At 43.8% G+C, this 71,510-nt stretch overlaps 4 protein-coding genes across 5 annotated transcripts in view; 1 reads left to right on the forward strand and 3 right to left on the reverse strand.

Moving 5' to 3' along the window:
- ptprz1b (protein tyrosine phosphatase receptor type Z1b) overlaps positions 1-1,355 on the reverse strand; it is a 36,668-nt gene extending 35,313 nt beyond the window's left edge. The window contains exon 1 of the mRNA XM_076297221.1: positions 1,183-1,355. Coding sequence (XP_076153336.1) covers positions 1,183-1,252 — 70 coding nt within the window. The 5' untranslated portion in view covers positions 1,253-1,355. The remainder of the gene's footprint in view (positions 1-1,182) is intronic.
- Positions 1,356-13,409: 12,054 nt separating this feature from the next.
- Positions 13,410-36,822, forward strand: kdm7aa (lysine (K)-specific demethylase 7Aa). 2 transcript variants are annotated; one of them, XM_076297076.1, is made up of 18 exons: positions 13,410-13,507; positions 24,160-24,245; positions 24,805-24,922; positions 25,220-25,380; positions 27,600-27,741; positions 27,858-28,044; positions 28,326-28,488; positions 29,272-29,359; positions 29,515-29,621; positions 29,878-29,969; positions 30,158-30,244; positions 31,928-32,164; positions 32,756-32,880; positions 33,324-33,457; positions 33,644-33,729; positions 33,834-33,976; positions 34,539-34,912; positions 35,176-36,822. In XM_076297076.1, the coding sequence occupies exons 1-18, from the start codon at positions 13,410-13,412 to the stop codon at positions 35,262-35,264; spliced, it is 2,517 nt and encodes an 838-aa protein (XP_076153191.1). In that variant the 3' UTR covers positions 35,265-36,822. The 2 variants fall into 2 exon arrangements, with proteins under 2 accessions (XP_076153191.1, XP_076153192.1); XM_076297077.1 differs by having other exon boundaries at positions 33,324-33,451.
- Positions 36,823-38,416: 1,594 nt separating this feature from the next.
- ndufb2 (NADH:ubiquinone oxidoreductase subunit B2) lies at positions 38,417-41,529 on the reverse strand. Its single transcript, XM_076297078.1, has 4 exons — positions 41,363-41,529; positions 40,727-40,871; positions 39,845-39,950; positions 38,417-38,627 (listed from the first exon to the last, which is right to left on the reverse strand). Exons 1-3 carry the CDS (start codon positions 41,446-41,448, stop codon positions 39,876-39,878), a joined length of 306 nt encoding a protein of 101 aa, XP_076153193.1. The 5' UTR covers positions 41,449-41,529; the 3' UTR covers positions 38,417-38,627; positions 39,845-39,875.
- A 4,766-nt stretch (positions 41,530-46,295) lies between these two features.
- Positions 46,296-47,950, reverse strand: LOC143136745 (interferon alpha-inducible protein 27-like protein 1). Its single transcript, XM_076297441.1, has 4 exons — positions 47,735-47,950; positions 47,419-47,451; positions 47,117-47,278; positions 46,296-46,487 (listed from the first exon to the last, which is right to left on the reverse strand). Exons 1-4 carry the CDS (start codon positions 47,742-47,744, stop codon positions 46,387-46,389), a joined length of 306 nt encoding a protein of 101 aa, XP_076153556.1. The 5' UTR covers positions 47,745-47,950; the 3' UTR covers positions 46,296-46,386.
- Positions 47,951-71,510: the final 23,560 nt, after the last annotated feature.

Below are 71,510 nucleotides of genomic sequence, written 5' to 3' on the forward strand. Positions count from 1 at the left end.
TTATCGAATGTTTGGTTTTGGTTGCCCTCGCCCAGTGGGGTTTCCCCTTTTGCCCCTTGCGACTCCACCATCCAGCACCAGCGGACCCGTTTGCCAGCTCCACAACACAACCCAAAATCCGGCCCTGGCAGCTGCACAGCTACAGCTCAGAGTCTGGCTGACGGAAGGAAGCAGAGAACAAAAAAAAAACATCCAGGAGAACTGGACATCTAATGCCAGTGGTAATTTGACAAATGTGAGAGCACGTGGTTCGGACAATGGAAGACATTGTGGTTGGGTTGGACTGAACAGCAGAGACGACGATGACAAGCTGGAAAAACTGGCATGAATGACATGCGATTACACAGAGACTTGAAGCAATATGTTATACATGACAAATGCACAGTAAGCCATATCAGTGGCAGGTTCAATGCCAGAACAGATGGTGGATGATGGTATGGATGGCTTGACAGTGGACCCTCAGCTCATGGCTAAGACTATAATCTATATTCCTCCTGTGGATCTCAGAATGCATTGAACTATGTTTATTTTGACTACAAAAGAAGGAGTGAGATTTTTAAGAAGAACATGCTCTACAATGTGCAAGATGACTGTGATGCCTTTTCAAACATAAGCTTTATGCTTTACTTTAGATTGCTCAGACGTGCCTTCCCTCTGTGGTAATCAAAGTTAATCCAAAGCCCTCCATAAAAGATCACAGAAAAGCATGTTGAAACAAGTGGAAAACAATATAAAGAGAACATTTTACCTAGTTCATTCAGAACACTGCAGCTGAGTATGTAGACACATGTGGATTGATGGAAAGTTTCTCCAAAATATCTCAAAATACTTGTTAGTGAAGAGAAGAGGAGAATCTTCAAGGTTCGCTGACTGTAATAGGTTGTATTTGATTTACATAAACATTAAACACACACTTGTTTGTACTGCAACTGGACAGTATTTCCATGATTTACCATAATAACAGGGATGTTGTGGCACGCAATCTAGTACATCTAATCACTGCACATAGGCATTAACACCAACATCGACATAACAGGACAGACGTGCCCTTTGAAGTCCTGATGTGCCTCAACCAAAAAAATCCGGAGTAAACATAAATAGCACATCAACTTTACACTTTTAGAAAAATGCAAACATGAATTTCTGTTACCATAGTCTACATTCAATCCTCCGCACGCTTACCTATTTGACAGACGATCCAAAGATGTGCAATCAGAACATAAAATTGTTTTGTGGACACCTCCATTTTCATCTCCAGTGTAAACCACAAAAATGTGGTCAGCAGAATTTAACCGCTAATCTCTAAAAAATATAAGGGAAGCCTCGATTCAAGCGAGGATGCTACACTTGCTTCATGCCGACTATCACCGGGTCTCGATGGGCTCCAAGCCGTCTCCCTACTCCAGTGCGCTCCCATACATACGGTCGCTGCTCTACTGGCAAGAAAAAGCAGGGAGAAAGATTGCGTGCGCGCGCCGCCCACAGTTCACTTTTTTACGCTAACGCGCACTCGGTTGCCAACGGAGACACATCCACATGGACAATCCCACGATAGGAGAGTGGCGATAGGTCAACGGGTAGCCTAGTTTATGTACGTATGGCAGAAATTATACAATGACAACGATTGAGACAATGACACGTCGAGACTATAATGAAGACTATACAGAGGAACATGTTTATAACATAATTTTCATACATAGTTTACAACTTCACCAAGTAGGCTAGCTTTGTCAACCCTAGAGAAATGTGAAACCCAATTGATGAATTCAGAATAATTTCCTGACCCCTAAAGAGTTGTAGGCTACAGTGTACACAGTTTACAGCCCTGACAAGTGGCCTAACTAAATGAAGAAAAACACAAGGTAACATATTGCTTTCAAGCTCTCTTCTTGTTATCCTTTTAGTGCATACATTAACATATCTTAACAGAGATTATCTTTAATTTATGCAGGATCCCCATTCCACTTCTTCGACCACATTTTCTCTCCCCAAAGGAACTGGAAACAGAGCACTTTTCCTCTCTCTGACAAATAAAGGCATAGAAAAGAGCCTTGTTGTTGGAGACGCGAGTAATTATGCCAAGAGCAGTAGACAAAACAACCTGTTGATCAACAGTATCACTAGAGATGCATTGACTGTGTGCTTAAATAAACCTAGCGCAAGTCTTTAAACTTTAGTTGATTAAAGGGATGTTTTTAAAGGGATGTTTTTTTTATCAACTCAGTCATATTATTTTCAAAACAGGAATCAAGTGCAATGCTCAGCTGTGTGAGTTTGCAGACACAATGTATGACATCCATCATTCCTGTGATAGGCCTAGAAAAACACCTGACACAGGGGTGAAAGCCCCAAGCTCCAGGCTGATTCCAAACAGGTAGGTTGTTATCAAAGCCAGCAGCATTTGAGTGGAACAATGGCATACAATTTGGCAGGCTGCAAAAACACTTGTGATTTATAACAAAAGCGGCTCACACAGGACTGGCTGATGGGAAAACGCACTGAGCATGGGGTCCGTGACTCACTGAAAGGGGACTTGCCATGAGAAGACTTCCTTCCCATGAACCGACAGGGGATACAGGTGTGGAGACGGGAGACTGAAGATGCTTCTTGCAAGTTTTCCAAACCGGAATAGAACAACCAGGAACCACAAGGGGCATATTTGGTTACTTGTTGAAGGAGTGCCTGGGTTTTTGGTGAGAGATTTCGACTCACTCTGACAGGATCAATTACGACATGGAGGAGAAAGAGGGCATTGGACAGTAAACAACGTGACAATAATGGATCCTAGCATCACTCCAAGGGTACACTCACCACACCTTGGTGTAGAGTTGCGGCTGATAAATATCTAAACCATGGGAGAAGAATGAAAGGCAACAAGTAAACAACAGTCGGGAAACATGTCAGTAAACCAAGCTTTTCCCATAGCGGTCAATGAGTCCCACTGAAGCATTTAAAAGGTGCACTTTCTAAAGAAAGTCTATTTCTAACACTGTGGAAGCTTTTATCCAAGGGTTGGCTTGGTGTTATTCACCCATTGTGTCCATTCAGGGGTGTTGCTCTTTCTAGACTGCAGTTTCTTCTCTTGAACCTTCCGCCCCAGAGAAAAGACCAAGGCCCTCCCCATCACTTTCCTTGCTGGTGGACTGACAATAGCGGTCCACTATTGTCCGTGGTATTGACAAACAGCTGTGCAGCTGAAGTTCAATATCCCGCACACTTAACCGCACCACCGAGAAATCAATGTCTGTCACAGTGAATCACAGCAGAGCGTGTTAGCAGGCTAGTACACAAAAAAACGCTAGCCCCAGGGTGCTCTGAGGCCATACATAATATCCTCTCGAGGGTTGTGGTGGACATAATTATGCAAGAACCTATGCGGACATGTGTTCGAATTCCCTTGTGTGTAACATTGACACTGACGTTACATCCAATTTAACAAGTGCTTCTCCAAGCACAGATTCTACTCAGCCTAAAGAGCCATCTATGGCCGCCACAGACATAGTCTCTTGATTCGCCGAACAATAACATTTACTTTAGCATCGTATAACCTTCTTAGGAAGCAAACTGTGCATCCTTTTAAAGCGTATGAGAAATGATGCGGTCATTGGAGAATGGAGATCTCTCCATACCGCTGAGTGCACTGCTGCCGTCCATTCACATGTCTCAGTGGCGGTGGAGGGCGAGTCCTTGCCACGCAACATCAGGGATCCCGCTGCCCAGAGAGGGGCGCCTGTGTAGAGGACTGCAAGAGGGCTTTCATCGGGACCTCTATGCCGGCGCCGGCTCAGACTGCTGTCTCGGCCTCCCCCAGAGCATCAGCGACAAGATGAGCGATCAAGCGAGGATTATGACACACACACACTCACAGCGTCCACACACACTCTGTCTGGCTCTCTCCCTCTCTCTCTCTCACACACACACACACACACAAAGACACATGTACATACAACACACACACAAACATCAAACCGCTCTCTGCCTTTTAAACACACACACACCACTATAAATAAACAATATACAACACACACTTTGCTCTCACAGAAAAACATACAACACACACTTTGCTCTCATACAGAAAGATTCACAAAAATGTCAATACACAAGAAAAATCACTGACATGTATATAAAACTATAAAAAAAATGCATGAAAACCACGTTATTCAGGAGACAATCTCAAATACATAGAAACTGATGCCGAAATAAGTTTGTGATTGTACTTTTATTACAAAACGCCCTTATCCTATTCCAGTATATAATGCCACGTAAGCACAAACATCTCCTCTGCTCATCTGACCTTGGGTTAAAAATTGTAATTCACCCCTGAATATTTCCACTTTAGATTTGTTTACATCAGGATCTTCATGTCAGCGCAACATTGGGTCTGTTATGTCTGCCTTTTCCTCCAGAGAATTACAAAGAGAAGAAAGATCAAGGCTCATCTCTCTCTCTCTCACACACACACACACAGTGTGTGATCATCACACACACATGCAGACATACAGCCTCCCCCAGCTACACACACACACACACACACACACATACAAACACTCATACAGACACAGACAGACAGACAGACAGACAGACACACACACACACACACACACACACACACACACACACACACACACACACACACACACACACACACACACACACAAATAAAATAAGTCAGGCTTGTGATTCTTTTCATCCAAAGGCAGGGGGAACACACATGGGCCTCAGCCTTTGATGAGCTGTCACTCAATAACCCTCAATAGACAACCCACAGGGACATAAGCAGTCACAGTGTGAGCGCGCTCACATTCCTTCCATACCAGCCTTGCACTTTAAAAGCGAACATAAATTAGTCTAAATATTTATTTTTCATTCTACCCACGGCCAGTGTAGTAACATTACTTATCATAGAGATGGTCACACAAAACAACAACACATTTAGCAAGATCACAGAACGTCCTCAGCAGCCTCTGTACCAATTAGTAGATGAGCACAACTTGTGTGCAGCGTGTAATTGAAGAGAAGCACAAAGCACAGCCATGCCACCAGGACGAGCTGACTACTCATCTCATCTGGGGCTTCGGAGGAGTTCCCTAGCAACAGGCAAATTGTAGGGGTAAAGGCCAAGTGAAGCCATGGAAAACTACATACAGCTAAACTATGTCTTTGCTCGGGCCCTTGACAACTGACGAGGAAACCCTGTCGGAAACATAAAGGCACAATCTGGGGTTTGATTTTTTACCCAAAAAAATATTCTGTGTCAATATTATATATATCTTGCCAGTGAGAGAAAATCTTTTTAAAAACGTGTAGTTGTTGCAAGTGTTTTCATGGGCAAAACATATTTCTGTATACAGATAATATTAGCACTGCAATAACAGTTCTGTTATTTCTGAAATGTTTTACAAAATCTATTGTACTAACACAATAAATCTCTTTTGAAGGTAGGGTTCCAAGCAGCAATATTCACAAGTATAAAATGATTTTACCGAGGTAATGAATTGAATATATTGAAACAATGGCTTCCCTCTTGGCACTTGGAACAGTCGATCAAATTGGCTGCCAGTCCTGGTAACACTCAACCTCTGATAAGTCACCTCCTTGGGAGCAATTTGTGTCTGGCGCTGTGGTGCTAACACACACAAGTCCACCTCTACAGTCCACAGAACAGCATTAGATTTGCACAGTTGAAATGTGCTATCAAATACAAAAGATTCTGCTCATTTTGATGGAGTTTCAGAAATATGGGGGGTGTTTTTGATTATGTTTATGTCATGCTCTCGGAGGGCAACATTACACTGCCAGTGCTTGCTGCTTTCTCAAATCATGGTTGTGGGGTTGTGGTGACGTCAACTGTCATACCACATAACAACAAGCCAGCCCTACCAGGGGCTCTACAGGTTTTGTTGTTGTTGTTGTTGTTGTTGTTGTTGTTGTTGTTGTTGTTGCTGTTGTTCATTAGTTAGGGTTTTTTTTTGTTTTGTTTGATTTTCTTTTTTAGGAGGGGGGGGGGGGCATGTCACTGGCTTAGATGTATAGGAACTGGCAGGGGGAACAGTTTTGCAGAGTGTAATTCTGCATGAAAGATTTCACAATTAATCAGTAAAAATGAATATCAGGGCTACTCTTGGTAACTGCTGTCAAACCACCCCAGGTTAACTCCTATAGGATTCATTTCAGGGCAGCATGTAGTCATCACACAGGGAACAGTTAGTGGGTACACATCTGCTCAGTTCCTGTAACTCCTGCTAGGTTTCTGACTTCAGTGACAGAGAAGTTTAAAATATTGTAACTTACTTGATAGTTTTTTCCTTGTGTCATTTCACTTTATTATACATAACTCTACTTATGGACTTTGTTTGGATTGTTTTGTATGTGTGGATTACCTGAATTAATACTAATGTCTGGTGAAAATTCCTTGCGAATAGCCTCACTGAAAGTATACTTACTGAAAAAAATGTTGATGCATTGTTGAAATGTTGAATACTTATTTCCCCCACTGTATGATCTAATAATATGATATGATGAATATGCCTGTAATATTTGCACCTTAAAATTGTACTATCCTACACAATATAGTGCTTGTTATTATTGTTGCAATGTTGTGTCAAAAGTAGTTTAAGTCTTAAAAAATATCAAATCAGTGACAATACACATGAGACTGACCTACATTTTTTAATTAATTGCTGTTTTAGTGACATTTGCCACCTACTGTACATTGAGGTATAGATATTGAAATTCAGCTGAAGAGGTGTATCTATCATCATGGGGAGAACATGCTGACTGTTGTTCAGTTGGTATACATAACAAAGCTCCTGGTCCTGACGCTCCTGGTCCCGATGTTCCTGATGCTGACACTCCTGGCCCTGAAGCTCCTGATCTTGGTCCTAATGCTTTGGTTCTAACACTCCTGGCCCCGACACCCCTAATCCCGATGCTCCTTGTCCCAACACTCCTGGTCCCAACGCTCTTGGTCCTGATGCTGCCTTTGGTTCTAACACTCCTGGTCCCAACACTCCTGGTCCTGATGCTGCCTTCGGTCCTGCTGGTGATGCTGCGGTTGGTCCAGACGCCAATGCTATTTCCTCCTGTCATTCTAATGTGTTTATGGAGAAGGAGACAGCAGCCTGAAGCCACACGGACCCCCTCGCTTCCAAAAAAGTGTAAAACGTAAATGAACAATTATTACTAATGCTTTATTTAATTATCAGCATGTGACTTCCTAAGCATGTGCTCTTCCCAGATGCCTTTTGGGTATGGATACATAATCATTTATGTTGCAGTAGATGTTCTGCTCTTAGGACCAGAGAGGATGGTGCCCTAGTGCCCTCTAGTGACCAACCGCCATTGGATATAAGGTAACATTGAACACAGTTGAAAACCTAATTACTAGTATTCAAATGGATCAGGCTAAGTCATATGATGTAAAAACCTAATATAAGCATTCAAGAGGGTTGAATGTTGAATTGCTGAAAATATTGAAGAGGAACAATACACATTTCACGAACAATACATATATACATACATACAGATATACAGACATACAGACGTATAGGCCTATACGGACATATACATACATACATACATACATACATACATACATAAATACATACATACATAGGCTTATGTGCAATACATTACGTGGTAATTAAGTGATGATTGGGCCAGATCCAAATTAACATAATCATGTTAGTAGGAACAGAGGTGTCACTTTTTTTGTACATCAAGAGAATAGGCTGAGTAAACCCAGATGAACCTGTTTTCAAATCACCAAAAATCCAGGATCCATTCACAATCGCTTATTCGGTGTGGGGAGACAGATATAGCTTAAGAGGAGATAGAGCATTCAACACATGGCTGTGCTTATGGCGACAGGGTTAAAACATTTGTTTACAAGAAAGATGTCATTCAGCTGCCCTTCTGAAACAATATGATAAGAGTTTAATGCACCAATTTAAGTTCCATTTCTCTCAATCTCAACAGAGATTTGAAAAATGGTCTGGTGTTAACCAGGCTATAGAATATGTGCTCAATTTAAATTGTGTGGTCATTTTACTAAATTGTGTGTTTGACTAAATCGTGCACTCACTGTGCAAAGATGCCTCTAGAATGTGCAAAGATGCCTCTAGAATGTGCACATCTAATGTGTGGGCTTGTTTACAGCTATTACAGCCTTCAACATTGATTTTGTCGCCAGATTTTTTTTGCAGCATGTTCGTCCTGTAATATGATGCATTTGAAATTACAATATCTAGAGATATAATTTTGACAATAACGTTTCTGCACCTGCTTGAATTTGATGTATGAAAGCTAAGACTGCAGGTTTGTCAAACTTTGGGAATGATCGTTTGTTTGTTTGCTTGTTTGTTTTATCACTTCACTTTCAACAAATAGTCAGGGGGCCTATGTGGTTTCTGTGGGTTTGAAATGTTAATTTTTGGAGAGTGGTTGGACTGTCTTTAGAGGTCATTGAACATGGAAATGATGTCTCCATTTTTTTTTAACTGTTTCAACCCTATTTTTTTGAAATTGTATATTTCACTGTAATTAACACCATACATTTCGCCTAAATCACTGGCTATGGTAAATAAAGTTCACAAAACAGTTATTTTCAACAGTATGATTGTATGTCAGTATTATGATTGTATGTCAAACAATTAGAGATAAGATCAATAACCAATCAGTTTCCCCAAATACACACTCCATTGCTGAAAGATAGCGAAAACATAACAGAATCACAGATGAGACCTCAAACAACATTTCATTCATTTACATATACAAAACATATTAGATCTAGACTCCACAATTTCTTCATCAAAATCTACAATAAGTCTACTAGACCCTATCCCTACTCACCTTCTTAAGACTGCTCTCCCCTTCCTGGATAATGTTTTGCTCTATATTATAAATAATTCAATGCTATCAGGGCATGTACCGCAGTCGTTTAAGACATCTGTTATTAAGCCCTCCCTCAAAAAACCTAGCCTTGTATCAATACTGGTCCTCCTGGACCTTAGCGCTGCCTTTGACACCATAGACCATGACATACTACTTAGGCTTGAAAATTTGAGAGCTTACAGCTTATACAAAATGCAGCTGCTCACACACACAAAAAAATATGAACATATTTCCCCCACCCTAGCATTTTTACACTGGCTACCTGTTAAAAGTCATTGACTTCAAAATATTACTTATATTTCTTGGTTGGTTGCCTGCATTAAAAGAGGACAGCTCATGAAGACACTATTTTGTTTGCTTCTGACAGAAGAAGCACTTATCTATGCTGAAAGCAGCTGCTGCTGAACAAGTGTACAAAGTCCCTCTAGATGGACTTGATGCAGTTACAGGTGTTGCTGCAGGTTCAGAAGATGGTCTACCTGCAGAAGATGATCTGCCTGCTTCACATGATTTCTAGTAGCGAAGCATGCTGCCGATGCTCACTGTTACAGGTGGATTTGTAGCAGTTTCTGTGCCAAACTGCTTTGTTCTGTTGTAAAATAACTGCACTCTAACATTGTAATTGTTGGTTGATTTGTGATCACCATCTCCATACTCTCTCATGGACAAAAACAAGAAATTTGGCATATGTCTCTAGTGATGGGTCATTCACCACACATATCTGCCACTGGATACACTGGCTAGTGTCTTTCTTTCTCTTTCTCTCTCTTACACACACACACACACACACACACACACACACACACACACACACACACACACACACACACACACACCTGTCTGTTTGTCTATCTGATCCTTTTACCCTCTTTTCTTCACACTTATAGGCTACGGAAGGCCTTACAGACTTCAGCTGGTACTAGCTATGTAAAAGTCTATTAAACTTGATTTAACAGAGATCTTTGCACTTTGTGCTCTGAATGGGTGAAGACAAGAACTGGCAGAGCAGGCTAGGCCTACACTCAAGCACACTAATAGGCATGAATTGATAGTATTGATATTGAAGTATTTTTTTTTTTAATCGGACAGTTTTGAGCATTTTAGGCACAATTTCTTATTAGAGAGATCAATCATCAGCCTGAAAATGTTTTATAATGTTGTATTGTTTAAGTGGTCCACTTCGGCACACTACCTTGTAGAATATCTTTGCTTTTTGGCACCAAACCCCATGCTATAATATACCAGCAATGTGAGGTTTATGGACAAAACACCAAATTTGACCTTTGATTTGGGTCCTTCAAAACCTTCAAAAAAATGGAGACATGTTTTTTTTACTCTTAAGAACCCCTAGAACAAAGATATAATACTCTCCAAAAATTAACATGCAAATCCCACAAGCCCCCAAATTAGACACATAGGCCTCCCTACTAAAAGCATGGTCACATTTTTTAGGAAGCTTGTACTGCAGCAGAGTCGAAATTAATACTGGAATTAGACGCTACCTTACAACATTGATTGGTAGTGGTTTTAAATAGGCCTGTGAGCTGTATTACTGTAAGCACATGTATTGCACTTATATTGTGCAACGGAATCTGCACGTGACTCTGGTGAGCATGCAGAGACTGCGCCCACACCAAATCACGCAATGGCTATAAATCCAGGTGCAACCTAGCAAGTTCTAACGGATATGTGGAATTCACAGTGATTTGTAGCTGGAAAACGCACCACCAATTTTCTTATCTTTAATTGCTGTTGGCAGCCAGTGTGTGAACTTGCGCCTATACCAAACGGTGATCGTGTCTATTGTTTAAATGTTGCATCACAATCATTTACCACCAGATGGCGCACCAATACAAAGGGAACCCCCTCTTTGTCAGGAAAAAGGCTCAAGGTTTCACCATCCTGTTCTTTGGGGGGAACTAGAAACGCTGTGCTACACTGAGAGATCTCAAAGAGGGATGATAGTCTACAATGTATCATCATGTAACCATTCAAAGACACCATACAAAGCCTACAAGTGAAGCTACACTGCAAAAACTGCTTATCTAACAAAATCTAACCAAGTGTTATTAATCTTATATCAAGATAAAAAACTAGTTGGTATTGTTTTCAGTATAAAGAGACTTACCTAGCGCTTTCTTGTGAAATCATTTGACTTCATTTTTAAAAAAATTGACTTATTTTAAGACATCTCATCTTGAAAACAAGCAAATTTGTCTGCCAGTGCGTTAAGCAAATTTGTCCTAAAAACAAGCAAATTTGTCTGCCAGTGCGTTAAGCAAATTTGTCTTGATAAGACTCCTTAAAATAAGTTGTAAGTCTTCTTAAATTAAGTCAAAATGATCTTTTGAGAGGGCGCTAGGTTAGTCTTTTCATACTAAAAACAATACCAAATAGATTTTTTAATCTTAATATATAGATCAATTACACTTGGTTAGAATTCATTTTTTGCAGTGTATATAGGGCATATTCCTCCAGACTCCGCATTCTCTTTGAATGATTTTCCATACAATTTCTATAGGCTAAACAGAAACTACAAAATGGTATGAGGTGTGGGTGAGAAATTGTGTTTCTTAGAAGGACATTATAAATTATGTAAATATTTATCTTTTGAACGTGAATATCATCCTTTAATTTTACAACCAGCAGTCTAGCACCTCTAGAAATATCTATGCATCTGACACATCAGCATTTTGAATGAGTAACTAGATGTTTGTTTAATAATTAATACGTGGACCCATTATGCTGTCATTAATTTTTAACAAAAGTGAAATATAATGGCCTGTGGGGCTATCAAAATAGTAAGAGAGAGAGGAAATTAATGGTGAGTGCATGTCAGCACACACCTTTGGTATGCGAGAATGAAATTCTATTTTATCCTGTCAGTTTTCACATGACTTCCATCACCCATTGTTTTACCAAATTCACACAGATGTTGTTTTGATATAACATGGAGATTGGCTCCTGAGCTCAACTTGCATAATTGAAAATGTGTCGTGTTTTGCACCTCTTGATTTCAATGCACACCAGATCACAATGATTCTTCAAGTATGCTTTCAGTAGGCTTAGATGCATGAATTCTCTTCATCATATTCTGTCTCTTTTTGAGGTCGTCGCATCATCTAAGGCCACTTAAATTGTCAGTCAGTGATATGCAGGTTGTCATGGGCAGAGGAGAATGGTGCATGCGGACCTCTGGCTGGGCGCTGCTTACATGTGAAGGTGATGACAGCTTCTCATTAAGACCCTACAGGCCACGACGGGGAGCTGTCATGAAACCAGAGGAATTGCCAGGCCAAAGACACCGGACCTAATTAACAAAAGCCTCCTGAAACCACACAGTTGGACCCAACTTTATAAAGACTTCTCAAGAATGTGGAAATACTTATGCCAGGAATGGATTATTGTAGGGTAGTCTAAGAATGCATAGCCTACCCTAAAGAACATTTCATTTTCGTATGAAAGTTAAGCTTTACCCATTGCATTTAATAATGCAACTCTGTCTAAATAAACGCTTGTGTGTCTGAAGTGCTCCTCTTCAGAAACTGATCGTAAATAAAAGATAAGAGTGCCATGCCGCGTGCAGGCTATTACAACTACTTATTCACGGTAGGACAGATGGATGAATGGGGGATGGGCGACAATGCTCGTGGGTATAGAAGCTGGGGTGCACGGCGCGCGCCTCATTGCTATTCGCTGCATCCATGCACGCAGCACCCTGGAAGCACGTAGCACACGTTGCACTCAATGCAGTTGCCTCCACGATAAGCATTTTCAATTTAGCATTTGATGCTTTATGTCTTTGTCATTTATGTCACATTTAACGTGTGGATATGGTCTACTACATGAGGTAGGCTAGGCATTCAACTGTTCACATACATCTGAAAGCCAGTGTGCTAGCAAGCAATGTAAAATTGAGATTTCAGCAAAGCATGGGGCTTAAAGGTAGCCTACCCCAGGTGCAAAATAGATGCGCCTTGCCAAGCCAATTCTCACTGAAAACAAACTGCACAGCTCCTGAGGAGACTAGCTTGGGGCAATATGGCCAATTTGTGTCATTTTGCATCATGTCATATTTGTAGGTCAGAGATGATCATCACTAAACTATGAGCCCATATATGACCCATATATGACCCCTGACATTTTGAAAAACAACCTTGAAACTCAACATGAGAATGAACCAGATTCAAATTTGCTGCCTGTGCACATCCAACCCCATAGCTACCCCTATAACATTTTTAGCCAATGTGAACGTAGGCCTAAGCCTACTCAAAGGAAGTCCAGAGTGATTCTTTCTGACAACCAAAAAACCTCAAAAACAATAGGGCTACAAACGGTGGCCTTGATGATCTCCTCTGACGGAATAAATACTTTGATATTGACGTCAAATCCCCGGCATGCCCAAGCATGGTCAGCTTTTTTTCCGCGTGTAATCGGGTTTTCCTTCGGCTAGTTCCGTGTATGTTACACAATCCCCGCCCCACTTGATTCCTGTGTTGTTTGGGGACAGTAGGAAGATGGCGGCTGCTCCGCTATACTGTGTCTGCCGGCAGCCCTATGATGTGAGCCGGTTTATGATCGAATGTGATATCTGTAAGGACTGGTTTCACGGCAGGTATGTATATAATTGTTTCCTTTAGGTAGAGGAAGAGGTTGGTGTGTCTACATTTCGTTGGAGTTGCGCAGTTTCGGAAAAATCTGGCTATGTCATGCGGTCGAACAGCAATCTTGGGGGTCTCTTCACGCGTCTTTATTGTCACAGTTACCCCTCTAGGAACTGTTATGGTAACACAACCAGGAATGGATTTCTAACGTCATATGTTTTCATTTTGATGGGCTAAGTGGTGTACTGTTGTAATGTCCTCGTCCTGTGGTTTCACGAGTCTTTACTTTATGGAATTTAATCGTCGCACGTAACATCAACGCTTGGCAAGTTAACGTAGCTAACGTTACCGAGTGGCAAGTCGATAGTTGCTGGACTGTGTCAAGTTTTTGTTCATATCAGCTTGTTGGGGGAATGAGACGTCACCGAGGAGATTGACGGTTTTTGTTCCTGTAGGTTGTCGATTCGTGTACTGTTTTGGAATGATCACTACCGTCGATGACATCAAGACGCAAACATTATCTGTCTGTATTTAGATCTACATAGAAACTTAACGTTAGCCAGTAGGCTGTAAAGGTTGACAGCAAGCTAGCTAGCTTTCTCGTTCGTGAACCGACTGGAAACTCGTCCTCAAATGCGGGTTTCCTGTCTCAGGCAACTGAAAACGACTCTTCTATTGATATGATTGTTTATGTAGTTATAATGTCGGTACGAACTACCACGAAATGTTCAAATATCATATTGGTTGGGTAGGGTACTGCGATTTTACGGGGTTCAGGCAACCCCAGCACACCGAAATCAGTCCATACAATGTTAGCAAGTTAGCTATCTTGCTAATTTAAGTCGGATAAGTTTGTCAAAACCGATTAGGACAGCAAGGTTATGCACAGAATGTGTCGGTCGCTTTGACGGCTTGTTCTCAAATCAATTATGTTTACAAGTGATCACGGGAAGACACTGATGATGTGAAATATTCCATGTTTCTTGTTGGTTTAAGTCGGGGGATTTAAATGCCTGCCTTGAACAAAAGTAGACACATTGCAAACCCATCTAGTGGACAAGAGAGGAATTGCAATTTAAAGAGACATTTTCCTACAGCGCGTCGCCTGTGTAGGCTACTGCAGTGACTGTAGTACCACCGATCAATCATTCATGCCATGTTTATATAGCTAGCATTAGAATATGTTTGTTTTCACGTTAATGCGGGACATAGTAATCTGTTAGCAAGCTTTGAAGACTCCCTATTTTGTGTAGAGGTGTTGGTTGTGAGAATCTGGTCAAGTCACTTCTCTATTTGACAGTCCAAATCACAGTGAATACTATGTTACACCATGCCAGAATATACAGATTGTCTTTCTTGCACTGTGCTGTAAGGCCTTGTGTAACCACACATTGCTGTCAAAACCTGGGCATGTCATGAAGAGGAACAAATACAAAGCTATTCCCATTTATGACTAATAAGCAGATGCACATGACCAGCTGGGCTTTGAACCAAATGGGCTTTTCGCCCTACCATTTCCAAGCTCTGTAACCAGGTCGTAGGGTACACGTTTGATAATTGATGGCCTACAAACACACAGCTCAGCGAAGAAGAGGAGATTTTATTCACCATTGTACTGACAGTAGACCATGTGCTTTTCCTCTGGTGAAAATCAAAAGCATAACAGATGCCGCCGACTCTAGATGGTCTTCAAACAACGCAGTCAGAGTGGTTGTATTTTTTTTCACCCCAATCTTGCCTAGTGACTGCGGGATTGGACGACAGCAACCCCAGGCATGATTGGATGTTGTTTCGCTGCCTAGCTAGAGCGCTCATGCCTCTCATTTTTATCGAGGCCCCTTGTTGTGTGTGCAAGACTAGTGCCACCAAATGGGATTATGCCGCCTACCCTACCATGGCGCTGTATGATAATCAGCAGGAAACCATGGGCCGGTACGGGGGAGGCTTCAATGGGATTATCAGCCTCTTCATAATGGTTATACACAGTCTGTTCCCTGCCACGATCTAACACTTGCACTAGGCCTATGCAAACATGCAAGGATGGGATCAGATCGGTGGCGGATAAGGGGAGGTTAGCAGTTGGCAATCGCATAATGGGGTCCTCAAATGGTAGAACGTCTTTGTTTGTTTTTTTGTTTAGTTTTTTTTTTTTTTTTTGCTCTCTGTTGAGATTGATTTAGTTTTTACAGATATGATGTTGCAATCTGTGAAAATTGCTCCTCTGGGCTAAAATTGCAGTCGAGCAGTTGTGATTGACTCACTGTATGACCCAAATAGCCCACTTAAGGTCATTTCTGAAGTCATGGTATGGCGTTGGCTAATTTCTTCCGTCATGACTCGAGAGAGTCGCCTACTGCTATGGCTGCTAGAATGTCCTATGTCTGGCACTGCCGGGCCTGAGTTTGAGGAGGGGTGGGGGAAGCTGAATGAGTCGAGATGCGTTGGACAGGGGGGAAGATTGATGGCATTGCTGCTGAGCCAAGTTCAATGCCCCATCCGTCAGCGTCCCACGGGCAGGAAAACACACAAGACAGATGAATGTGTCTTCCTCTTCAGCTTAATAGGGTTGGCCCAATTGGGTTACGCATTCCACTTACTCTTCCTATTTTCTGCCACTGTGCTCTTGTGCAATTTCGGGAGTTTTTTTTTTTTCATGAAGACATTTTTTGTTGTATTTGTGAAACCAAAAACATCAGGTTGTGCATGGTCTTTAATCAATGCTGGACGGGGGGTGATAAATCATGTTATTTATTGTTTGATTAGGGTTGAAAAGTTAAGTCATAATATTGATTTGGTACTTGACCTGTCTTTCAGGACCAGTGCATTGGGATATATTAGGTATTCTTTTTAGCAGTGTGCTGAAAAAAGCAATATATCGATCCAGGTTAGTGTTATATTTAGTATCAGAATCAGAATGTTTTTTGTGTTTTTCTTAAATTTCATAGATATCCCACTGCACTATGCCACAAAGGACAACTTTTGTGTTCAGTGTTCCCCCAGTAAGAACTACTAGGCTATGTGATGGGATATAAAAATGATATTGAACCTTGAGGCCTTAGTGTCAGGCCTACATCTGTTATGGTGCCACTAGTGTTTGTCTATGGATAAATAGCCTCTGGTGCTTTAGGCTGAACTTCCTGTGTGTAATGTGGCCTATACAATCTCACTGGAGCTTGAGGACAAGTCTGGTTTACTTCCTTCCCTTGGACTCAAATGTCTTTCTTGTTTAACCCCTTTCTGACGGCTAGCTAAGAGTTTTGAACTCGGTTTGCACTCCTAGTTTAGGCAGGACCCGGTAATTAATGTGGTGACAGGGTTTGGAGCCCCCCCCCCTTCAAAACTAGAGTTGCCAAACCAGGTGCTCACAGCCTGAACCAACGACCAAACATCGCAGCTCTTGTCGCAGCCAGGGGCCACACACACACACACACATACACACACACACACACACACACCCCAGTCACCACCCCTTAATTTATTTGAAAAGTGCCAGCTCCGTAATGAAGGCGTATCGGATCCCTGTGTGGGGGGTTATTTAACCCCTCGCCCAAATGGCTCTGCCCGCCCATTGCTATTGTGTTCCTCTGAGCATCTTTTGAAACAATGAGGCCGTCGCAGCGGGGCTGACTAATGTGTCACCCCGCGGCCAGAAGGAACCAGGGCCAAGGTGTCGCGCCGCTACGAAGACAGACAGGCAGAGTTTTGTAAGCCTTGACGCAAAAGTCGGTGCTGTCCTGTGCACTCTGGCGTAGGTTGTAATCAGCTGCTTGTTCTCAGATTAGTACTGAAAATGTTAGCCACAAAATATTCAGTGAGCGTCTAAAGTCGATAATACAAAATGAGTCACGAGACATTTCTTGTTTTTGTTGGTGCCGAATATCAGTGGAGAGATTCTTTGCTTGTTATCTCCAAATTGTGGAAGAGTACGAAAGATTATGGGAGAGAGTTAAAAGTTGTGTTGCTGTCGTTGCCATCTGTTATTACCTTGGCCCAGGGGTGGTGCTGATGGAGGACGGAAAACGTGTCTAACTGGGCTAATTAGAAGAGTATGGGTCAGTCTCAACTCAGCGGTGAATACCACAAGCTTTGTCCCGGTCATCGTTGAGGAAAAAAAAGAAAAAAAAAGTGAATGCTTCGCCGCTCTGTCAGTTCAGTGTGACGCACAGGGAGGACAGCATGACTCCGACCGAGAGGCAATGCTGCTCTCAGCCGGAACACTAGCTCTCTGTCTTCCCCCCTCTTTCTCTCCTTCCTTCTCCTCGGATTTGTGGGCCTGTTAGGTAGTTAATCAGTGACACAGGTGACACATTCGCTGACTCAGAGAGCTGCTCCTGTGGCACAGTGCCCTGTTTTCCCGAGCTGTTACACAAGGGCTGAAAGGGCGCGGTGGTTGGGGGTGGAGAAGGGGGTGAGACCGGCCAACTGCCTCCCTTACCTCAGCGCACTCGCGCACGTCACCCCCGGCATGACATAATTGCCCTTGTGACTGAAGTTTTTCTTTCTATCTCACTCCCTCCCTCTCTCTCGAATGTGCTTTCTTTCTTTTTTTCTTTCTCTCGCTCTCTCTCTCTCTTTCTCTTTTCTCTCTGTGGCTGTGAGTGTCTTCCTGAGTAGCTAGGCCCTTGTGGCAACAGCGAGAGATGAGAGCGGAGAGTGTTTGTGCTATTGTTTCCACCGCCTGGGCAGGAAGTGAGTGAGCGATGCAGGGGCACTGACACTGTGAGGTGGCCATTGTGTGGGACGGCTGGGCCTTGTATCTTCCTCCCGCAGGCCATGGCATTATGCAGCCTCCACTGCCCAGTCATTCAGCCTCCCACAGACATTCTCTGTCCTCAAGATTAACCAGCTCAAGGATCCAGACTTCAGAAGTGGATGTTTTGCTATGAAATAAGAGGATTAATAGAACATATATAACTATATGTAATATTATGGCTTGTAGAAATGGTAGCTAGGGCAGTCCCCAGTGTTTCACTGATATATAGGCTAGCTCAGGGGTGGGCAAACTTTTTGGCTCAAGGGCCACATTGGGTTTTGAAAACTGGCCGGCGGGCCGCACAACAACCCCCCTACCCCCCCCCCCCCCCCCCGCCCCCCCAAAACACACACACATAAAAAAATACATTTATTATGGCCTAGGGGTGTCATGATTCTCCAAATCCTCGATTCGATGTAATTTTCGATTTTAAAGTCACGATTCGATTCGATTTTCGATTTTTACTATTAATGCATTCCTTATATGTTATTTACTCTTTTTGGCCTTTTCCTTTTCTTTTTCAGGGGGCTTTTATTTTGAAACCGCTTTGAAACCGTTCCAACCGCGAGGTTGTAATGTAAACAGAACTAACATTAGGCTAAAACAAGACGTGAACATAGTAAAATGAAACAACACAGAATGTTAATTTGATTGTTTCAGCACACTCCGAAGAGACCCAAGGTTAGTGTTCATGGAATATGTACTTATAAATGTGCATTTTAAGCCTTAAAGTAACTTTGGACTGTAATTAGACCATCTTTTCACTTGCTAAGTTGAGTAGGCTAAGTTAGGTTTAATTGACGTGAATGAACGAATACTTCCACACCGGTGATTTCAAAGTAGCAAGAGGGGCTTTGATTTCGGTAGGTTGATGTGTAGGCCTATATTTTAACTGGCTGCAGCCTAAAATTAGAGGAGTGTTGATGCTGCAGTTCAGCACGTGCATGTGTGTTTGTGCGTCTTGGCATACATGCTGGACGTGACATTGGGGGTGTGGCTGCATCGTCGATTCTACTTTTAAGTTCGAAGTTCGAGATTGAGATGTAATTTCGATCGATTTCGAAATAAAATCGAAATCGTGACACCTTTATTATGGCCTATAATTTAGTATGAAAAGTATTTGTTTTAAAATATGAATTGCTTAAAAATGCTGCTAATTTTATGCTGTTTAACAAATGTATACATTTTGCACTGTCGCTTTAATTCACGTTTATTTGATCTCCTGCCTGCTCCGCTATGGCTATCGCTGTACGGGGCCCTCTCACAGTTTTTAAATGGTCAGTAGTGGGAACTACTGTTGCCTTCAAAGTTTCTTATAAGAAGGAGATATCAATTATCAACAATGACAAGCCAGCTGGAACCTGCGGCTCTCTCTCCCTCTTGTGAGTGCAGACACGTTCCCAATTAAATGGATCGCATATAATGTTCACGTTAGATCTGCTGCAAAGGAGATAACTAAGAGTTAAAGGAACCGTATGTAAGATTGTGGCCAAAACTGGTACTGCAATCACTTTCAAATTACCGTAGAGGGGTGTATCCCCTCCCCCTCCCCCCTGACTGGCAGAGCTAGCAACCTGGATGCCGAAACACTACTGACTTTGTGATTAGTAGATAGTTGGAGGGTGGCGCATCAGGCCAAAACACAATATGACAACATCAACATCAGTTGAGGGCTGCAACTTCACTTTTTAAATAACAATATCCTGGCCGGACTACTGTTGTCAGTGATATAAGTATTTGAAATGAACATGATTTCTTAATGTCTAGTGACATATCAGGGCCATTTTATGATTAATTGAAATACATTTCTTACATACGGTTCCTTTAACTTAGTTTAACATGATGTTATCTCTATTTAACATGATGTTTTGACATTGACATAATGTTCTCTAAGGAGAGTGAAAAGCAGTTTAAAGCTAACCAACGTCGTCTCTATCTATCGCAGGAAAAAAATAGCGAGCAGTGTGATAACCAAATGAAATGCTAGGCGGGCCGGATGAAAGTGCTTGGCGGGCCGAATCCGGCCCGCGGGCCGCAGTTTGCCCACCCCTGGGCTAGCTCCACAAGAAGAACAGTCATATTGAAATGTTGTTCTTTGTATAGTGAGGAAGTTATGTTGTATGTGTCCGATATAGTCTACCATGTTTTCAGTATGGATGGATTTTGCTGACCATTTCATACTGAGTGCTTTGTAAACATTGGCACACCACATGCTTTAACCTACAGCATGCAGGTGTGTTCTTTACTGTTGAGGAAGATAAAAGCTAATTGGGAGAGTCCCATAGGTGGAGATCCTGTGTCCCACGCCACCCACCAGAGGCAAAAAGAGGCTAACGGCTTCTGGGTGTGCTAATGGGGCTGCTTTGTTTTGGTTTACAGTTTCCTGCAATAAGAGGCAGATGAAAGCAGATAACAGTTAGAGGAATTCTCTGGCCCTCCCTCCCCACCAGCAGCTGAGGGAGGGGGGACAGGACTGGGGCTACTTGCTAATTCTGACCGCACCCCCCTTATGTCCTTAAAAAACACTATGTCAACAGTTTACACAGCCTCTTCTGCCTCTGCAGAGGAAGGGGTGAAAAGCTTTGATGTCTGGGCTTTTTTAAGCAGTAGCTCTGCATCTAACACTGATGTTTAAGGATGGAAGCTACTCCAAATGATGTATGGTTTAAAGCACAGGTGGGTTTTTTTATTGCTCCTGTTTTAAGTGTAGTGACAGCAAAAAAGTCAGTGGTCTTCTGACAAATGTTGAGTTGAATGTTTTGGTGCTTTGAGGGCGTGTCATTCCCTAAACAATGCAGAAGGTAGACTTTATCTTTTATTTATTTATTATTATTATTATTATTTAATTTTTTAAGTAGGCCTATCAGCAGTACCTTGCTTTGATAGAACATCAATGAGTAACCCTGTTCATTTCTCAAATTTTTGTTTATGGCAGGTTAATCCAGTGTTACTCCGGTTCTACCGGTATGACCTCCGGGTCATTCCAAGTGAAAACAGCCAAAATCGGGGTATCATGTACATGGTAAAAGCATGCTGAAAAGCGGTGAAAATATGCCTTATGTTACCAAACAAAGGAATCTGAAGTTTCAGGTCAATATCTCAAACGGTTTGCCCGTGCCGTCCATTTGAAATTCGTGTGCCACGGCTCTAATTGACACATTGGAATTTCACATTTCATCCTTTGCCATTTTTGGAAGCCCATAACGTCTGTTCTAATATTGGTAGAAGGCTGGAAACTGGTGTGGTAGTTCATTGTAGCCTGTACTACACAATTCTGGAGGCAGAATCAACAATCCTTACTGTTTAGGTGAGAGGTTGGTCACCAAAGTCCTAAAAAATGTTGATTTTTCACTTTTTGGGTGGCCGTAGCACCACGATTAATGATCATATTTATTCTAAGCAGGATTATTTGTTATATTTGGGAACTTTGCTTTTGACAAAATTAATTTGAGGGTTATGGTACCACTGGTGGGGGTTTTATGGGGGTCCAAAAACCCTCTCCGGCAAATGTGACTTTTTTGGAACCCCATATTTGGACCCCCAAATAACCATGTGGGCACTTGATGATCCTAATGGGATTTATACCAGATAAAGATACATATTTGTTCTTTCTTTTAATTAAATAAAAATTTTGACTATGAAGCTCCATAATATGAATTTTATTCTTCATAATGCACCATTTTGGACATTGTTTCCAGAAGTCTGGAATGTAGATCAGGGAGAATTTAGTGATGATAAAGCATGAAAATAGTGGAAATAACTTAGTATTATGCTCAGTGATGGCAAACAATTAAATACTGAGACTGTCACAGATTAACCCCTTATCCCCCATGAAAGAGACCCGCCATCAAACTTTCAAACTAAATAACAAGAATGTTACATAGTGTAAGAACACTACAAATAAAAGGGAGTTTTTCCTGGCCCCTGTCACTCCAAATAAAATTAAATTGAAAATTAAATGGAATAGTGTCTTTAAGTATTATCCAAGAAATTGTGGAAGCAGTGGCATCATTTTGTCATGGTCATTTTGGTCAAGTTCGTATTGGCGAGCACTGCGTCCATAGATGTCTGGCACACTGACACAACAAACGATATGTTGGAATGGCACCCAACAGGGGATCTGTCTTTGGTCCGATGGCCATGTGAGGATGTTGTTGAAACACTTCATGAATTTCACAAAAATGTCACCATGTTCATCTGAACGTTCAACAATGTTTCCAATGAACCAGTCAACATAGATACAGGCAATGTATTTTCCTGGCTGGAAAATTGAGTTTTGTGAGGGTATGTTATATTTGACCGGAAACTTTTTCGAGTCAACATCACCAGACAGCTCTGCCAGGTGACCTGAGGTCATCCAACCAAGTGAACACCTGTGATTGACTGGTATTAGGTCAGATGCACAGCACTGAAGTTGTGTTGACTTGTTTTTGCATGTGTGGGAGGGTTATGTGTATGTTTATCTGTTCACTGAAGTGGTAAACAAATACAGATAAAAAGATCTGTGAATGGACTCTCCCCACCCACAATAGGTTACCGGTCTCTAGACTGTCTCATGGGGGCGAAAAATTGCCTTAAAGGTGTATCGTCACACCGGTGTGACTGGAATGTTGGAAAATGAACGTTCTAAAGAATATCTAGGATCATTGAATTCAACATAGAATTTGAGAACTTTGAGTTGTTGCGGAACGGAATCTTACGTTAGAATGTTCAAAAACCCACACCTTTTAAGGGTTAACAGGCCAAACAAAAGTAGATCAAGATAACCACCCCATCTACTCTATCTTCAGGCAAGCACAGGCTAGATAATGAGTTGGCTAATAATATACTGCTGTTGTACAGGTTTTACAACAGGTTTGTTTTGTAATAGGTATGCCACTGAGATAATGTTTTGATGCACCCAATCTTGTGAAACTGCACATAGCTTCACATAGCAGGCCAAACCATGTGCCAAAACATTATGCCTATAGCCTAGCATGTTCCACAGGGTGGATTGTTTGACTCTGTTCATGGGAACATTTTCTACATACCAGACGGTCAATAAAAGTCAACAGAGGTGATTTTCAGTGTACACTGGGTATAGAAATGCAAAAGAAACATACTAATTCCTCTCATTATGTTAGTAACAGGGCTCTGGTCGTCAGCTGAAGAATGCCTCTGTTGATAGAGCCCTTGTGGTTTTGGGCTGCTTTTTTTGAGTGGTTGAGGTTTCAGTGATGCTTTGTGTAGAAGAAAAAGAAGAAAAAAAACCCACTGCTGTAAAGTGGCTGTATGTCTGCAAGAAGCTTCTTGATGGATGTCTTGAGTTTTGCTCAACAATATGGGCCTAAGTGTTCAGCTTCAGTTTCAACATCAACAGTTTTCAGAGTAGGCCTAGGCTATTTCTCCTAAAGGGTGATAAAAGTGTCATCTGTTCTTGATGGTTTTGCTCAGTTATGATTTCACTTAAAGATCTCACTTCACTTGCACCTTAAATGCTTTCACCTCACAATGTTATTCAGGGAGAGGTACATCAGATAGATGACATGGGCAGGTTGTCAGAAGACTACCAGTAGGCTATAACAGTCTGCTTTGATGCATCAGGGAGAAATTTAGCCAATACTGGATCTCTTCTATTGCAGTTTTTTGCCAGACATTCCTTCATATATTTCGGGTAGCCTAACAGCTAGAGCTCAAAGCCCTTTAGAATCCTGGCAGTATGACAAGCAGTGAGTCCAATAACAAGACGCACATGTGGTAACAGTAATCACATGATCAGGAAATGAACGGGGGGCGGGCTCAACAAAATACAAGATGAAAGAGTACCTATGTTGAAGGGGGTCCAACACAAGACACTTCTGCCTGTGACTGTTAGTATTTTGGTATCTAAATGGACTGATCTCTGATGAGCTGCATCTTTCACTCTTTCAGCTGTGTCCAAGTGGAGGAGCACCATGCGGCCGATATTGACGTCTATCACTGTCCCAACTGCGATGTCCAGCACGGACCCTCCTTGAGTAAGTGGCTCTTGGTCTGACCACAGACAGACAGTGGGGGGGATAAATTGCCCTCTGGGGAACTGATCATTTTCTGTCCTGACGCAGTGCGGCTCTGACCTCCCCCAAAGTGCTGGGGTCAGACAGCAACAGGCTAATTGAGTGGTAGAGTAATCCTATCATTGAGTCTGTGCACAGAGTCTGTGGTTATAGCAAGCAAGGAAGAGTAGTGCCTACTGTGTGTGTGTGTGTGTGTGTGTATGTGTGCGCGTGTGCATGCATGCGTGTTTGTTTGTGTGTGTGTGCGCTTTTGGGTGTTTTGCGTGCGTGCGCGTTTGTGCGCGTGTGCGCGCGCGTGTGTGTGTGTGTGCGTGCGTGTTTGTGTATGTGTGTATGCACGTGGGGAGAGGGGGTCAGGTGGTTGGCAGTAAGTCAGTTTTGCTTCTCAATGTCGTATGCGTGCTTGAAGGAGGTGCTGGTGGTTGTAAAGTGTATGTTTCAAGAGAAACAACTAAAACAAAATGTCATTTTAAGTAGTGACACATTATGCCCTAACTTAACCTAACCTAACCTGTTGCAGTGAAAAAGCGCAATAACTGGCATCGCCATGACTACACCGAGCCAGGTGACGGCACCAGGCCGGTGCAGGCGGGGACGTCAGTGTTTGTGCGGGAGCTGCAGGAGAGGAGCTTTCCCAGGTAGGGGCCTGAAACCTGTGTTTGTTTCCTTGTTTGTTTACTCAAGTGATTTCGCAGCAGTTCCCCACATCTGCTGGAGGAACCAAAAGTTACCGCAGTGAAATTGATTAGTTTATCAATAACAGGAGAAGCAGTGTTGAAACGGTGCTTGCATTCTGTTTGCAAGATTTAACTTTAACTTTTTTAAGAACTCATCAGAGTCCTTGTAAATGTGGAGTAAAATGAACCATCAACTAAAGCCAGTGGCCTTACTGAGGACTTATCACTGACTGCTCTTTTTGTGTTTGTGTGTTTCAGTGCGGATGAGATTGTCTTGAAAATGCAAGGGCACCATGTGACCCCAAAGTATTTGGAGAAGCACGGGTTCAACCACCCCATCATGTTGCCCGAGTTTGAGGGACTGGGTCTCAAGCTGCCCCCTCCTTCCTTCTCCGTGAAAGACGTGGAGGAGTGTGTGGGTGAGGAACCGCCATCCATATGTTGAAGCTGTGTGTGTGTGTGGGCGTATTTGTCTTTGTTTGCTTGATCTGTATTTTAATTTCCCCCAATACTTCATGGATGAATTAATGAATGTTTTTTATAGATCCTTCGATGCTGAATGTTAAGCACATAATCTGTCGCGCGCAAGAGTTACAGCAAATACAAGATATCTCATAAGCAATATAGCTTGAATTTCTGGATCACAAAGTGCAAAATGAAACCAGAAAGACAAAGACCAATACCAGCAGGCTACAATTGATGCTTAAGTGGAAGGTTTACGTATTGGTCACCCAAGATTAATCAAAAGTTGATTGATTGTAATCTAATATTATAGTTGTCTGGCTTTCAAGGTCTGAAGGTTCAAGGTATTTCCTCGTCCTGTCGAGGGCCTGGTACATTCTGGCTCTTGTTACAGGCCTTTTGTGAGCGGCGAGCATCTCGAGTTCAACGCCACCGCAGCGGCTGTGTTTTATCTCTTAAGCTCCAATTACACGCCACCCCTTCTGCTCCATTGAGCAATAAGCGCCTCTTGTTTTAAAAAGGAGCAGGTGTTGTGACTGGGGTGTAGGCCCCCGTGGCCAGATCGCATTACATTCTTACAGTTTTGGATACAATGGGTGGAGGGCTCGATCCTTTCTTCCTCCCTCTCTCTCTCTCTCTCTCCCCCCCTCTCTCTGTGTCTGTCTGTCTTTCTCCCCCCCCCCTCACTCTGTGTCTGTCTGTCTTTCTCTCCCCCCCTCATTCTGTGTCTGTCTGTCTTTCTCTCCCCCCCCCCCCTCATTCTGTGTCTGTCTGTCTGTCTCCCCCCCCCCCAGCTCTGTGTCAGCAGAGGCGTCCGGTCCGTGTGAACTCCAGAGGCCCTTCCATCCCCCATTGTTGGTTTAGTATCCTGTCACCTGTGCTAGCCAAGACGGCAAAAAGAAAAAAAAAGAAGCCTAATTCGACCCCTCTGGTCGTGTTCTTAGATAGATAAGACTGGGATTGAGGTGGTGGCCTCCCAAGCCCATCTGTAGGGGAGGGAGAGGATCGTCCGTCTCACTGGTGTAGAGGTATTCCACGATGGCTTTCTCTCCCTCCTCCCATTCCCTCGTCGGAGATGCTTGATTAGTTAGACATCCAGGGACTGCAGCGCTCCGAAACGCTTTCCACTGGCTCTGCTCCAGCTGTTCCCTGTCATCAGACGCTGGCCAGCTGGGCTCGTGTGTGTGTGTGTGTGCGTGTGTAGGCGTGTGTGTGTGTGTGTGTGTGTGTGTGTGTGTGTGTGTGTGTGTGTGTGTGTGTAGGCGTGTGTGTGTGTGTGTGTGTGTGTGTGTGTGTGTGTGTGTGTGTGTGTGTGTGTAGGCAGGCGTGTGTGTGTGTGTGGGGGGTTGGCGGCAGAAGAAGCAGTGGGGGGCAGGGTGATCACACAAATGCCAGCTGTCCTCTCCCTGCTTATTGGTAGCCCTGTTTCCAGTGCTCGCTCGCCTGCTTACTTGCTTACTCGGCCCTTTGGGGGGCGGCAGGTTTGATTTGCTGCCCTACAGCTGTGCGTGTCGGTCAGTCAGGCCTTATCTCTCCAGCCTCCAGGGCCCACACTCTCCCACCTCTCCACCTCTGCCTCTCCTCCACCCCGGCGGCTCAGTCGAGCAACCCCCACAGAGTGAGAAATTCCCTGAGGGAAGTAGCACAGCGGTGTGGAAATAACGGCTAGCTCCAAGCCCGGCAATTAAGCAATCCCATTTACAGTCTAGTTAGGGAAATAGTCCCAATTGCACCGTAAAGATTTCAAGATTTTTAATATAAGCTACAAAGATTTGGTGTAGCTTATATTGTGAGTTCATAATGTTTAGTTAAAACGGACTAGTGACACCTGGGTTAAAATGACCTACAGCTTCTGTGGTTGAAGATGCTGTAAAGTCATATTGTATTAGAAAACTTGATGCTTTTAGACGAGCATCGCAAAAATAGATGCTCTGAGAGAATAAAAACTACTCCCAGGGGGTCAGGGATCTCTTGACGCAGTAATCATAAACTTGTATGGAACACAAAATGAACAGCTGTTTCAACTGATCCAGAAACTTTCAAATAATTGGCATATTGGCCTGCCAAGTCTTTTACATGTACAGTGGAAATGTCTCATGGGATTTATTAAGAAATGTTAACCTCACTTACAACAGCTGAAGCATAGTAAGTAAAATCAGCACTTTTGATTTTGCAGGGGGTGACAAAGTCATTGATGTCATTGACGTTGCCAGACAAGCAGACAGCAAAATGAAACTCAAAGAGTTCGTCAAGTATTACTACCAGCCTCAGCGACCAAAAGTGTTGAACGTCATCAGCTTGGAATTCTCAGACACCAAGTAAGTCGTCTTACTGCCTAACAACAATGAACTACCAAATTAACTAATGTACTATCCAGAGCTGGAAGAGAGTACAATGTGGATGTGGGATACTGATTGCTTCTCCATCCTCTCAGGATGTCTGACTTGGTGGTGGTACCGGATGTCGCTCAGAAGATGTCCTGGGTGGAGAACTACTGGCCGGATGATTCCTTCTTCCCCAAGCCCTTTGTGCAGAAGTATTGCCTGATGGGGGTGAAAGACAGCTACACTGACTTTCACATAGACTTTGGGGGCACGTCGGTGTGGTACCACGTCCTTTGGGTAGGAGCTTGAGAGGCCCTTTTTAGATATATGACTGCTAGCTCCTTCTTTAACTGCAATCTTATACAAGCCCTCAGACATATTTATGTTGAGATGGTAATATAAAACAGTCTGTTGATGCACGCATGCCACTGTGTGTTTAGATTCGGCATGCATGTAAAGATATGAATCTGTTCCCCAGGCTGCAAGGCAGTAACAACTCTGTACAATGTAGGTAATATTACTCGTCAGCATCAAGTCCTCTGACTAACTGGTGTATTTTGTCCCTATTGTTTCCACAGGGAGAGAAGATATTCTACTTGATCGAGCCGACCAAGGCAAACCTTGCACTTTACGAGGCATGGAGCTCCTCTGTCAATCAGAGCGAAGTATTTTTCGGGGAGAAGGTGGAGAAGTGCTACAAGTGCGTGGTGCGGCAAGGAACCACTATTCTCATTCCCACAGGTGAGAGATTTACCACTTCTAGCCCCGGCACCAGTTCCTCGATAATGGGGGCCTCTCAGTATTTGTGGTTGGTGTCCTTGCTTGACCCATGCAATGGAAAATAGTTTCTTGGAGAGAGTGAAAGAAAGATTCAAAATCATCAAAGCAGACCACGAGTCAAAAATAATATCAACATTTTCACAGGGAGCTTGCCAGGAAAATTTGGCTCACTGCTTGGAGGGGGTGATGACCCTGCTCGTTGCCAGGGGAATGAGAAGCACGGAGTCTCTGCCAGGCACCAGTGTAAACACAACAGACCCAATTGACTGTGTCATAGACGTGGCTCTATCCAGTGAAAATCACTCCAGCTCGGCCCAGGAGCTTTTTAGTAAAAGAAAAACCAGGAGTGCTGTAAACAGTAGATAAGGTACTGTGGTGAGGGATATCGTGTTGCAGGAGCCGACCTTATCACAGAGAGGGAGGCACAGGTTTGTGTTTGGAGTGAAAGTGAAGAGCGACAAACCACTCAGGCATAGATCCCTCTCCCGGCCTCTGGCAACTGGTGTCATTAGAGCATCTGGCTTCTCTCACTCTTGCTCATAACGCTTCATCTAAGCTCCCTTATCCACAGCCCCTCCGTTAACGCCAAACGCCTCTAATCTGATGTGCGTCGAACAGGACAGGGAGCGAGATATTGATCAGATGGGTTGCGTCATTGTGGGGAGAACGTGTGCTCTGTCTGCAATGCCGCCGGTGAGGGTTGTTGTTGTTGTGCTAACTGTTGCTCTCTGCTGCCCCCTGCAGGATGGATCCATGCCGTTCTCACCTCTCAGGATTCTATGGCTTTCGGAGGAAACTTTCTTCACAACTTAAACATAGGCATGCAGCTCAGGTAGGCTTTCTGCAGACCTTAACCTGAGAATGAATGAATGCCTGGAAGGTCACATAACTATAAAACAAACTAAAATTCAGTTGCCTACTGAACGATGCTATGACCTAGCACCAGGTTAGTTAATAACCTCAATGTGATTTTTACGCATCTTGCAGGTGCTATGAAATGGAGCGACGTCTGAAGACCCCTGACCTCTTTAAGTTTCCCTACTTTGAGGCAATCTGTTGGTATGTGGCCAAGAATCTCCTGGAGACATTGAGAGGTAAGAAAGACCTAAACACACCCTTCTTTATACATATTTTTAAATGACTGTCTTAGCGGTCATCATAAGACTACATGATCATCATGATCAGATTCATTGATACACAATCCATCAAGATTGGATTTGCTGCATAGTTCAAACATATCTGCCAGGCCAACAACTTTAAACACTAACAATCACACTCAAAATAAATTTCTGCTTAAGCATTGTGTGATTTTTTTTGTTGTTTTTTTAACGTTCAAATATTCCTCCTCAGAATTGCGAGAGGATAACTGTCCGCCCCAAGCCTACCTTGTGGAAGGGGTGAAAGCTTTAATCAGTGCACTGAAAACATGGCTTAAAAGAGAGGTATGACCAACACAGCTCTTCTAAATACAATACGTCAGCAACTGTAACGTCCGGTCAATATCACATCACTTCACAGTCCAGGTGTGGTATGTGGATAGTAGTGTATTGTATTCCAGTGCAGGAGATGGAGCACAAATGCAAACCCATTACAGGCTTCTCACTGTTCAATGCGTATGCTCTCTCCCCAGGTGACCGAGCCCACCAGTGAGGTTCCCGACCATATCAGACCACACCATCTGGTCAAGGAGCTCACCAAGGAAATCCGCTACCTGGAGGTAAGTCAACCTTTGGAGATAAGGCCGGTGGAGGAATTTGAGCGTAGACACACCTGGAGTCATTGAATGCGAGTGTGTGTGTTGTGAGGACTAAGTAGGAACTTCGTATTGTGCCTGTGATTGAAATGGACTAAAACCAACCAAGCCACCACAATGGACTTTTTTTTTGGAACTAGTAGGTTTTCCCACCATTTGCCAGCACTGGCATTTAATCAAAATGTAAGAATGAAAAAAAGTCCGCTACAATGCTTAATTTATTGCGACGTTTCGGGCACTAGCCCTTCATCAGACATCATCAGCTAGTGTCCGAAACGTCGCAATAAATTAACCCTTAGAACCCTAAGCTGTTTTTAGGGCATTTTTACTACCTTTATTCATAAGGATTTATTCTGGTCATTGTGAGTGCCACACACACATATTATATATTGTTTTTTTAAGCAGAGTCTAGGCTATCCAGATCTGCCATCATTTCATGTATTAGTAATAGCATTGATTTTATTTTGATTTTTAAAGAATTAAAATATAAAAAGCGTATTATAAAAATTCTTATATTTTGACCTGTATCTCAGCATAGCAAGCTCATAGCTCTACATGCATTTCATGTGTGTGTAGGGCAGACTGTCCTGAATCGGGCAATATGTTGGAGGGATACTCTGGGGCTGAGCAATTTACAGAAATATGTGGTGTGTGATTTATGGAAATAAATGCCATTTTTTATTTAGTGATGAAAAATGACCTTTCTGCGCTCCATATCTATGACACGAACTGATCTGACCTGACTTGACCCAAGTTTGCGTGTTAGCATGTGTGCCATAATGATTCTCAACTTTTCACTGCATTGCCATGAACAAAGTAAAGGCAAAAAAGGTGTTTCTTTGTTCAACAAATTGGGATACAATGTGAGACTTGCTAGAATCTCAAAACCGGATTATGAACATGCTTTGGCGTAGAGAAACACACGATAGCGTTGGATTATAAACATGCTTTGCCACAAAAACAGACAAAAACGTGGGGTAAGTCCAGCCATATAAAGTTATTATTTTGCTGTCACTTCACTTAACCCAGAAGGATGTACTTGGTATCAAATGATAGCTCTGTGTCTCCTCTTTCATCTGACATGCGTGGCATATCTATCCGATCACGGGTCCGCGAGTAATTCAAACGAGAGTAATGGGTGTGCAGCATTGGTTTGTGTACATGACGTTAATATTTTGCAGTCACTTCGTCTGTTTTTATAAGCCAGAAGGATCGATATACATGGTACCAATGGATAGCCCTGTGTCTCCTCTTTCATCTGATATGCTTGCCATATCTATGCGATCACGGGTTCGCGAGTAATTCAAACGAGAGTAATGGGTGCGCAGGTGAACGCAGAGAAGTATAAACTGTAAATATGATGCTATGCAACGTGGTTTCGTTGGAAAGCCCCACTTCTTCTCTGTCATGCTATAAAGGTTTCATCTCGCTGCGATAAACAGCCGCGGAGCAATGTAACAGAGAAGAAAGGGTGTGTTTTTTGGCACACTTTGCGTCAATCGGGTTCTAAGGGTTAAGCATTCATTAGGAGCTGGTGTAGCGGACTTTTTTCATTCTTACATTTTTGACCTTTTTGTCCAGCACCCAACTTAAGACTTTGGATGTGCATTTAATCAAAATGTCTCATGAACCTTGTTACCTTTTTAGGAGGACCAAGGCAGTGGTGGTGGACACAAGCCAATGAAAACTCAGGGAAATGGGGGTTGTCCCCTGACTCGCTCCACGCTCGAGCGTGGGTGCCACGCCAGGCGGGCGGCTCGGAGGTTGCGGGAGCAGCAGCATCAGCAGCAACATCACACCCCGAAGCTGTCCTCCAACCTGGATGTCCTGGAGCGGCACACACGCGAGGTCCTGAAGAGGCTGGAGGTCGGCCCACTGGAGGAGGTGAGCGCAGCAAGGCATTGTGGGAGGGCAGACTAGAGCTGTGAGGGGGCGGGGGGGGGAGTGGTGGTATGGGAAGGATAAGGGATGGAAGTAATATTTGAAACATCCTTTCACATAGATCACGGTTTCTCGAGTTCATAGAGTACTGTAGGTACGGGGGGAAAAAAACCCAAAACAATCGGTTCTACCTAGCTCGAGTGGCTGCAGCCAACAGCTAGAGCTGCCACACTCTGGGGGGCATGAACATGGCATGACCCCAATATGTTATACTCCCAAATGGATGTCAGATTGTGGAACGTGTTACTTTTGTCCCCCATCACTGTACGTGTGTGTGGGAGTTTGGGCATCTTTGGGGTAGCTAATTTCTCAAAATGTACATCACAAAATTAAAAGGGTACTGTTTGTGATCCACATGCCTTGGATTCAGTTTGGAAGTTAGTTGGATGAAGCGCATGCCTTGATGAGTAAAGATCAGAGTGCAGGGACTGTAAGATGATGGTTGCCAGCTGGTTGCATGGTTTTACTGGCAATCAATGAGAAATGTTTGTTTCATTTGATCCCACTGAAATCTCTTCACTCCATGTCTTGTAGGATCCAGATTTTAGCACAAGAGTGCATGGAAAGTTCAACAAGGTCTCCATGGCTTCTGCGGTTACGATCGAGAAGGGCCTGGACAATAATCTGCACCTGGTGATGTGCAATGGCAGAATTGTCAGGTGAGAAACCTCTGGCATGTACTACTGAAAGGTAGCAATAATTCAACATCGATGAGGCATCAGCAACATAACATGGAGACAACATGCCTCATGGACACGGCTAAAAGTCATGTCATCTATAGGTCCAAAGGGATTTATAGATAATATTTGGCATCAATCTCCCTAGAGACCTATTTTTGTCAGATGACCTGCCCTGAAATCTAAAAGCTGAATCAAAATGCAGCAATTACCCTGAATTTAAAAGCTTTAATTTGACAGTGTCAAAGTGCAATCTTATGAGGTCAATACATTTTAGAAACTATGCTAGATAGTCATGCTCATGTTCACACACATCTTGCTACTGCCTCTACTACTGCTTTTCTAGAGCAGTCGTTGCCAAACAGGGCAGTTGGTACTTGGTACTTTGATCGACAGAAAAATACACTGTGTCTGTTATTCAACAGAGACCAGCGGCCTCGAGGTTTAATGAAGACTTCGGTAAAGACTGAGAATGGAAATATGTTGGCATACCAACTTAAGCAGGTCAAGACAGAAAGGATCGATTCGGATGAAGAGCAACATTGCTCCAGAGGTAAAGGTCAGTAATCACAAAGGCTGTTAGAAGTCTCTAAACTTAGAAGTAAGTCTCTGATATCGTGACTAGTAGTTCATGTTTGGAACGTTTTCTTGTTTGGAACATCAAATTCTTGTGGTTTACTTAGCCAAGTCATGAATCCTTGAACACCATGAGCACTATCCTAATCAGCGCTGTCTTTTCCTACAGATTCTCACACAAATACTCAGCCAGAACTCAGGGGAGAAACGTCTGGTGTTTCGGATACCGAATCGGAGGACAGTGGAAGCACAGAGGTACTGACTGACTTCTCATTTCATTCCTCCCTTGTGATGAGTAAGATTTAGTTGATTTGAAATAATAACGTTGTTGACATTGTTTCCTACTTTGTCACTTAAAGAGGAGGGATTCCTCTTCGGAGGATGATTCAGGGAGTTCGGAGGATGAAAAGGACGACGTGAAAGGCTCGATGGAGGACTCAGGAAGCGTGATGGGGCACCAGGCTAACACAAAACACAATCATAAACACAGGCCACTCAAAAGGTAAAGCAGCAAGTTCCTGATATAGTGATATGACCTGAGGTTACAAATACAGGGCCGTTCACACCTGGAACAATAACTATAACATAACGATAACTATGACAATAAAACTGTCCGCCCTGACCAACGATAATAACAAGTCTCTCCTTATGGTGATGAATGTGATGTCTAAAATGTGATGGATTCTGATTGGCTGTCAGCTTTTCATCATTCTCAAAATTGCACTAAAAGTGATCTGCAACAATATCATTCTTCATGTGTATATCGTTATAGTTAATGTGTGAATGTTGTCATTCATGTTAGATAGATCAATAATTTTTTGCAGTTATCATTCTTGGTGTGACCGGACCTTAATAGTGTAGTAGTGCTTTTTCGATGTCAGAACTAGGACCATTGCTAGGCAATGTTTCTGGTCTGTCCAAGCCAAGTACACCTTTACATGTATGTAGTTTGCCCTCTACATTTGTGATGTCCAAAGGCTATGTTCAATATATGGTTCAAATAATTACAGAATTGGGTAGGCTTGGAGATAATTAAAGGCATCTATGTGTTTCTGCATTTGCAGAGAACGTCCTACCTCACCAAGCACAGAAGAAGCCATTCAGGGCATGCTGTCCATGGCTGGGTTGCTCTGCCCACAGCGGCCGGACGAGGATGGCAACTCGCAGGAGCCATGGTGGTCCCGGACGGTTCACCTCTCCCCGGAACACCGAGACAGGCAGCCGCCGTCCGGCCCGGACAGCAAGGTCTTCATGGACAGCCAGGGCAACAGTAGCAGCGAGGCCTGGGACCATCACGAGATCCCGCCCAGCCCTTTACGCCAAGAAGACAGCCCGAGGGGGGACTTCCAGTACCGGGAGAGCTCCATGTCCCCTCCCCTGCACCCTTCCAAGAGACATGCTTCCAACCCCCCTCCCATCAGCAATCAGGCTACTAAAGGTACTAGACTGGTTTGCGTCAGCTCCTCTTTTTTGCTGTTGTTTTATACCAGTGTGTCACCTTTTTGGCAAGACTTGCATGTTGGCCTAGCAGTCCCCTCCTAGCTCAGCAAGTAAAGCATGCTGCTGCCAAACATAAAAGGCAAAGTTATGGAGACCAATGATGAAATTGTGCAGCTTACACTTTGGAAATTCTAATTTAGGCAATCGCCGTCATTGCTTGCTGGTTCAAATGTTAATTTTGGCTGTTTGGCTAATTTTCAGGCAAACGTCCGAAGAAAGGAATGGCTACAGCCAAGCAGAGACTGGGGAAGATCTTAAAGCTCAACAGACACAATCGTCTCTTTGTGTAGTAGGAAGATTCAGAGATGTCGACGGAGAAGAGCGCTGCTGTCTTTTTTGGGCTTGTAGCGATCTGCTCCTCTTTGGATTAGACACGTAGAACTTAACACATACAAAGGCCACGAAAGCTACATCTGGAGCATGTGCACCCTCAACACGCCACATACACACACACACACACACGCTCACTGTGCATGCTAATGAGACAGGGTATGTTTGATGGAAGCAAGCACACTGCTGCACCTGTTTGACATCCAGAAGGTGGAGCAAATTTAAAAAAAAGAAAAGATAAAAAAAGAGAAAAGATAAAGAAGAGGATATGTTCTCGACACTGCAGGGACTGTGGGAAATTTACAATTGTTGTGATCTTTTTTTTTCTTTTTAAATTCATGAGCTCTCCAACAATTTTTGCCGAGATGTTGCCAAGAATAAAGGAGCCTCCTTCCACATTGGCATCACATAAGTCGAATCGTCACACCAGTTACAACCAGCCTGTATTGCATTTTTTGCATCGTTTTTTTCTCTCGTCTCCATGGTATTGGAGCCTCCACTGTTTCCCTACCTCCATGACACCCTGTAGCGCCGAGGTGGACGTGCCTCGTGCTTTTTGAGGCCAAGGACAATCAAGGACAAACTCCGCACGGAGGACAGGCTGTGTGGCCTGTTGAGGTTTAACACTGGGGTGGGGGATCACCTAGTTGTAGGGTTGGTCTCTCGCTTTCTCTTTCTATCTGTTCATCTATCTATCTATCTATCTATCTATCTATCCACTTCTATCTTCTACCTATACATCTGTCTTTAACCTAGATAGCTGTCTGCCTGTCTGTCTTTCTTTACATGGGGTCCTTCTAGACCTTGAGAAGGGAAAGGTGCTATGGTGATAAACTGGAAATTCCTTAATGGTGCTGAAGTTTGTGTGTCCTGCGTGTGTCCTTTTCCCCTGCCCCTATCTCAGTCACACCAGCAATAATGATGACCTGATGTTGAGTGGAGTGAACTTAGGTCCTAGAGGGCATTCTCATGCATTAGTCTTCCTCTGATCGCCACTAATCACCTCTCGCAATGGATGTACAAGTCATTTGTACACATGTATTTTTTATCATCACAGCCACAGTCTTTGTCGGAATGCTCTAATGTTTTGCATCTGTGAAATTGTTGTTTTTTTTGTTTTGTTTTTTTTAAACAAAAAGTATCAAAGCCATATGTTAAATGTTTTGTGAAGCAAAAATGCAGCTCAAGTCACGCCAACACAGAACCATAGATAAGTGCTTTGCTGCCTCCTGTTGGTCAGAGGAAGACCTGCTGAGATTGCCATCTTTAGTATTCGTAGGGTAGGAGTTTGCTTGGTTTTAAAGGCATTAGATGATGTACAGGGATGGATGAATGACAGAGTATCCTACTTAATTTATTTGCTTCTTTTTGGTATCTGACTTGATCAGTTTCTTTTGATGGCTTTTCAACTGTGTATTTATTATTAAGTCCTGAATGCATCCTATATCCTCACCTCCACACTGTACAAAGTATTTTTTTGTAAATGTTGATATTATTAAACAGTTTACTTTAGCTCAACCTCGCACCACACTAAGTAAGTTTCCTTGACATTTTAAATGCCTGGCTTGATGAGGCATTGGGTATTGATTGATTGGGCAAAACTGCAACCAAACTTAATTAGGACACAGTTGCCTGATTTGCGTGCTAAAAATTCCATTTGTATTTTCTCATTTTTATACCATGATACCATGGATGTGTTACGGAGTGGTAAATAACTCATCTTTAATTGATTTTCATTTGTTTTTAAAAAAAAAAGAAAGTCTGTCACTATTTCTAAATTCATGCAGTGTCCGAGATGTTTGCTCCACCCTATCTTTCTATTTTGCTAATTTCTGAATTTAAGAAAATTCCAAATTTATGAGATGGTATGGTGCCTAACTGCTAAGTGGGGTCTGCAGTTTGTCTCAGGGAACGAATCACAGAGCTGACATCTGATTTCATCACCAGCAATGTCCGTCTGTGTTACTATGGTTTCAGCTATCATGACGACGCTATTTACGTACCATATCTTTATGATTATGATCCTGAGCCTTGGCCAAGCTCTTGGAGTACTACCTAATGACCATTTTATTACTTTAAGTGATTTAAAAATACTTTGATGGCTCACATGAACTCAATATTGTAATTTTAAATATAGCAGGTTAACCTAGGAGACCCATGGTTGTACTTTGACCAAATGTTTGAGCAAAAATAAGAAGTACCTCAATGTAAGTATCATTTGTGATTGCATTACACCAGATGTGTTCTGAGTTAGGAGTGTTTTACGCATGAGAAGCCTTTTTTATTTTGTTGGTGGGTGGAAACAATATTCAAGGAGAATTAACAAAAAATGAAAGCGCCTCTACCTGACGGACATGATGTCCCTTTCTGATACAAAATGAAATTTTTAGGATGTGAACGTACTTTTTGCTACTGACTGTTGGTCTGTGTCCCTGTTTGTAGAAAGAAAAGAGTCAAGATCCATTTGATGTAAGAGCTAATCTACTACTTCCAACTACAATACATAACAGCAATGGTGATTCAACATCTATCCAATACTATTATATATTATTTTGACATCCTAGAGTTTTTGATTTTAAGCAAACTATTTTTTAAGCTTTAAAAAAACCCTGACCAGACAAGTTAACTAACTGGATTAGCTGGAGCACAGCTTAACTTGTGAATGCAATGGTGGTAATACCTCCCATAAACACACTATTGAACGTGTTGTAAGTCCTCATCATTGACCTTGACATACCCTTTCTTTGTTCTCTTACACAGAAATAACGTTACAAACCACTTAGCTAGATGTCCTTGTCAGAGCCCATGTCACATTTCCACAATTTAGAGGTGCTAGCCTGCTGGCAGGGTTTTGCTCATGCCTTCAGTGATATGTACAGTATTTATTTGGCTTCATCTCTACATCACATCACAACTGTGGTATGGAATGGGTCACTGTGTTTGAATTTATAGAATGGAACTGATTTCAATATTTTGTATGTGCTTCGTAATTTAAAAAAAAAAACAAATGCAATGTCAGTTCACTTTGAAAAATGGCCTGTAAATATTGAAAAAGAAATACAATTTCCTTTGTGTATGAACTGTTTGTTCTTTATACTAGCTTTGAACAAGATTTCAAGTGGCAAATAAATCTGTTTATTAAGTCAACAATGTTATGCACATCAGCTGTTTCTTTCATCACATCCATGTGTACAGGTTTTGCAAGAAGGAAGTGTGTTACGATAAGAAACCAGGCTTTCATTACAGTCTATTTACAACACTGACTTCAGGATCAACGATCAGGTCATTCTTGAGCAGCAGATCTCAGAGTGGAATGGAGGGATCTGCAAATAAACAAGACAAAAACAAGACACATGAATCCACTACTCAATTCATACATTTAAATATTTCAACCACTGTGATGTACAGTATGCAACAAGTTCTGAACTGAGTTGTTGGCAAGTCGTGTGGCAGGATAGAAGGAGAGTTTCTCAATTCAATACTGGTTAGTTTTTTTTTTTTTTTACCTTATTGCTGGTAGTTACTCAATATCACATGGAAGCCAGAGGATTGTAGAATGTAGTGTTCCCCATACATTGACTTATTTGTGGCAGCCCACCACAATATCAAGATTGACCACCACACAATGATTTTCCAAGTTGTACTAAATTGTGCTTAAATCCGGTTAGCATCATAACCACGCTGTGCTAATTTGTAAAAAACTGTTGTATTCAAGTTAATTCTGCAAACCAACTACCACAAATGGAATTCAATTCACTGGTAGAGTGAAAAGTCTATTACATGGAAAGTCAGGGGATTTGATCATATTTTGGTCCAAGTTAAGGAATATCAGTGAATTTGTTTGTAGCATATTCAAAATGTAGTTAGCATTTATCAAAAATAATATTTTCCAGTTAATTTACATGTCTCCCGTGATACTGTAGCTGGTTTTTGTCTGCTCAGGACAAAGACAAACTGTTTCAAACTATAGGGGCAGCCTTGGCCTACTGGTTAGCACTTGTGACCGAAGGGTTGCCGGTTCGAACCCCGACCAGTAGGAACGGCTTAAGTGCCCTTGAGCAAGGCACCTAACCCCTCACTGCTCCCCGAGCGCCGCTGTAGCAGGCAGCTTACTGTGACGGGATTAGTGTGTGCTTCACCGCTGTATGTGTTTCACTAATTCACGTATTGGGATAAATGCAGAGATCAAAAGAGTAACAAACTGTTTTTTTGTCGTCTGTGATTAGGGAATTTCACATTTGACTTAAGAGTGGGAACCCAGTGTTTCCCAAACACAATGTGACTATCATATTGATTTTTTTTTTTTCAATTCATTGATAGGGTGATGCATACCCATCTTGTGTCCCAAACACATTACGAGGTGACAGTAGCCATAATACTAGCCAGACACTATACAGACAGGGAAACGGTCACCATAAATGAGGAAGCATTTAATCTTGATGTAATTCAGCGTCCAACCCTTTCATTCCATATCCCTTCCATTCCCTGCACTACTTAAAAACCGCCTTAAAAATAACTTGATGACAGGAACAAGACTCACCTGAAAGTCAGCTTCATAAATATGAGGACCCTTATTCGTCATCATCAGGGGGGATTCCCAACTCCTCATCCGTCCACTCAGAAGAGTCTGGCCATGGGAAGTGACCCTTCACAGAGAAAAAAAAAGAACAATCAAGTCTATAAACTAGCCTTACATTATTTGTTCTAGATGTAATGCTCCTGTCCCTTAGTTTGTCAGAAACAAAAATATGCATTTTTGGTTAATGAAATGTGAAGACATAATCGCAATACTGCCTAAGCCAGGGGTTCCCAAATTTTTCCACGACAAGGCCCCCCAAATACCACTAGGTTCTGGCCAAGGACCCCCTTGATGTTTTAATAATTAAACCCATCGACAATACTACGGCAAATGTAAAAATACATTAAGCTAATCTAATAATTATTTTAGCCACAACCACATCGCAATGGAGCATACAGTGTGTAAAAAATTTATTTGGGGCTTTCTGCTATATGAGAGCCACCACTCTACTATTATTACCAGTCATTATCATGGGAAATATGTTCAGATATGCGTCACATTATTATAATGGAATTGTATAACAACCCTCATAGTATATTTTAAATGTTTCAAATGTATTTATTTCTTGCTTTTATTTTTCCCTCCAACTTGCGGAGGCCCCCCTGGCACCCCCCCCCCCCCCGCCACGGCCCCCACTTTGAAAACCACTGGCCTAAGCAATACCTCCTGACAGTTGTACATCTAGGCTATGTATGAGCTTGCAGATATCGGATTTACAAATGCTACAGGCAAAGTAAGTATGCATTATCTTTACATTATGGTAACATGGCAGGAAGGACCTCCTGCAAGAACTTTTCCTTGTGTGAAACTTTGTTGTACTTCTCAGGACAGACAAACACTCACCAACACAGCGTCTGGGTCGTGCCAGCAGTGCCACAGAATCCAGAACCACATAGCGCTGGATAGGAGTTCCGACTGGAAAACTTGGTTCTTGGTCAGTTGAGGGGGTGTCCTGTACTGGGGCTCAATGTGTGGGCCACCTCCTGCCCTACAATCACATATTTCACAGGTGAAAGAGCGTCACATGCTAATAATGTACTTAGTATAACTATCTGTTAGGCTTTGGCTACAATTTGCATACCAGAAACATCTGCTCTCAGATTACTATGGTTTATTATATCAAATGAGACAGAGAAAAAAAGGTTGCTATCGAGCAAATTCTAAAACAGACAGTGGAGGGCTGGCTAGCTGTGTTGTAGCATACAGTCATCTGGCTATAGCTGGCTAGCTAGCAAGGTTAGTGATGACCAGAAACTAATACGAGTAGAAATCCAAACACGTAATTCTACAAGTTAGCACTGTTAGGAGCACTGACGCTTAAGTGACATATTATAGTCACTTTATATTTAACAGTATATATACCGTTACCGTTATATTTACCGTAAGGTGCATGCTAATGTTATCTAGCAAGATACATGCTAGTTTCAGCTCATGATAAGCAAACTAATGTTATCCTCACTAGGCATGGCTAACAGTTACCTCCTGACGACTAGTCTCTGTGGCCCTCGTCGAGCGAGCTGCATGCCACCTCGGAGGACACCAAAAGCCCTCCCGAGAGAAGCCATGGTGACTTTATTCTTCTTTCTGTCACAGTTGTGTAGTAGCGCAAAGGCGACCGACTACAAAATGTCACCTTCTCAACACAACATCGACAAGCTAGCAGACCAAGCAACAATCTGCAAGTTCATTGGTGGATTTCTTCTTCGTCATAATTTCTACGGGGCAGGAGGACTACATGACCGCTGTATCTACACCTGCTGTTTCGAAGTACAGTAGTGCAAGTAGGCACACGCGCACAAAGACTAAAAGTCTAAAATGAAAAAAAAGTACTATGAACTTTAGGTCTGAAACCAGCAATTTAACTACGGCATGCACAACCTTACAAAACACCAGACCCTATACTGACAATGCTAGAAACTTTCTTACAAACATTCTGACTTTCTGAAACTTTCTGACTGTATTTTCAGTATAGCCTACTCAGCAACGTAATGCTGTGAAAGGTTTGATTTCATTTTTGCCATGTAGGCTATTCATACCCAGAACATAGAACTGCAAGGTAGCCTAAATCCTGGATGGCACTTGTTTGGCTGTCCTATTATAATTGTATTACCACCAAGATGAATTTTAAGATGATACCACAACGAGCTGCCAGATAATGGCATACATCCAAAATAGCCAAATTATTGCATAGTTTTGTTTTTAATAAACTCCTAAGCCATAGAAATGTAATATGGTATTGGTTCCTCAGTCAGACACTAGGAGGCAGTGCTGCACAGTTTTCAAAGTGGACCTCAGAAAACGTATGCAACTAATGCAATAACAGTATGATCATGCGGCATAAAGAAAGAAAGTAGGAACAAATATTTTTCTCACCCTGTCATCGCATCTCAGCAGGGGTCCTCCTTGTTTTTGAGTCCAGCATAGTCCTCAAGCTGGCAAGTTGTTCCATTGCCATATTTCTAATTCCCCTCTCCTTTCCAATAGAAGTGAGGCATTATTGATATCATCTGAGCTTTTCACTGTTGTGAGATCCTATTAAATGCCTGGCAAGAGTCCAAACACTGTACCATCCACCTTTTTCACTTGGGTGAAAGCAATAACTAGCCCCATATGTGACACAGCCCATCATTTCTGTCACTTCAACAAATGGACTGTATCCCCTATTCATATGGCTGGTGTCGAGACACGAAGGGCACTTTACCTTAAAAAAATAAAAAATAAATAAATAACACAAGGTAAAGATACTTTTGTCAAAGCCACACCATCATGATATTGTGTTTCCTGACACAACTTTGGCATGTTCTCTCCCTGTCTACATCACCAGGAGGCAATCCAGGTCCCGTATCTGAAGCAAGACACACACACACACACACACACACACACACACACACACTCATGCACAGTGTCGAATACACACACAAAAACGTATACACACACACAGCAGTCCTGCCATTAAAAACATTCCCCTGGCAGCAATGATGGAGGGCCATATGGGCCAAAAATTTCCCCTTTGAAAATACATTGAAAGAATATGTGCGTACCGGGGGAAACACGCAGGGAAAAGAGGGCGACTCCAAGTCCCTGACATATTAAAGCGGTTTTAAAGGCAAATATTTTTATTAATCACTGTCGTAGGCATGGAGGTATGGGACCAAATGAGTTGGGTGGGAGACGGCGGTGGCTCCAGATGTGATGGCTCTCCGTGATTAATGGACGAAAGTCACACCATGCCGTGAGATCATACCCCTGCCCTTGCCGCCGCTGTTACCTTTCTCGAGATCAATCTCAGTTGCCCCAGTATGGCAACTGTGCCAAATTGCCGTTCCCCGGTCCAGCACTGGCTCTGAGCCACCGCGGTGCTGCAAAGTTGGACCGCCGAGCCGACCACCGCATGCCACTGACCTGGGATCAGCCTGTGACACATATCGGAAGGAAAACAAAGCACCAGCACAACGCTATGTAAAAGTGTGACTGGGAGTTATTTAAGAGACCAAAACCACCCAGTTGTTTTGGACTCTCCCCATGCGTGTCCGTTTGACAGATGTGGCATGCATAATGCCTGTGGAGCCTGGCCTCGCCCACGCCTCAGACTGCCAGTGCCAGAGAATGTGGGGGAAGAGCAGGACGGAGCACGGTATCAAGCAGCCAATTACACACTGAGCGAAGGACAAGCAACCTTCCCAAAACAACCACTCCTCTCTATCTGCAAGTAGGAGTTCTGCTCCGATAACCGAAAGAAACAAAATCAACAAACATCCAATATAATGATGCTTCTTAACCCTCCTGGATCAGAAAACAAAAAGTTTTTGGGTACATTGCTGAGTCATGAACTTAGTGTTTTGACAGCAAAAACCCTTTCCCAGTCTTTGAGCCATTTGGACGTTGCTCAGAAGACACCGGTCCGGTAATATCCTGTCAGTAAGATCAAACCCGTGTTATGAGCATGTTATTCCAACATCGCCGGAGTACATAAAAACCACACACTTGTGCACTGTAAGTTTCCCTGTGACACTGGGTTGACCTTCCCGTATAGCCGTAGTGGCCACGTGCTGCCGTTATTGAGTCCTCGGGAGACCTGCGGAGGCCACCCCACTGGGTTCCCACAGTGTGGATTTGCCCTGACGAACATCCCTGACGTGAGGGATAAACAGGGTGTGGTGCACATCCTCTCTCTCTCTCTCCCCCTCTGTCTTTTTCTCTCTCTGCGTGCCTTTCTCACTCATTCTCTCTCTATTTCACTCTCTCTGTCCCTTTCTCACTCATTCTCTCTCTATTTCACTCTCTGTCCCTTTCTTACTCATTCTTTCTCTCTGACCCTTTCCCACTCGTTCTCTTTCTCTCTCTCTTTGTCCCTTTCTCACTCGTTCTCTTTCTCTGTCTGTCTCTGTCCCTTTCTCACTCATTCTCTCTCTATTTCACTCTCTCAGTCCCTTTCTCACTCATTCTGTCTCTCTTTGTCCCTTTCTCACTCGTTCTCTTTCTCTGTCTGTCTCTGTCCCTTTCTCACTCATTCTCTCCCTCTCTCTCTCTGTCCCTTTCTCACTCACTATCTCTCTCTCTCTGGCCCGTTCTCACTCATTCTCTCTCTTCTGTCTCTCTCTCTCTGTTCCCAGCTCTCTATCTCATGCCCTCCTTATCTAGTGTTGTAATGTGGACATGGTGCTGACCAGGATTGCTGTAATGCTTATCTTTAGTCTTGCTCCGCTTCAGCCCAACCTGTTGTGCGTATAATTTGATTTTGCTGTGCAGTAATCCTCTCGCTCCGAGAGTGGCTCCCCCGTGGGACCCCCTTCGAGCCAGCCAGTGATTTAATGCAAGTGCTGCTTTTGATTAATTACTGCGTCCACATGTAGGCTTAGTGACTATGCCTCAATACATTGAAATGGAACACAAAGCCTTATGCTATGCGCTGTATAGAAGCACCAGCATGTGCATGTGTGTACGCATGTTTAAGTCCTTGGGCATTATGGAATGCTATGCTTATATATGATGGGAAACCAAGACAATGATGTACTTACACATGCTAATGTCAGTCAGTCAGTCAGTCAGTCATTTTGTGTGACGGGGTATGCTTAGATTTATGTTTCCATTACATTTACTTAGAAGCCATGAAGTCTACCACACACACAGTGTCCACAGGAATATGTTTTTAAACACAAGGCTGGGTACCCACTCTCGAAATGACATCACACACATAGCAGGAGTTATCACTCACAGACATCAGCAACAGGAATGCGGCAACCCTTCCAAAGAATGTGCACGTTGGGAAACGAGACAGAGCTCCATTTGTTATGCCTGCAAGAAAACTGTCTTGTTTTTGAAGGGCATTGTGTTATTGCAGATGATGATGCCAAAATGATCCTAAGGTTCTTTAATGCAATAATTGAACCTGGATTCAAAGGACCTGGTCATACGTGCATAGCACCTATCAGGTTACATCTGCCCAAAAATATACAGCGATTCATCAATGCTGCTGACAGCTTGCAGAAATCACTCATCACACATGCTCCTAGAAAGGCTTAACACACTGGTCTTGTCTGGGCCAAACACTCATCGCCTATCAGACCTGGATTTATCAGATAGTGCAAGATCAGTGCTCTGTAGGAAACTGCGCATAGTGAACTGTGTTTATGCCCTCGGTATTAACACAGAACTCTAAATGCTGCAGCAACAGTAAAATCTTGAGCCCCAGGCCTTTGGAGGCCGTTTGCACCTATACATTAAACATGTGTCTCGTGTGTGTAAAGCAAATCCCTCTTCAGGGTCCAGTGAGTTCTCAGTGACCTGGATGTGATCCAGCGGTCTCCGATGTCTGGACAGGGAGTGCTGCAGGGAGCGTTATCTGAAGTCGTCACTGCCACTGTATATGCTTGGCTGTGACAAATGGCATTTTCCATTTTGTGCTCTGCGTTTTGTTTTCATTTACTGTACGATACCTGAGGCATTTGGGACACAGTTAGGAAAAGGAGAGAGAGAGAAAAAAAAACAGGTATTGAAACCAGAGGGTCTTCTAATTGCAGTTCCAGCTGAGCCAGAGTTTGCCATCAACAAACTGTGAGAGTTTGTAATTTAGGTAACGAGTGTGGGGTGTGTGTGTGTGTTGCATCTGTCCCTCAGAGAGGACTTCTGGTGAGGCTCTGCTGGCCCTTGTGAAATGGCTGATGTCATGAACTCGTGATTTAACAGTAGAATGTGAAGACAGGGCATAGAGAGAAAGAAAGAGCATATGTGAGTTAAAAACATTTAAAATAGGACTAAAGTAAAACAGATTAGGGGAGAAACCAGACATCTATTTTCAGACACTGAACCAGCCCATGGTTAGGCTATTTGCTAAAAACCCCTTTGTTGTTATTTATAAGGCTTTGATGTTGCACAGACATGACAAGTCTTTGATCAAACAAAGAAGATGTTTATTTTATTTAATGCAGTCATACAATACACAGTTTCCAATAGCACATGTGTTCCTTAGATGTTGGACTGCAGTTTGGGCGCTCAAGTCTTCATCACGGTCCCCTCCATGAACTCAGTACTGTCCAGGCACTTCCCACTGCACCTCCAACTACTGCCACTGCAGCCTTCGCTCCCAAAGACAAGCCTGCTGCCCCTAGAGCACACAACACAAACCACATACACACCAAGCCAAGCACAGGTTTAGGTTTAACATGTCATTAAACCATAACATAAAGTGTTAAATTAAACATTTATTTAACATAAAGTAGATGATGCAAAATGGTGAGGCAAGTCCCCCACGCTCGACAGCCAGATGGACTAGCTGCACGAAAAGCTCTCTGTGAGCTTGTTTGTTTTCTGTGGAGTCAGGTGTTTTTGAACCTGTCGCTATTCTGAATGTAATTAGTGGCAATTAGTGTCTACACATCCTTCTTTATTGTAACATGCCGAGTCACTTGGTGCAATACTTAACTGGGTCCGTGTAGACTGACTAATGGACTATTCTGACTAATTAGTCAGAATAACACCAGGTGACCTTCACTTTGTGAATGAGTTTGGTTTACCATTACATTTTACATTACATATTAATTTAGCAGACACTGTTGTCCAAAGTGACTTGCAAATGTCAACTATATTACAAGGGAGCAGCTTGGGGTTAAGTGCCTTGCTCAAGTGCACAGCGGTGGAAGCCGGGAATTGAACCCACACATTTTCATGCTACTGCACGCTAGCCCAGCTCCTTAACCACTACACTACCAGTTCCACCACCACCGTCCACCTTACCAGCTGACTGGAGAGCAGCCACCAAACTCCCAGCTGCCACTCCACCTCCGTTGGTCACTGCAGCACCAGACATCATGCCAGCGGCAGTAGAGCCAGCCGCGATGCCCGCTGAGCCGAAGCCTATGGCAGACAGAGCCGCCGGTACCATGACCAGGGCTCCAACTATAAGACAGCAGAAATTCAAAAACACACAAAACACTAACGACTCAGACTTTGTTCACTCTTCATCTCTGATACAAAAATAGAAGACAATTCAGAGGGCAAATATGTGGAATCAGTCAGAAATAAGGGATTTTACTTACGTGCTCCGATAGTGGCCTTGATCACAACACCCACTGAAACAAAGCAAACATTTTAGAGAGCTTTACAAGTCTCATCTCTGAATTGCCTATAAGCCACACCCTTTCTGGAAGGCTTTTTCTGTTGTGTGTTACACAGACGGTGCATCCCATCTACTCTATTTACAGGCAGCCCCTGTACTGCACCTCTAGTGAATGAGCATGTTAAAATGCTGAAGGATGCTGAAGAGGTTTAGTATCAGAGTGAAAACAAAGGAGAAGAATACAATAGAATATGCTGCTGCTGATGCTAAGTGTGACAGGAAAACAAGTTACTCACCACCGATCATTTTAGATTCGACCAGCTGGCAAGCAACACACTGCTTCTTCGCCAGGAACAGACTCCCTTTTGATTTCCTTTCCAACTCTGAGGCAAAGTGCAGTTATCTGAGCTTGTCAGGGGGAAATAGAGTCTTGATTTAATAGGTGGTTTTCTTCTTCTTCTTCTTTTATGGCTGTCAACCAGCTTTTTGGTGCATAAACGCCACCATCTGGACTGGATGGACTGTGGGCATGGGGTGTAGTATTGTGACCAGTGCTTTAGGGAGAGCCAGTGCACTCAGACAGGAAGTGTCTAAGCCATTAGGGGAGAAGAAGACAGCACTATATAATGGTGGCAACAATGGCCCCGCCCCCTCTTGTTGGTCTCTTATATGCTCTGTGGTTAAGGTGGATGGCGTGCAGTTGGTTTTGTTTGTTTGTTTGTTAAGCTGCTGTAGTCAGGCCAGCGCAATTCAGTGTACGATTGATTACATACACCTGTGGGTGCGGTGTGAAGTAATGGCTACGTAACTTCCTCCCGGATACATAGACCTCTCCAGAATAAGTCCCGCCTCCTAACTTCCGTATCCATCCAACCTTCGGTCGTAAATGTCTATGGGAAATAACATGCCATTTTGAAAGATTGTACCTGTCAAACTCTGTAGGTGACAAAGTAGAAAAAGCTGCTGGGCAGATTGGCCTACACACTTCTGCCATCTAGTTTCCACTGGATTTTTTGATTTTCGGTGCCGTTTAAGTAGTATAGTCTATAGTATACTACTTAAACGGCACCGACAATCAAAAAATCCAGTGGAAACTAGATGGCAGAAGTGTGTAGGCCAATCTGCCCACCAGCTTTTTCTACTTCGCTACCTACAGATGTTTTACACTGCAAAAAATGAATTCTAACCAAGTGTAATTGATCTATATATTAAGATTAAAAAATCTATTTGGTATTGTTTTTAGTATGAAAAGACTAACCTAGCGCCCTCTCAAAAGATCATTTTGACTTAATTTAAGAAGACTTTAACTTATTTTAAGGAGTCTTATCAAGACAAATTTGCTTAACGCACTGGCAGACAAATTTGCTTGTTTTCAAGATGAGATGTCTTAAAATAAGTCTTTTTTTTTTTTAATTAAGTCAAATGATTTCACAAGAAAGCACTAGGTAAGTCTCTTTATACTGAAAACAATACCAACTATTTTTTTATCTTGATATAAGATTAATAACACTTGGTTAGATTTTGTTAGATAAGCAGTTTTTGCAGTGTACCGGTACGATATTTCGAAACGCCATGTTATTTCCCATAGACAATCGCCGCCAGGAAGTTGGATGGATACGGAAGTTACGGAGGCGGGACTTATTCTGGAGAGGTCTATAGAGCTGCACAGTCCCGCCCACAGCCGATGCCGGATGTAAAAAGTCAATGCAATTTCTCCATTGACAATTGCGGTGTAAGCCATAAAAACTTAACTGCACGTGGTAGACTTAAAACCAGCTACGGTTGTACTAAGCGATTGTATATGCTCCTATAGACACCAAGAGTTCGTGGGGCACTAACCTTGTTTTGAGATAAATGCCTTTTATTCGCGATCTCTTGGATAAGTACTTCATTACCCACAATCCTGAACAATCCCACAATCCCACAGTGATGCCTCTGATTGGTGGAAAGGCCGTTATGGTCATAGTTTGAAACTTTGTCAGCGGAAAAATATTGACAAAGATGGCGGAGTTTTTTTACTGCCTATGGCGAAAATCTTAATGTGATTAAAAACTTTCTTGACGAATATTGGTACTTGTATCAACAAGGATTGGGGTTTATACATCACACGAACTTAGTCAGGGCCAATACACTATCAAATAGACCACTGTAAATGTTAGTTTAAACACTCAAACTTTTCAGGTAGGCTAGCACTAGCCGACAGGCTAACCTTTAGCATTTCCGACATTGTATCAAAGATTGTTAAGGCGGAGCAAGATACTTCGTCGTAGTTCATGTCTATGGGCGTGAAATGGGGATCGAATCCTGTCTGCATAAAGAGGCGTGTCGATGACGTATTGACGAGCGTACGTTGCAACCGACCAACAGCAGCAGCATAAATAACCGGCGCGCACCTAATATAAAGTCGATTTTCTCCAGACTGGATTGCTCAAAAATGCTAAAAATGGACCTGAAATGTTCAGAAGGGTTTGAGGATCACGAGAACGTGCCCGAAATTCACATTCCTAACTCTATAGAACCAAGACCTTAGCATATGTGGTGAAATTCTGAGCTATTCCTATAGACTTCAATGGAGCAGTCGCTGCTTCTGCTCTGCATAAAGGGGGATTTTGACCCCCCCCTTGTGCGATCCGGGTTCCCGGAAGTGACTCCTGATGAAATATCTTGCTCCGCCTTAACAATCTTTGATTGTATGTCATTACATAATGCAGCTAACATTAGCCTACATGCTGCAACACAGGTATGAATGTTTTAGTGAGTGTCCAAAGGGGTGAAAGCCACTTTAAATCGGGTCACATTATTGACTGTTGTGTGTCCGAGAGTCAGTTTGTGGGTTTTGTAAGGGTCAGCAGCATGAGGGACAAGACCTACAAAGTTGTGGTGAGTTAAGCAGGGAGGTTGGTAACGTTAATGCTGCTAGCAGTGCTAGTTAACATTAGCTAGGCTACTGTAGCCTTCATACTGTATGATTCATATCAATCATTAACCTAGGAATACTTTGTGCATTTAATGAACATTTTGTGTAATAATTCACGGCAAATTAATAAACTGAATATGGTGGTCCAAGAGCAGACCATGCATCAGCCCGACTGAGCAGTGATGACAGCATAGGATGAGTCAGGTAACGTTACGAAGCACTGCCGTTAACGTTAACCGCTTTCACACACACGATATAAAATACACGATGATAAATATAAAATTCAATATCAAAACACTATTATTTACACGATTACTCCTGAAATAACTGCTATTAACTGCACATTCACTATATAAAAATCACTGTTTGGAGGAAAGGGTTCGCATACTGTCGCCGGTTTTGAAATGATTTCGCGCTGGTTCGTGCATTGCTTATATATTATTCAGTGAGGCGCGGTGGTTTATGGGATGAGTAGTTCCTTCGCTCGGAAAGGAAAATATGTACACAGTCTTGTACCTTTGACTTTTTTTGGATTTTCTCTTCGTTTTTTCACTCGAAATTATATGTTGTAGGCTTATGAGTTATGCCGTAGCTGGTTAGCCTAAGACATGCTGTAAAACTCTTTAGATACGGATTTTTCCAAACGTCAATGGGACAAATGAATGGGAATCTTACATCCGGCACCTAACCGCGTTTTGGCTGTGGGCGGGACTGTGCAGCTCTATTAAGGGGTGCTCTAGCGAATTGTTTGGAACGCACGTTGCCGTCGCTGGTAGGAAGTAGGACCATTCGTTCATTGCATCTTTTGCGGAGAGGTTGTGCCAGAACTACACGCTGGGCATTGCTCTAACAGTAACTTGTTTTGAAGTGTCTGACTCCAGCACATGCCAGTCTTAAGTGCCATCCATTCTACTAAGCACCACAGCACTACCGAGTCTGCCTTATGTCTCCGACTCCGCTAACGCATCGTGCCAACAATGCCCCTTAGCTGTTGTGGAATCGTGTAACCTACAGCCTCTCGGGGCTTATTGCTTAACTAAGTACTCCCGATTGCTAATTTCTAACAGCATAGCAGTACACAGCAGGCTGCAGCCACAGGCTCATTTTACACCATGTGACGCAAAAGTACACAATATAAAGATATAAACAAGATAACTCCATAATAAATCAAACAAAGTGTACAGAAAGTAAATATAGGTAAAGTGATAGTTATAAAAGTAGTGGAAGACACGAAATATAGGGCCCTATCATGACAGTCTAATGCGCATCGTCACTCCTCAAAAGCTTATTCAAATTTAGTCGGATGTCCAGTCCACATTGGGAGGGGTTTTGTTATCGAACGTCGAGCGCATGGTGCAATTAGGTGTTCCTACAGTGGGTCCCAGTCAGGGGCGTAGCCAGGATTATTTTATAGGGGGGGCCAGCTGGGTCCAGACTTTTTATTGGGGTGGCACTTGGGAATCAAAACTACTATTTAAAAACTACTCAAAAAGTTTTGAAGATTAGGATAGCCTATTTTAATAATGGTAATAAATTGTGTAAAGCCAACACTGATACACAGGTCAGTTTGTTGTCCACTCCAAATCATTTTCCATAAGCCAATAAATACTACAAATATTGTATTCAGATATTTAATCTTATACTGATGGCCAAACTATATTTCTTTCTGATATCCACTCTAAGTACTTGGCTGTAAGTAACATGGCTCTGAATTAAGAAATTAACCCTTAGAACCCTAGACTGTTTTAAGGGCTTTTCCACTACCTTTAGTTATAAGCATTTATCCTGGTCATTGTAAGTGCCATTTACACATGCTATATTTTTTTCAGAACAGTCTAGGCTACCCAGATCTGCCACCAATTCATATTAATACTTGCATTGATTTAATTTAGATTTTTAAATAATACAAAGACAAAAAGCATATTATACCATTCTTATTTTGAAATGTATCTCTGTCAGCTGGACATGACTTTCATGTGGTTGTGGCTAGATGGGATACAGCTAAGAACGGAAGTCATGTAACAGATAGTGAAATCTCCATTGAAATCTCCATAGAAATAAACATTATAACCTAACCCTAACCCTTAGCTGTATCCCTTCTAGCCACCACCCTTTCATGTACTGTATGTGTAGGGCAGACTGTCCTGAATCTGGCAATATAAGAACCATGGTGGAGGGGGGCTTTGGGGCTGACCAATTTACAGACATGTGGTGTGCGCCTTACAGAAATAAATGCCATTTTTTTTATTTAGTAATGAAAAATGCCCTTTCTGCGCTCCATATCTGTGACACGAACTGATCTGACCTGACTGACCCCGAGTTTGCGTGTTCTGTGTGTACACTCATGATGATTCTAAAACAACTTTTTACTGCATTGTCATGAACAAAGTGAAGGCAAAAAGGTGTTTTTTTGTCGAATAAATTGGGATGCAATGTGAGTCTCGAATTGGATGCCATGCTGGGATCTCAAAACCGCATTAACATACTTTGCCATAGAGAAACACATGATAGCGTTGGATTATGAACATGCCTTGCCACTACAACACACAAAAACGTGGGGTAAGTGGAGCTATATGAAGTTATTATTTTGATGTCATTTCGTCTGTTTTATAACCCAGAAGGATGGGTTGGTATCAAATGATAGCTCTGTATCTCCTCTTTCATCTGACATGCGTGGCATATCTATCCGATCACGGGTTCGTGAGTAGGGCCTAATTCAAACGATAGTTGGTTTTTGTACATGATGTTATTTTGCAGTCACGTTGTCTGTTTTGATTGATTTTTGATTTTTTTTTTCATAGGGCCTACTTGATCGCACAGGCAAGAGTTTAGTCTCGTTGGAAAGCCCCACTTCTGCTCTGTCGCGCAATTAAAGTTTCATCTCGCTGCGATGAACAGTTCTGGAGCAATGTAACAAAGAACTCAGGCAAAGCAGCCTCTGCCTGACCAGCTATGGCAAGAACCACACGCAGTCAGCAAATTATGTTTTTTATATAAAGTAGCCTAGCCTAGGCCCTATTAGCCTACTTTTATTGGAGCCATGATATGTGCCTAATATGCTTGCATTTCAACCGAATTTTATCGAAATATTTTTGTAACAGCGTTACCGCAGGCATCCGATTATTTCTGATCAGCCCCACACGTCAATGTCAGAGCCTACCTAAGGACAACCCAACGCAGCTCACTTGGCTATGATTCGTGACACATTCTAACATCTTATTAGCATTAATGTTCCAACTCATCATCAACTCACCTGTTGTTACTGAGGTTAAGTAGTAGTCTACTGTCAGTGTTTTTAACAGATGACTTGAATTGTCCCGCTGCTGCTGCTGCACTAGGCCTAGCCTACTCACGATTTGATCACAACCGTGGGCTACACTTCCTGACTGGGCCAATGGTCGTAGATAGAGTGCAGTAATTGGTTCAGTCCCTGCTTTGCAAAGTGTTGGCAAAGTGCCGTCGAAAACGGCAGCAATTATTTTTTTCTTTTTTACTTTTCACTGAACGGAGCTGGGGGGGCGAGCAGGGTGGCCAAGCTTTGACCAGTGGTGGCCGTGGCCCCCCCTGGCCACCACGTAGCTCCGCCCCTGGTCCCAGTTAAGTTTGGACGGGTTCCTTCAGGAATCGCACCCCATTTTCTCAGCAGAAATGGCACAAACTGCAGTTGACACAAACAACCACAAGGTGTCACTTTGGAGTTCTGCCACTACTATTTTTGATGCGACTTGACTTACTACTTCCATGATGCATTTTCCAAGTCAGTAGAACAATCAGAGAAAGCTGAGCCATTACCAAACATATATGATAATACAATGTGAGTTTATATATCTTATATCCTATTTGTCACGGTTACTTATAGATTTGATAGTGTAACGATAAGCGCATGAGACTTTCAGCGGGGGCACGGGAACTTAAATTGATCACGATAGTTTAAGCTTACACTTGACAAAACATTCCAATATGAAAATGTAGACGCAATTGTTGTAAGATGGTGCAGCTCCTTTAAGAAAGCACCGTGCGCAGGGATGGAGAGAGAGAAAGCGAGAGGGGATATGTGTGTTAGAACTTATGCGTGTGGAAAAAGTAGACGTGATGTTGAGACTGGAGCGAGTCATATTCAAAATAATGCAAAAAATAAATCCGCAGATAAAACCAATTATCCTCATTCATTGCAACCGCAGCATGCCTGCTTGCCGACGTTCAAACGAAAAAGATATCAAAGCACCTTTTGCATTTGAATGTAGCACGAATTTAAACAGCTTGACAAATGATTTAGCTAATTGATTATAGCCTGTACACCAGCAATTGTTGAACATTTACCTGTACAAGTACATTGACAGTAGCCCAGCCTAACAAGCATGTTGCATGTTGTAGGCCTACTGTAGAAATTTAACTTCAATTGCAACCGCAACATGCCTGCTTGCCGACGTTCAAACGACAACGAAAAAGATATCAAAGCAAGAGGGTTGAGTCTGAATGACACGGAGTTCAGACTCATATTGCTCCATAACCGTCTTTTGAGCACGTCCGAATCCCAGGACATAACGCACTGGACCTTATAATAGGCTCGAGATATAATTCCAAAGGGGGCAGATAGGGGCCTACTGCACTTAAAACTTAAAAAGATTGAACGAATCTTCCCGAAATTTGAAATTGCGATCAGTGACTGGCATCGGGTGAACGAAGCTTTTCGAAGTTGAACAGGGGCCGGTTCCCCGATAACGCTCACTCTTAGCCCGCTAAGAAGACTCAAAAGATATATCTTTCCAAAGTTGTTTATGTTCCTAAGTCAACACGCTGCCTAATTCAGCACGCTGTGAAGGTGCTGAATTAGTTGGCATCGATTGCTCAGGAATCGATTTTCTACTTCACGCGAAGGTGCATGACGGCGTTAAGAAAGACAACACGTTATGCAAATAAAACATTCCTCAAATTATTCCAGTAACATTTATTTGAACATAGTTTAAGTTATCAGTAAAATATAAACTATTAACTAAATTATCAAATTGGCAGTAATATGTTCACACGATATGTTGTGACGGGTAGACTAACCGGGTATCCCTCGCTAACGTTAAGCATAACTCTTAACGTTCCTTTCTCCTCACCTCCAAGCGCACTAACGTTAGCGCTACTAGGCAATTTTATCGGTTTCAGCGAATAACACCCCCATCAACTACGCTAAGTTAAAAATATATATAGGCATTAATACTTTAATACTGTAAATTAAACCAGACAATACAGACATTTACTGTGTATTAAGAAGGACGACATGAAGATCGTCTCCAACCAAGACGTACAGTCAAGGTGATTTATAACTTTACCTAACTTAATTGCTCATTTCAGTCATAAACTCAACAACCATCAATGTCAATTACAGCGGTAAACTATTCCACCACTATCTGTAGATTATTTCCATTTAATAGATGCCACTTACCTTTGGCAATTTGGGGTCGTCACTGCGGTCTCCACTTCTAGGTTACCAACTTACCTCAGACTGACAATTTGACAAGTTACCTAAAGTTATCGTGAATCGCTGATGACATCATTAATAGAACCCATCATATCATATCGGTAATTGATGACCGACTTAACTTCTCTGAGCATATAGCTTCTATTGCAAAATCATGCCGGTTTATGCTTTACAACATTAGGAAGATCAGACCTTATCTGACACAAGATTCCACACAACTTCTTGTTCAGACCATGGTCATCTCTAAGCTGGACTATTGTAATTCACTATTAGCTGGCTTACCCGCTTGTGTAACAAGATCATTACAGCTGATTCAAAATGCTGGAGCACGCCTGGTCTTCAATCAGCCAAAGAGGACACATGTAACTCCTCTCCTAGTTACTCTCCATTGGCTCCCTATAGTAGCCAGAATTAAATTTAAATCTCTCACTTTGGCCTATAGGACACTAACTAGATCTGCTCCTAGTTATTTTAATTCAATAATCAAGCCTTACATGCCCAACCGCCCACTGCGGTCTTCTGGTGAGCGTATGTTGTGTCGACCAGTCATAAAAACTGGGTCTAATTCCAGACTCTTTTCTTCAGTGGTTCCATGTTGGTGGAATGAACTGCCCAGTGCTCTCCGTTCCTGTGGTAGTTTTGGGTCGTTTAAGAGGGGTCTAAAGACATTCCTATTCAACATATACTTAGTTGTTTAAGCGCTTATGTGTTATGGTTTATATAATGTTGTTTTTATTTTAATTGGGCTGTTAATTAATTTGACATTATTGTTTATTATTGATATTCTCCTTAATGTAGTCTTAGCATGTTATTGTTTTTATATTATTGATTGAATTGACATTATTGTTTTATTATTGCCTTTCCCCTTTTTTACATTGCTTTTTTTATTAGGCTATTGATTGAATTGATATTATTGTGTACTACAACTATTCTCCTTACTATATTTGACCTAGATTTTAATCTGTTCCCTGTTCATTTTTAAATATTATGTTGTTTTGTATTTATATGTCGCTTTGGACAAAGGCGTCTGCTAAATCCATAACCATAACCATAACCATAACCATAACCATATCATTTACAACATTCGATTGTATCAATCTTGACAGCAATCTTTGCTTGACAGTATCCAGCAGTAGGCTAGGCCTATCCATACATACCGGCATTTAGAATAGAATGCCACTTGTTTACCCACTAATCACAGACATACTATCAGGGAATGACGATTTATATGTATCTGGGGAAAGACATAAAGAGCGCACTGCTTTCCTTAAAACTGGCTGGTAAAAGTCACCCATTAGAGCTACTAGCTACAATAGCGGCTAATAGTAAACAAGTAAGCCTACACGCTATAGTTACGTTACTGACATATCATACTGACAAATAAACAAAATCAGACGTCGGATAAATCTTCAACCTCTTTATTATCAAAACATTATGAACTTACATCTGTATAATTTGCACAAGAGATGTGAGTAGCTCCTCCAAGCTGGTAGTGCAAAAACCTATCTTTTACTGTCTATGCATTTTAAAAGGCGCGGCCATTTCTTCTTCTTTTTTCTTTAGCGGTTGGCAAACAGCTTTTAGGTGCATTACCGCCACCTACTTCCGGTTTTGTTAATGTAATTGTGATTTAAGGTCCTCGCAATCATTCTCCTTGGCCACAGTATCCAGTGCTTTTTGTAGACCTGTTCCAGAACAGAAACGTGAAATATTGAAAAAGCTACTAGAATCACAAATAACATCCAAACTAAGCAAAACTACGGCACCGACATTACGTTACATACTTTTCCCAATATGCCAGATGTCGTAGAAATGCCTTGTTCCTTCTGGACACAACTCCTCACGGACCCACTTAGCAACCTATAATATGCAACACATTAAGCATGAGAATATTTACTTCAAGTTCACAGTAGAGTTTTACAGTAGATGTTATGATAGAGGTCCATCTATCTATTCTGGTCTGTACAAGCATTTTTACCTGTCGATTTCTGTCGGTTATTAGGGCTGACAACTGCATGCCTTGGTCCTTCAGGAACCGCACACTGCGCTTCAGACCCTCTATCTCACACCAGGTGCTGCTTGGGACCTCGGAGCTCTAACAAAAAAAAAAAAAAGATTTGGTCATATCAGTAGCTTTTAAACCTGACACCTGATTTATGTGTCTAGGATATTAACCTACCTGGACAAGTTGAAGATCCAAAACCTTGTTTATTCGGTCATCAATCAAGGAATACGTTCCATATTTGGCACAATGTCCAGGAGAGTCTGATCTATGAATGTCAAAGACAGGTTTTTTGTTAATGGAAACAAAAATCAGACACTTTATGAATCTGTTAATACTGTGTTGGTCTGTTTTCTGTATCAGCAATAAGAGCTGAATCATCCTACCTGCAGTCACCAGAGAGGATCAGTCCACCCCCAATCTCCTTCAGCTCTCTGATGATCCCTCTCTGCTCCTTCTGTCAGGCCTGCACGATGGTAAGAATTGTGTAGTGGCGCTGATGGCGGAAAAAAGTGCTGGCACTGATGCACTGCAGCCCAAACAGCTTCAGCATCCTGATTGTCTGAGTAGCCATGCAGCTCGAAAAGTGAATGGCACCGCTTAGTAGAAGATTGCAGGCTGGCATGTTTCGGTGCAGCATATTTTGATTCTGCCAGTAACGCTGATAGCCACATGCTGTGCAGGCCTGACCGATGTATATGAAACAGGAAATTAATACAACTACTAATACCAATAATGTATACAGTATATACACAAGCCAAATTCAAAGTCGCTCACGCTTCCTCTGGATTTCCAGGGTAAGGCCATGATTCAACTCTAGACAAACAGTTCAAAAATATCCTCTTACCTGCTTGATTTTTATGTAAGTCCCTTCCTGGTACTCTATTTGTCCCTGGGTTTCCCCACAACAGACCGAGCAAACAGTGAACAGACACATCAGCTGGCTTAGGCAAACAATGAACTTGTCAGCCACACTGGAAAAAGAAAAGGAGAATGCTCATTAATGCTGACTGACAATTTGTGGACACAATCAAAATAAAAATAGGTATTCATTTTTTTACTTTGAGTCATTGAAGGATTCCTGTATTGGCTCTTCTGAATTCTCCTCATCAGATGACTCACTACTCATCTCCTCGTCTGGGATCCATGTCAGATCAGAATGGTCCATGACATCAGAGGATGATTCGTCCTCACTTTGGACAGGACTGGGCAGTGGAGTTGATGTTTGTTCCTCAAACCATTCAGTCTGAGTCCCCATACTAACCATCTCAGGCTTTACCTGAACAGCTAAGATGAAAATAGATTAATGTTGTTAGTTGTACAACATCACATAGTCAGTGGTCACAACACATGCACAGCCACAACAATACAGTCCAGTATGAAATGTCTTCTTTCTACCATCAGAAGTAATTTGTAAATATGTGTGCCATATACAGCTAATGATACATACAAGTTACACTACCTGATGAACGTTGCAGACATTTGATGTTGCACTGTGACCCACGATGAAGGACTAATGGTTCTGGACTGTGTAAAAAGAAGCCCTCTGTATCTTCAAAATCTACAGTGCTAGGTGCATCTGTCCCTTCATTACTGGCTGCACTCTCTGCCAAAATCTGAAAACACGACAAAAGCACACAATAAAATAGGATACAAGCTTTGTTACCAACAGGATCAGTAATAAATCAGTAAATAAAAAAGATATAAAACCAAAGCAACTCTGACATGTCAAAACCTCTATTCAAACACATTACTAAAAGCATTACTAAAACTAAACTTAGAATTTGATCATTTGGTGGCAAAGTCACCTCTGACATGGATAAATGGCTTTCAAATAAATGCCTTCTGTACAATTGTGACTTGTTTGCACAACCAGCATTATAATGTCCCGGGGAGCTACAGTGGGTCCCATTTAGAAGTGGCCACTTCATTCGCGCTTTCCGTGAGTCACTGATACTGGATGTAAAACTACTAACTTTTCGCCAAGAGGTGGCAGCTGAAGTAGGCTTGATACTGTAAGCCATTGGTTCCCAAAGGAGATTGTATTTGGGTCGCCAGCATAGCCTGACAATTTATGTTGTGTAATAGACCTAGCTTATACCATACAGTACAACAAATCGTTATTTTAGCAATTAGAAATAAAGTCAAAGAAGCTGAGACACATTGCATTTTCAATTATGTATAATTTGATTTCTATGGTAAGAAGATTCGTAATGAGAGCCTATACCTGTCAACATTTCAGTGGCAGAATCTAGGAGATTTCTGCATATTGAGTATTATTTGGACCTTGCAATTTACCGGAGAGTAGCCTACGGGATACAAAATCAGACGTGAGGAGGGCGGGAGAACTGAATTGAAATGCGGGGGAAACGGGAGAGTTGGGCTAGCTGCCTGCCAATACCTATAGCATTATAGCAAACTGCTAAATTCATGTCAGAAGGCAGACAATTAACGACAACCTGTCCTAAAGCTCAGTCTCTCTCCCTCTCTCTGTATTACTGTACCGAAGTACTGATGCTAAGAACTTGCACAGTCAACGCATTTTTTTATCCATATGATTGCCTATTTTAGCTACTCCTGTTATCAAATCATGTTTGCTAATGCAATAGCCAAGATTACATGCATGTTACTAGTTAGATGGTTGATTTCCCAAAACATACACGCTGGAATCACTGAAATGATTAGACTAAAACATTACGAAATCACACAAATTAAGAGTTAAAATAATTAAAAGTAAGACTTATGTCACATATCAGCCTTTGTGTCGTGATGTCTTTGGGGTTATGAAATGTATGTTTCTGTGTAAGCTATGACTGGGGTGGACTGAACTATGAACAAAGCGTCTGCATGCTGATATTGGGGGCTAGAAACTCTGCACTGATTATATGGACTGGTGTTGGGGCTAATTGAATGATTGGGACATGGGCGGGGATAAGTGCTTTTATACAGGCCCACGAAGACGGAGGGGGAGGGAGGATTTGGCTTTCCAACTGGCAACGGAGGGGGACGCGGTCCGAGATGCGTCAGCAAGCCGATCGATGGGTGTCTGCAGGATGAATGCATGCGTACACGCCGACAAAAGGAAAGTAGCCTACCTATTCCTACTGTTGTGAGTGAGTGGGCCAGTGTCGGGAGTAGGCCTACCGCGATTGTAAAGGCTGTGCATTGTTTTGTCTGTCGTTCCGGAGAGCTGTGGAGTTCGGGACTGTGTCTGGATCAGCGAGGGGAGAGACAGAGAGAAGCGCGCTGTCACCTACTAAAGGGGAGTAATATTTCTCACCTGTGATGAATAAGTAGGCCGCTGTCTAGCCTGTAGCTGTCTGAGTGTTTGTCTTGTCACTTTCCAGCCTGTGAGGAAGAGGATCGGCACTTTGGAGGAGCGGACGGGAGAGGTTGCATGCAACGCGACTGAAGTTGGGCGTGGAGTGCGAGATGTTCCAGTCAGCGCATGGCTAAGGGAAGTGATCATAATTTGTTCGCTCAGTGAATGGGCTGGCAGATGACTGAGTGGACACTGAGTGTTTTTCCTTCGTTTAACAGTGACTAGGAGAAGACGTGACACAGCCAGAATAGGAAGACACAGCGGGCTCAACTCTGGGAATCACAGAAAGTGGACGGAGTGCCCGCCCCTTCTCTCAACTCCGGTTCGTGATTGGCCTAGAGGGACTGAGTGCGTGGTGGGATTTATGTGTTTTGGTCGGCGAAGGGAAATCGCCGACCAAGTTGTTCTTTTCTCTTTATACGGGTTGCGCACGCGCCCATCTAGCTGGGCAGCTGTGTACTGAGCCTCTCTTAGTGGGGTGACATGAGTGGCAAAACAGACAATACCCTTATGAATGGACTGCCGTTGATTAAGAAACTTCCATAGCGAGTGTTTGGTGTGATGAGTAGTGTTCAGTGCTGTGTGAACATATTTGTGTGAAGTGATTCAATGAATTGCGGGCTGCTGTGGCAACTTTATCTGCATGTCATTTCTTATGGGGTGTTAATGCTACTTATTTGTTTCATTGTCATTACCTTCTCTATCTGTGTAATTAATTGCCTGTCATTAGGCTGCCAAAAATCGTGAGGTTGTATTGCCTGCCTGCTCCTCCTTAAACCTGGGGTTTGTGTGGCTATCTGGGTATTGGCCACTCCTGTGTGTGGGATTAGCCGGGGTGGGATATATTGGTGACGGGCCTGGCCCGGCTGTGTATCACCTGCTCAGACACTACTGCATTACGCTGGGGGGTGTGGCTGCCAACCTGTTGTTCAATAAAACCTGTAAAATTTAACCTTGTCTGGTGTGGTGTGTCACAGAGAGGACTGAATTTGAGTATTTGCTCGGGTAGCCCGGCACGACACAAATTTTGGCGTAAGTCGGCAGATCCTCTCTCTGACACAACATCATGACTGATGAACAGGGTGCAGCGGGGGTTGTGGTAAACAACATGATGGTGCCATGGTTCTTGGGGGGACCCTGGGTGCCTAAGTATGGTGATAGAACTGGTCAGCAATCCCTAACAGAGTGGCGTAGCCAAATAGAGGTTTACCTGAGAGCGCAGTCACTTTCTGCAGAACAGAGAGTCGACTTTGTGCTTAGTGCACTCCAGGGTGAAGCCAGGAGAGAGATACAATTATTAGCAGCCACAGACAGGGACACGGATGCTAAGATATTTGACGTTCTTGAGAAACTTTATGGGGACAACGTAAGTACAAGTCAGTTAAGGGCCAAGTTCTTTAAATGCCAACAACAGGTGGGAGAAGGGGTGGGGCCATTCATTTTGCGTCTCCGTGAGTCCCACTCCAGGTGGCGGAGCAAAGAGGCAGCAACTGGATCGGACGAGGAAATGCTGCGGAGCCAGCTGGTGTTGGGACTCTTGCCAGGACCGGTGCAGGCCGAACTCCAGAGGCGGGCGCGCAGAGAACGAGACCTGACATTTGTAGAGGCGTGCACAGAGGCCAAGGCGATGGAGAAGGAGATGGAACGGACGACGCCGGGATGTGTAGACACACGCCGGACATATAATAGTCCACCTCAGCCCACGCCCCCAGCTCCCGCAGAGCCGCTGCAGGACTGGAATAGTCTCAAGGAGGCATTAAGATTGGAATTGGCTGACGAGTTGCGGGCCCAGGTGACTGATTTGAAAACGTCACTGCTGACAGAATTGCGTACACAACGGAGACCCGAACATGCCACTGGGGGCAGCAGCAGTGAACAAGGGATAAACCGTGCACGAAGGAGAGTGCGACTGCCGCAGTGGGACGACCAAGGCCGCCCAATCTGTCTGAGGTGTAACCAAGCAGGACACATGCAGCGGGAGTGCCGGGCCCGAGAAAGCGTCAACCACTGCCGAGTGTCCACGGTGGAGGAAAGACCTGTGGAGGTCCCGATGCGGACAGCCTTGGTGGGAGAGAGCCCTCAGGTGGAGGTCCTTGTCCAGGGCAAACCCATCCCTTTCATTCTTGACACTGGGTCCCAGGTAACCCTAATTGGCCAGAGCTTGTTCCAGCGCCACCTGCAGGAGACTGAGATGAAGAAGGTAGGAGATATCCCATGGTTAACACTGAAAGCGGCTAACGGGCTAGCCCTGCCTTATGTGGGGTATGCTTTGTTAGACTTTGAAGTTGGGGGACGGGCTGTTCTGGGGAAAGGGGTGGTTATTGTGGAAGACAAATACTTACCCCCTGCATATGGCATACTAGGCATGAACATAATTCAACACTGCTGGGAGGGTTTCCGCCAGCAGGGGGACCACCAACTCACTTTGTTTAAGTCTACTCTCCCCAGGGCAGCCGTGGTGGCATGGGACCAAGCGTTCGCAGCGTGTCGGAGGCTGAAGGCGGAGGAACATCGGGGACCAAGCCTAGGGGTGGCCCGCCTGCGCTCGACTGACCCAGTCCGGCTGGCTCCACAAACCGAGACCACAGTGTGGGCCCAGGTACCAGAGGCGCCGAAGGCCAGCCAGGAGGACGTGCTACTGGAGGACTGTTATCGGGGCGGACAAGAATGGTGCGTGGGCCGTGCTTTGGCTAGACTACAGGGAGGCCGGGTCCTCCTCCGGGTGTGCAACCCTCATCCCTACCCGGTGGCCTTGCCCACCCGTAGGCCTCTGGCCCGTGTCTGGCGCCTGGGACGAGATGACGTGCAGGCCCCGAACCAGCTGGTCCTCCGTCAGGAGGGGGACTCAGTGGTGGAAGTGGATGTGAGGCCAGTGAGTAGTCCCCTCTCTGACTGTCTGAACACCTTGCTTCAACAGACCGACGGGCTGACACCACCGCAATCCGACCAGCTCCAGGGGCTGCTAGCGCAATGGCAGGAAGTTTTCGCCCTCAGTGAAGAGGATTATGGTCGCACCAATGCGGTGTACCACACCATCCCCACTGGAGACAATGCACCGATTCGCCAGCGGTATCGACCGGTGCCACCTAGCCTCTATGCGGAACTGAGGACGTTGCTGCGGGATATGCTGGATGGGGGAGTTGTCCGGGAAAGCTCCAGCCCATGGGCTGCTCCTGTGGTCCTGGTAAGGAAGAAGGATGGCTCATGGAGGTTTTGTGTGGACTACAGGAAATTGAATGCTGTGACACACAAGGATGCGTATCCTCTCCCCCGTGTGGAAGAATCTCTTACCAGTCTGAAGCGAGCCGAATGGTACTCTACCCTAGACCTTGCTAGTGGGTACTGGCAAGTAGAGGTTCATCCAGCCGATAAAGAGAAAACTGCCTTTGTGACACCGTTGGGCTTGTACGAGTTCGAGAGGATGCCTTTTGGACTATGCAACGCCCCAGCCACTTTCCAGCGGCTTATGCAGCGGTGCCTCGGAGGGCAAGTACACGATTTCCTCCTTATCTACCTTGATGACATAATACTGTACTCACCAAACTTTGATTCCCACTTAGGACATCTGGAGCAGGTCTTCTCGAAGCTAAGGGAACACGGGTTGAAGCTGCAGCCTGCCAAGTGCCACCTGTTCCAACGGTCTGTCCAGTACTTGGGCCATGTGGTCAGCCAGGGAGGGGTGGCAACAGACCCCAAGAAAACTGAGGTGGTGCAAGACTGGCCTGTACCAACCACAGTCCGGGAGGTGCGCTCCTTTTTGGGGTTCGTGGGCTATTACCGCCGGTTCGTCCCTGCGTTCGCACGGAAGGCGGGTCCGCTGCATGCGCTTTTGAGGGGAGCTGGCGGTAATAAGGCCAAGTCGGTTGCCTGGACCCCGGAATGTGAGCAAGCCTTCCAGGACTTGAAAGACTCCTTGCTGAGAGCCCCAGTCTTGGCCTATGCCGATTTCACCATCCCCTTCCGAGTGTACACTGATGCCAGCCTGCATGGGCTGGGAGCTGTCCTGGCTCAGGTCCAAGAGGGGAGGGAACGGGTCATTGCTTACGCCAGCCGGGGGCTCCATGATTCCGAAAGGAATGATCAGAACTATAGTGCGTTCAAATTGGAGCTCCTGGCGTTGAAGTGGGCAGTGACTGAAAGGTTTAAAGACTATCTGTGGGGCGCCACCTTCCAGGTGTTCACCGACCACCGTCCCCTGTTACATCTCCAAACAGCGAAGCTGGGGGCAGTCGAGCAGAGGTGGGCTGCCCAGCTGGCCAATTTCGATTTTTCCCTGTGCCATAAGCCAGGGGTGGACCATCAGAACGCTGACGCACTATCGCGGCTTCCTGAAGCGATGGCGGTGAGGCAGGTGGGGACGCCAGCACCAGCGACCAACAGCTCAGAGCAAGGCTCATGGGCGGAGCGGCAGGCCCAGGACCTAGAACTGGCCACGATTCAGCGGTGGCGACGGCAGGGGATCAGGCCCACTGCGGAAGACCGGCAGTCCCTTCAGGCCTCTGGGCGACAGCTCCTAGGGGAGTGGGAGCGGCTGGAGATGCAGGACGGGGTCCTGATGCACCGCAGACCGGCAGGCCAGGGACAGGACAGCCTAGCAGCGATTGTTGTCCCAGCTGCTGATCGAAGAACTCTGTGGACCCAGTACCATGTCGCTTTGGGCCATGCCAAGGGGATCAGGCTACTGACTGCACTGCGCGAGAGGCTCTTCTGGATCGGTATGAGTAGAGATCATCAAAGGTGGGTGAAGGAATGCCCCCAGTGTGTGCTCAACACGGCAGGGACTGAGTCCAGGGCACCGTTGTGTCCCGTGGAGAGTAGTTATCCGTGGGAGACACTTGCCTTGGACTTCCTGTCCCTGGGCCGGCCAGGGGACAGCCATCCCTACATACTAGTTATGGTTGACTTGTTCTCAAGGTTTGCCTTTGCAGTGCCGACCAAGGATCAGACTGCGCCTACGACGGCCCGGGTGTTATGGCGAACAGTATTCCAGTCCTTTGGGTGCCCGGAACGGATATTGACGGACCAGGGACCTGCATTTGAGGCAGACCTCACCAAGCAGCTGTGTGCCCTGTACGGTTGCCGGAAGGTGAGAACGACCCCTTACCACCCCCAGGGGAACGGGGCTTGTGAGAGGATGAATCAGACCATCCTCCGCTTACTCAATACCCTGGAGCCAGGGGAGCAGCCGCGGTGGAGCGAGCACCTTCCAGAGTTGGTGCACGCATATAACAACACGCCACACAGCGTCACTGGATTGGCCCCGTTCTTTGTGGTGTTTGGGCGTCATGCCCGCCTGCCAGTGGACCAGATGGTGGGCATAGCCAGGCCTGAACAGCGGGGTACCCTGCATGACTGGGTGCAGAGGCACAATTGCCGACTCCAGAGGGCCTACCATCTGGTGAAGGGACGGAGTCAACAGCGACAGCAGCAGGACCAGGGACGATACAGTCGACGCCCTGCTGCCCCACCACTGTTGCCTGGAGAGAGGGTTCTGGTCCGGGACTTCCGTCGCCGGGCCCGGGGGAAGTTGGGGTACCATTGGGATCCCCAGCTGTATGTGGTCCAGGGTCAGCCTGGGGGGGACCGACCTGTTTACATCATCCGGCCTGAGGGAAGGGAGGGACCCCGGCGCACCATTCATCGGAACCACCTGAGGGCGTCGCCCGGCAGCTGGTTAGCTGGGGCTCATGGGGGCGCGGGTGAATCGGTGAGTGATCGGCTCCCAGGGCAGCGGGGAGAAGCCAGGGGGCCAGAATTGGGGTGGTGGCCAGCTAGCTTCCCATGTGGGCAGGGACAACCAGGGCTGGGTGGGAACGTAGATGGGCCTGAGGAAGTCAGGGAAGCTCCCCGGGAGGTCCAGGGTGAACGGGCTGATGGGGATGGTGTGGGGCCTCGCCGATCCCATCGAGAGAATTTAGGGGTTCCCCCAACAAGGTATCGGGAGTAGTGGTCAGGGACGACCACTGATAAAGGGGGGGGAAGTGTCACATATCAGCCTTTGTGTCGTGATGTCTTTGGGGTTATGAAATGTATGTTTCTGTGTAAGCTATGACTGGGGTGGACTGAACTATGAACAAAGCGTCTGCATGCTGATATTGGGGGCTAGAAACTCTGCACTGATTATATGGACTGGTGTTGGGGCTAATTGAATGATTGGGACATGGGCGGGGATAAGTGCTTTTATACAGGCCCACGAAGACGGAGGGGGAGGGAGGATTTGGCTTTCCAACTGGCAACGGAGGGGGACGCGGTCCGAGATGCGTCAGCAAGCCGATCGATGGGTGTCTGCAGGATGAATGCATGCGTACACGCCGACAAAAGGAAAGTAGCCTACCTATTCCTACTGTTGTGAGTGAGTGGGCCAGTGTCGGGAGTAGGCCTACCGCGATTGTAAAGGCTGTGCATTGTTTTGTCTGTCGTTCCGGAGAGCTGTGGAGTTCGGGACTGTGTCTGGATCAGCGAGGGGAGAGACAGAGAGAAGCGCGCTGTCACCTACTAAAGGGGAGTAATATTTCTCACCTGTGATGAATAAGTAGGCCGCTGTCTAGCCTGTAGCTGTCTGAGTGTTTGTCTTGTCACTTTCCAGCCTGTGAGGAAGAGGATCGGCACTTTGGAGGAGCGGACGGGAGAGGTTGCATGCAACGCGACTGAAGTTGGGCGTGGAGTGCGAGATGTTCCAGTCAGCGCATGGCTAAGGGAAGTGATCATAATTTGTTCGCTCAGTGAATGGGCTGGCAGATGACTGAGTGGACACTGAGTGTTTTTCCTTCGTTTAACAGTGACTAGGAGAAGACGTGACACAGCCAGAATAGGAAGACACAGCGGGCTCAACTCTGGGAATCACAGAAAGTGGACGGAGTGCCCGCCCCTTCTCTCAACTCCGGTTCGTGATTGGCCTAGAGGGACTGAGTGCGTGGTGGGATTTATGTGTTTTGGTCGGCGAAGGGAAATCGCCGACCAAGTTGTTCTTTTCTCTTTATACGGGTTGCGCACGCGCCCATCTAGCTGGGCAGCTGTGTACTGAGCCTCTCTTAGTGGGGTGACATGAGTGGCAAAACAGACAATACCCTTATGAATGGACTGCCGTTGATTAAGAAACTTCCATAGCGAGTGTTTGGTGTGATGAGTAGTGTTCAGTGCTGTGTGAACATATTTGTGTGAAGTGATTCAATGAATTGCGGGCTGCTGTGGCAACTTTATCTGCATGTCATTTCTTATGGGGTGTTAATGCTACTTATTTGTTTCATTGTCATTACCTTCTCTATCTGTGTAATTAATTGCCTGTCATTAGGCTGCCAAAAATCGTGAGGTTGTATTGCCTGCCTGCTCCTCCTTAAACCTGGGGTTTGTGTGGCTATCTGGGTATTGGCCACTCCTGTGTGTGGGATTAGCCGGGGTGGGATATATTGGTGACGGGCCTGGCCCGGCTGTGTATCACCTGCTCAGACACTACTGCATTACGCTGGGGGGTGTGGCTGCCAACCTGTTGTTCAATAAAACCTGTAAAATTTAACCTTGTCTGGTGTGGTGTGTCACAGAGAGGACTGAATTTGAGTATTTGCTCGGGTAGCCCGGCACGACACTTACTCTGCTAAGAGCTCGTTTTCGTTGTGCAGAATGTCTGCTAACGTTAGCACTTGGTCCTCCAGTCCCGCCCGCGCCAGAATCAGGTTTTGATGGTGGACTTGATTCCATCGAGTGAACTGAGGGAACAGCATCAGCAATCAGCCTCACATGGTCCTTACTCCGAAATCCCATCCGAGACTCCAACAAATCTCCAGGTCGATAATTCTCCGGAGTGAAATGTGCGCCACAAACAACCGAGTGTGTGGTGACAGACGCGGCAGTGAAGTCCGCTCTTTTCACCTGCACAAAACGCACCCAAGAACGAAAAGCCTTGCTTTTCCTAGAAGGAAAATGATGGACACGATGTCCTGACAGGCTGGAATTCGTGCAACCAGCACAAACACAATAATTGACCATTATGACTTCTTTAAAACTCTTATCTAAAACTTTCTCTATCTCTCCCTATGTCTCTCACTACTGCTCTAACTACATCTACATCCACAATGAGAGAGCTGAATGTGAGCTCTTATTTGCCTCGGCCTACGTCATATGACGCGTTGCTATTCACCTTATTCAGCCCCGCCCATTTTTTTAAATTCCACGTTGTCTTTAAACGTCCGGTAGGCTAGCTACGTCTAGTTAGCTTCATTGGGATAACACGGCAGAAGAGGATAGAGAGGCTAACTTACAGAACAGCCGCTCCAAAGTCAGTTTTTTTCCTAACTTCAGATAGGAAAGCTGTATAACAGAAATGTCTTAAGTCACCAAAATCCTTAATAAACGTTCCTAACTTTAGGATGACCCATAATATATGATGCCAGTCATCTCGATAGAGCTCTGCTATCTCAAAGTATCGCAATGGATGTACTGCTCAATCGGAAGTTCGGAGACAATGTGGGCAAAGCTAGCGCCCCCATGTTTGCGCGCGGAATAAGGTGAATAGCGGGAAAGGCGTAGTCCTTATCCTAGCTTAAAATAAGCACATTTTCATCAAAATTTCTATTTTAGGTTTTGTGTTACATAGTAATGTCTACACATGTGTTTTTAAAAGACCTCTTCAGACAAGATTAAGCATTAATTCAGTTATAATCTCAACCTGCAAACTGCTCTTTAATGTCATTGTGGTTTGTGATTTGCCGTTGTGTTTTTTTATTTGCCGTTGTGGTTTTTATTTTGCGGTTGTGGTTTTCGATTTGTGGTTGTGGTTTTCGATTTGCAGTTGTGGTTTTCGATTTGTGTTTGTGGTTTTCGATTTGTGTTTGTGGTTTGCACCTCAGGGCCACCGTAGATTGCTGATAAAAAAGACACTTTCAACAAGTTGTTAAACGTTTGCCCAGAGAATGTCTAATAAGGAAGGGCTCTGGTTTGCCTCTCAGTCTTGCTATGCTTTTAACCCTCTGACAGCAATTTGAATTGCACTTGAACCGCACAGCATTGTGGGGCGATTTCTAACGTTCATCCCCTGCCTCCCACCCCTGATAAAGTTTTCAAATCCAGTAACTTCAACTATTACTTTGCTGCTTGTGTGAGCTGTCCAAACTCTGCCATCATCATATCCAAGGTAAGAATTACAGTACTTCTGCATATGCCAATTGAAAACGCGAATTTATTATATATATATTGGTTTCAAAGTGTAATGTTAACCAAAACCGAACTAAGTCATGTTAGAACTAGCTAGCAATTAGCTAACGTTAGCGAGCTAAGAATCGCTAACGTTGACGGAGTTGGATATCTGGAATGGTAGTTAATATCATATCCAAAAATACATCTGTGTAAGATGTCATGTAGTTTTACTTTTAATGAAATATCAGGCGCAAGTAAGTTAACTGTTATTTAAAGTGTCTCCATGCAGGCTAATATCAACTTAGCTTCTACAGACACAGATGAGAGTTGTTAACGTTAACGTTAGATAATTTCCATGAGACATAGGCCTAGGTAGACAACATTATTTACATTTAATATGCATGTAGTGTTGATATTTAAATACAAAAGAGGACCAGTAAAACAAATGAATGTAGTAGTGGATGCGAATGGGGGCAATTATACATTTGGGGAATTGGGGGTATGATACACTTTAGGTTGTGAAGTAACGTTAGTGTTTGGCTTCATGTTCTTCATTTCATAGCCCTTATTTGCCCCTTGTTTGATGTAGCTGCTACCTGACTTGCGCCTCAGTAGTAGTGCTTCAGTGATGGTCTTTTTGTGTTCTGTGTGTTTTGCAACTTATTAAGTGTGCTTCAAAGCAGCACACTTATTAGGGGTCCGAGCAGCGTAGCTGCAGGAACCCTATTGTTTCTGTACCGTTCATTTTTTGGCCAAAATTCTGTAAAAGTCATACTGCAGCCTAAACCGTATCTCCAAAACTCTTGAAAATTTCAGGTATGGTTACCAGTACCCCCCTCTACCCATAACCCAAAATTTGGGGTACTGCACCCAAAGGTGGCGCTATTGAAAAAAAAAGTTAATTATGCTTATTTCTCCTTACCAGATTCACCTAGACTCAAAATTCTTTCAGAATATTAATCTCTAAACTCAGATGCATCTTTTTGGCCCTGGTCTTATGGTCTACAAATGTTTACTTTTTCCACAATTTCATGGAAAAGCCAAACATTATAAAAAGTTTCACACTCTTCAAAAATAATCGAATCTTCACCAAAATTCTCACAGACAATGTTTAGACCAAGCCTCACAAAAGTTATCGCTCAGAATTTTGATATTTTGTTCCATTTCAGAGATATAGGCCAATAAAGTTAGACCACTTAGGCCTTTTTTCCTAGATCACCTATATTCCTATA

The sequence above is a fragment of the Alosa pseudoharengus genome, unplaced genomic scaffold (genome assembly GCF_046254945.1).
Source record: "Alosa pseudoharengus isolate Yale_2024_CS ecotype anadromous, Long Island Sound unplaced genomic scaffold, YU_APseudo_1.1 YU_APseudo_1.1_scf_20, whole genome shotgun sequence".
NCBI classification, from domain to species: Eukaryota; Metazoa; Chordata; class Actinopteri; order Clupeiformes; family Clupeidae; genus Alosa; species Alosa pseudoharengus.

What these genes read in the sequence shown, in the direction of transcription:
- kdm7aa (XM_076297076.1), top strand. Translation starts at nt 13,410, where the DNA reads ATGGCGGCTGCTCCGCTATACTGTGTCTGCCGGCAGCCCTATGATGTG. An exon ending in CACTATTCTCATTCCCACAG is followed by an intron (nt 28,489 to 29,271) that starts GTGAGAGATTTA and finishes TGCCCCCTGCAG; the next exon opens with GATGGATCCATGCCGTTCTC. An exon ending in AGGACAGTGGAAGCACAGAG is followed by an intron (nt 33,730 to 33,833) that starts GTACTGACTGAC and finishes TGTCACTTAAAG; the next exon opens with AGGAGGGATTCCTCTTCGGA.
- ndufb2 (XM_076297078.1), bottom strand. Translation starts at nt 41,448, where the DNA reads ATGGCTTCTCTCGGGAGGGCTTTTGGTGTCCTCCGAGGTGGCATGCAG. An exon ending in CAGAGACTAGTCGTCAGGAG is followed by an intron (nt 40,872 to 41,362) that starts GTAACTGTTAGC and finishes ATGTGATTGTAG; the next exon opens with GGCAGGAGGTGGCCCACACA. An exon ending in ACGACCCAGACGCTGTGTTG is followed by an intron (nt 39,951 to 40,726) that starts GTGAGTGTTTGT and finishes TTCTCTGTGAAG; the next exon opens with GGTCACTTCCCATGGCCAGA.
- LOC143136745 (XM_076297441.1), bottom strand. An exon ending in CAAGGCCACTATCGGAGCAC is followed by an intron (nt 47,279 to 47,418) that starts GTAAGTAAAATC and finishes GCTGTCTTATAG; the next exon opens with TTGGAGCCCTGGTCATGGTA. An exon ending in GGCTGCTCTCCAGTCAGCTG is followed by an intron (nt 46,488 to 47,116) that starts GTAAGGTGGACG and finishes TGTGTGCTCTAG; the next exon opens with GGGCAGCAGGCTTGTCTTTG.